General features: G+C 42.5%; 2 protein-coding genes and 1 long non-coding RNA gene across 4 annotated transcripts; 1 reads left to right on the plus strand and 2 right to left on the minus strand.

Moving 5' to 3' along the window:
• Positions 1–15,995: 15,995 nt before the first annotated feature.
• Positions 15,996–19,995, minus strand: LOC109754931 (pectinesterase-like). 2 transcript variants are annotated; one of them, XM_045233392.1, is made up of 3 exons: positions 19,314–19,995; positions 17,407–17,798; positions 15,996–17,313 (listed from the first exon to the last, which is right to left on the minus strand). In XM_045233392.1, exons 1-3 carry the CDS (start codon positions 19,886–19,888, stop codon positions 16,619–16,621), a joined length of 1,662 nt encoding a protein of 553 aa, XP_045089327.1. In that variant the 5' UTR covers positions 19,889–19,995; the 3' UTR covers positions 15,996–16,618. The 2 variants fall into 2 exon arrangements, with proteins under 2 accessions (XP_045089327.1, XP_073365762.1); XM_073509661.1 differs by having other exon boundaries at positions 17,407–19,995.
• Positions 19,996–32,903: 12,908 nt separating this feature from the next.
• Positions 32,904–33,545, minus strand: LOC109754942 (uncharacterized). The gene has a single exon (XM_020313833.4). The coding sequence runs from the start codon at positions 33,460–33,462 to the stop codon at positions 33,124–33,126; it is 339 nt and encodes a 112-aa protein (XP_020169422.1). The 5' UTR covers positions 33,463–33,545; the 3' UTR covers positions 32,904–33,123.
• A 26,424-nt stretch (positions 33,546–59,969) lies between these two features.
• Positions 59,970–63,036, plus strand: LOC109754944 (uncharacterized). Its single transcript, XR_002230811.4, has 5 exons — positions 59,970–60,242; positions 61,135–61,356; positions 61,679–61,988; positions 62,130–62,201; positions 62,277–63,036. It is a non-coding gene; the product is annotated as an uncharacterized lncRNA (long non-coding RNA).
• The last annotated feature ends 9,053 nt before the right edge of the window (positions 63,037–72,089 follow it).

Here is a 72,089-nt window from a genome sequence, read left to right on the forward strand (position 1 = left end):
TAAGTTTGATGATTGTCTATTTGAGCTTCGTGATCTCATGCGTGCCAAAGGAGATGTTGGAATTATTAGCAATATCATTTCCGAAGTCATTAGAATTCATAGAGATGAACATTGTTACGGTCATACTTCTAATGAATCACTCTCTCTAGGAATTGATCCATCAAAAGACGATGTTGAACATGGATACTATGATCTTGATGATGCGATGAGACACTTTGGTCTTATGGCTAATCTTCATGGCTACATGGCTGGAGGAAAGGAATGGGTCCTTGATAGTGGATGTACTGATCATATGACCGGAGACAAAGATATGTTTCGTGAGCTTGCTGAAAACGACGGCCCACGAAAGTATGTAACTTTTGGTGATAACTCAAAGGGTAAGGTGGTTGGCCTCGGTAACGTGGCCATCTCACATGATAGCTCCATACAAAATGTCATGCTCGTTGAATCTCTTGGGTACAATTTACTTTCAGTATCTAGACTTGCTGATTTCGGTTTCAATGTCTTATTTACTGAAGTGGATTGCCAAGTATTTCGAAGAGACAATCATAAAATGGTCTTTACCGGTATACGTAGAGGTGATCTTTACATTGTTGATTTCACTAAAAAGTCTCAACCTAGAACTTGCTTAATTGCTAAATCTTCTAAAGGCTGGTTGTGGCATAGAAGGCTAGGTCATGTGGGCATGCGAAATCTTGATAAGCTTATTAAAGTTGATCATATCCTTGGAGTAAAAGATGTTATATTTGATAAGGATAGACTTTGTAGTGCTTTTCAAGCAGGAAAACAAGTTGGAGGAAGCTACCCCGTGAAGAACATCATGACCACGAGAAGACCGCTCGAGCTACTTCACATGGATCTCTTTGGTCCCAATGCCTACAAGAGTCTCGGTGGTAACTCATTTGGTCTAGTCATAGTCGATGATTTTTCAAGATTTACGTGGGTGTTCTTTCTTGATGATAAATCGCAGGTCCAAAAGATCTTCAAAAACTTCGCTAGGAAGGCCCAAAATCAATTTGAAGTGAAGATCAAGAAGGTTCGGAGCGACAACAGAACGGAGTTCAAGAATGCAAATGTGGATACCTTTCTTGACGAGAAGGGATCTCACATGAGTTCTCGGCTACGTACATGCCTCAACAAAATGGAGTTGTTGAGAGGAAGGACCGGACTGTTATTGAGATGGCAAGAACGATGCTTGATGAGTACAAGACTCCGAAACACTTCTGGGCGGAAGCGGTTGAGACAGCTTGTCATGCAACAAATCGCTTGTATCTTCACAAGCTACTCGGCAAGACGGCATATGAGCTCCTCACCTGTAACAAACCCCAAGTTGGATACTTACGAGTATTCGGCTCAAAGTGCTACATTCTTGATAAGCATTGTCGTTCTAAATTTGCTCCTAAATCTCATGAAGGTTTCCTACTTGGTTATGGCTCAAACTCCACACTTACCGTGTCTATAACAATTTCACCCGAAAGGTTGAAGAGACGGTAGATGTGAAGTTTGATGAATCTAACGGCTCGCAAGTAGAGCAATTGCCAATTGATGTAGGAGACAAAGACCCTTCAGAAGCAATCCAAGACTTGTCTATTGGCAAGATCCGTCCAACGGAGGTGAAGGAGAGCACCTCATCCGTCCAAGTGGAAGCTTCCACCTCACGAGAAGGTGAACCAAGAGTCGACATGGAAGCATCCACGAGTGGGACACATCAAGATGAAGAAAACGAGCAAGTACACCAAGATGAACCTCATCAACCTCCTTCTCCACCACGACAAGAGAACGACAATGTCAACAATGAAGAAGGACAAGATGAAGAAGATGTTCCACCCCGAACCAAGCAAAAGCTCCCACGAGTTCGAGCAAGAGTCGCCAAAGACCATCCCATCGAGCAAATCTACAATGATATCCAAACCGGGAGAATCACTCACTCTAAAACTCGTTTGGCTAATTTTTGTGAACATTATTCATTCATCTCTAGCATTGAACCTATGAAGGTTGAAGAAGCATTGGAATATCCGGATTGGATAAACTCCATGCATGAAGAGCTACACAACTTTGAGAGAAACCAAGTATGGACATTGGTTGAGAAGCCCGACAACAACCACAACATCATTGGTACCAAATGGGTGTTTCGCAACGAGCAAGATGAAGATGGACAAGTAGTTCGCAACAAAGCACGTCTCGTTGCCCAAGGCTACACTCAAGTCGAAGGTATGGACTATGGTGAGACATATGCCCCCGTTGCTAGACTTGAGTCCATTCACATCTTACTTGCTTATGCTAATCACCATGATATCACCTTGTACCAAATGGACATTAAAAGTGCTTTTCTAAATGGTGAAATTGAGGAGGAAGTTTATGTTAAGCAACCTCCCGGCTTTGTCAACCCTAAGAAACCTAATCATGTTTACAAACTTCACAAAGCTCTTTATGGTCTTAAACAAGCTCCTAGAGCGTGGTATAAATGCTTGACCAAGTTCCTTATTGAAAAAGGCTTTGAAATTGAAAAAAAAAATATTCTACTCTTTTCACCAAAAGGGTTAATGGAGAACTATTTGTGTGCCAAATTTATGTTGATGATATTATATTTGGTTCGACTAACCCTCATTTTATTGAGAAGTTTGGAAAGCTAATGTCGGAGAAGTTTGAGATGTCTATGATGAGTGAACTCAAATTCTTTCTTGGTTTGCAAATCAAGCAAACTAAGGAAGGTACCTTTGTTTCTCAAACAAAGTACACCAAGGACTTATTCAAGAAGTTCAATATGTAAGAATGCAAAGGTATGAATACACCCATGCCTACTAGTGGACATCTTGATTTGACCAAAGATGGTGAACCGGTTGATCAAAAAGTTTACCGCTCTATGATCGGTTCATTGTTATATCTATGTGCCTCTCGTCCCGACATTATGCTAAGTGTGTGCATGTGTGCACGATATCAAGCGGCTCCTAAAGAATGTCATCTTAAGGCTGTGAAAAGGATAGTGAGATACTTAATACATACACCAAATTTTGGCATTTGGTATCCTAATAGGTCTTCTTTCGATCTTGTCAGCTACTCCGATTCGGACTATGCCAGAGACAAGGTTGATAGAAAGTCCACTTCGGGTACTTGTCAATTTCTTGGTAGATCTCTTGTGTCTTGGTCCTCCAAGAAACAAAACTCGGTATCCTTATCCACCACCGAAGCGGGATACATTGCCGCTGGTTCATGTTGTGCTCAATTACTCTGGATGACCCAAACTCTTAAGGATTATGGGATATATGTGAAACATGTTCCATTGCTTTGTGACAATGAAAGTGCTATTAAGATTGCTCATAATCCCGTGCAACATTCTCGAACTAAGCATATTGAAGTTCTTCATCATTTCATTCGAGATCATGTTGCTAAAGGGGACATTGATCTTAAGCATGTTCGCACCGATAAGCAATTGGCGGATATATTCACCAAACCGCTTGATGAGAAAGCTTTTTGTCGGTTGAGAGGTGAATTGAACATCATTGATGCTTCAAACTTGGAGTAGGAACTCCATTTGGATACATGCAAGGCATGAGCCTTTGACTAATCCTTGATATTTCTTTCATGATGCTATTTATATGTCTTGGATATACTTGCACCCTTGCATGCTATCTAACCCTTGTAGGTACTTGGATGATTCTAAATCTATGAGATTGCAACTCACTCACATCTTGAGTAATCTCTACATCACCAAGTCTCTACACAATGGTGGTTGAAAACAAGGAAGCGTGAAACTCTTCAAACATATCCTTTGACAAGTTCTATATTAAGTTTTATGATTGTCATTTTGGATACACAAGTGCTCTTCCTTGCAAAACTAACCCATGTAGGTAGATGAACTCAAATTCCAAGTGGTGCTCCCAACTCTTGATGAGCTACATCAACCTTGAGCAACCCACACAAGTTCAACTACATGATCAAGATCAACACCACCACCCAAGGTATGTTATTCCATCTTAGAGAAGCTTTACTCCAAGTCATGGGACAAAGAAACTCAACAAGATGTGAATACATCAAGATGCTTAAACAAAAAATGGTAACCCCATTTTGAGCTTAGACGATGAGTATGACCTATGATCAAGTGCCCTCACTTGACTCCTAAGTCAATATACTCTAACATAGGTGACTTTGTCGCTGACCAATGCTAGATGAAGTTCTCTTGTGTTTCTCCGTGCTCTTGCATTTGTCTCATGCATGCTTGTTTCCCCTTTCAAAAAAAATTCATCTAGATTTCTTTTCTGTTTATTTTTTTCTGCATTCCCTGCATCCAATTCATTGCAAATCCTTCAGTTAATTCCTTGCAAATCCTTGTGAGATCTTACTTGCCTAGTGAGCTGAGGTGATAAGGGTTTTCTCTGTGATGAACTCGGTCACACCGGTCTGTTGCTTTCGGTCCAACCGAATCCTTTCGGTGCAACCGAAGCACACAACTCGGTGCCACCGATCTCACTGCAGAAAAGACAACTTGCCACTTTTTCCTGCATTCTTTTTGCTCCAGCTCCACTCAATGATTCTTGTCCTCTACCAGCATCACATTCAACATGCTGCTTTGGTCTGTGACTCAAGGACCAAACCCATTTGTAACAAAATTCCAGAAGAGCCCTTCTTGGAAATTGATGTCAAAGGGGGAGAGAGAGATCACATCAAAGCTTAATCACTTTGACAGGGGGAGAGAGTTCTTCAACAGGGAGAAAGAGGAATCACATCAAAGGGCCCAGATGCTTGGTGCTCAAGAGGAGAGAAGTCACATGTCTTTAAGAGGGGAAAGACATGTTCATATTTAGTTGTTTGCATTTGCTCTGATTTTCTGTTCCCTATCTTCTCCCAGTATCCCATTCAAGATTCAGGGGGAGCAAGACATCTAAGGGAAGGAAATCTTTGAATTCATTGCATATCTTTACCTTTGGGGACATGTCTACATCCAATGGAGTACTCAGTACTCACTCTCTACATGTCATCCCAGTCTTGGTACTCTTGTGGTTTCTTTTATTTGCTCTGGCTAGTAGATGTATCTGTGTTATCTAACCTTGTTTACTCAGGTTCATTCCTTCCTAAGCCAACTCAAGACTACAAGGTAAGTATATGCATCACAGTCATGTGCATGAGGATTTCTTGTTGATGTACATACTATTTGCAAGAAGGACTCATGAGCATGAAGGTACATTTCCTATACTCACATCATTTTCTCTGATGCATATAGCCAAGATACATGTAACACATTGCTTACTCTGTCATGCTTATGCATTCACATGCTCCTACATTCCACATTTACATGATTGCATACATGTAGGGGGAGCCTATGCATGTTACATGTCTTTCCAAAGTTTTACTTGTTATTCTCCATATCTTTATCTAAAACTTTGATGTATGTTGTCATCAATTACCAAAAAGGGGGAGATTGAAAGCACAAGTGCTCCCTGGGTGATTTTGGTAATTAATGTCAACATATCTCTTGTTGGACTAATACTTTTATCTAGCATATTTCAGATAAGTCCAACAGTGGAGTGGCGTGGACTAGAGGATGTGGAACCCCTTCAATATGATAAGGACAAAGGATTGGCTCAAGCTCAAAGCTCAAGACTCTGCCTTTTTCATTTTAGTGATCCAAGATCACATTGAGTCCATAGGAAAGCCAATACTATTAAGAGGGGATGAGGTGTTGCTTAATGGCTTGCTTGCTCAAAGTGCTTAGTGATATGCTCCAAAGCCCTCAACCACTTTCTCACATCCACATATGTCCCAAACCAAAAGTCAAACTTGGCCCCACCGAAACATTCTATCCGGCGCCACCGAGTTCTCTTGACATAGCCACTGCCAGAAACCCTAATCAATTCGGTCTCACCGATGGGTTCTCGGTCTCACCGAGATGGGCTTGCAAACTCTCTGTTGCCTATTGCATTAATTTCGGTCTCACCGAAATATGAAATCGGTCCCACCGAGTTTGTGTAATTGGTCCAATCGAGATAAGGCTTTACCCTAACCCTAGCACATCAGTCCCACCAAGTTGATCATGTCGGTCCCACCGAAAATCCTAACGGTCACATTATGAACCAAATCGGTCCGACCGAGTTGTCTGATTCGGTCCCACCGAGTTTGGTGATTTGTGTGTAACGGTTAGATTTTGTGTGGAGGCTACATATACCCCTCCACCCACTCTTCATTCGTTGAGAGAGCCATCAGAACATGCCTACACTTCCAACATACATTTTCTGCGAGAGAACCACCTACACTTGTGTTGAGGTCAAGATATTTCATTCCAACCACATAAATCTTGATCTCTAGTCTTCCCCAAGTTGCTTTCCACTCAAATCATCTTTCTACCAAATCCAATCCTATGAGAGAGAGTTGAGTGTTGGGGAGACTATCATTTGAAGCACAAGAGCAAGGAGTTCATCATCAACACACCATCTATTACCTTTTGGAGAGTGGTGTCTCCTAGATTGGTTAGGTGTCATTTGGGATCCTACGTCAAGATTGTGGAGTTGAACCAAGGAGTTTGTACGGGCAAGGAGATCGCCTACTTCGTGAAGATCTACCCTAGTGAGGCAAGTCCTTGGTGGGCGACGGCCATGGTTGGATAGACAAGGTTGCTTCTTCGTGGACCCTTCGTGGGTGGAGCCCTCTGTGGACTCGCGCAACCGCTACCCTTCGTGGGTTGAATTCTCCATCAACGTGGATGTACGATAGCACCACCTATCGGAACCACGGATAAAAAATCTCCATGTCTCCAATTGTGTTTGCACACTCCAATCCCATCCCTTTATGCAACTTGCATGATTTACTTTCTGCTGCTCATATACTCTTATCATGCTTGCTTGATATGTATTGTGAATGTGTGAACTTGTGCTAAATCTCCACTTCAACTTAAAGAAATTAAAAACTGCAAGTTTTCTTACTAAGAGTCTATTCACCCCCCTCTAGACACCTCTTCTCGATCCTTTCATACGTGCATGCCATGGGAATCACAAACCTCAACACACGTATTTCTACAATACACAATTACTCCACTAGCATGACTCTAATATCGCCATCCTCATATCTCAAAACAATCATAAGGAATCAAACTTCTCATAGTATCCAATGCACTTTATATGAAAGTTTTTATTATATCCCTCTTGGATGACCATCATATTAGGACTAAATTCATAACCTAAGCAAATTACCATGCTGTTTAGAAAGACTCTCAAAATAATATAAGTGAAGCATGAGATTTCAACAATATCTATAAAATAAAACCACCAATGTGCTCTAAAAAGATATAAGTGAAGCACTAGAGCAAAATTGCCTAGCTCAAAAGATATAACTGAAGCACATAGAGTATGCTAATAAATCACGATTCATGTCTGTCCCTCTCGGAAGGTGTGTACAGCAAGGATGATTGTGGCAAACTAAAAAGCAAAGACTCAAATCATACAAGACGCTCCAAGCAGAACACATATCATGTGGTGAATAAAAATATAGCCTCAAGTAAAGTTACCGATAGACGAAGACGAAAGAGGGGATGCCTTCCGGGGCATCCCCAAGCTTAGGCTCTTGTTCGTCCTTGAATATTACCTTGGGGTGCCTTGGGCATCCCCAAGATTAGGCTCTTGCTACTCCTTATTCCATAGTCCATCAAATCCTTACCCAAAACTTGAAAACTTCACAACACAAAACTCAACAGAAAATCTTATGAGATCCCTTAGTATAAGAAAATAAATCACCACTTTTTGTACTGTTGTGAACTCATTCTTTATTTATATTGGTGTAATATCTACTGTATTCCAACTTCTTCATGTTTCATACCTCCCGATACTACCCATAGATTCATCAAAATAAGTAAACAACACAAGAAAAACAGAATCTGTCAAAAACAGAACAGTCTGTAGCAATCTGAATACTTCGAATACTTCTGTAACTCCAAAAATTCTGAAAACTTAGGAAAACCTGGGAAATTTGTATATAAATCTTGTGTAAAAAATTCAGATCAAAAGCACGCTTCTGTGAATGATGAAAATTATTTTTCTGGGCACAAAAGTTTTTGTTTTTCAGCAAGATCAAATCAACTATCACCGTAAGCCATCCTAAAGGTCTTACTTGGCACAAACACTAATTAAAACACAAAAACACATCTAACCATAGGCTAGATGAATTATTTATGGAAAAACAGAACGAAAAAACCAAAAAATGAAATAAAATTGGGTTGCCTCCCAACAAGCGCTATTGTTTAACGCCCTTAGCTAGGCATAAAACATAGATCTAGGTATTGTCATCTTTGGTATGCAATCCATAAGTAGCTCTCATAATAGATTCATATGCAACTTAATTTTCTTTCTAGGAAAGTGTCCCATGCCCTTCCTTAACGAAAATTGAAATCTAATGTTTCCTTCTTTCATATCAATAATTGCACCAATCGTTCTAAGGAATGGTCTACCAAGAATAATAGGACATGTAGGATTGCAATCTATATCAAGAACAATGAAATCTATGGGCACATAATTCCTATTTGCACTAATAAGAACATCATTAATCCTTCCCATAGGTTTCTTAATATTGGAATCCGCAATATGCAAATTTAAAGAACAATCATCAAATTCACGGAAACCTAGCACATCACATGAAGTTTTCAGAATTGTGGAAACGCTAGCACCCAAATCACACAAAGCATAGCACTCATAATCTAGGTTCCCACTCATCATAAAGTTTTCTAGGAATAGAAACTTCCAATTCAAGATTTTCTTCAAAAGATTTCATCATAGCATCAATGATATGTTTAGTAAAAGCTTTATTTTGATTATAAGCATGAGGAGAATTCAACATGGATTGCAACAAGGAAATACAATCTATTAAAGAACAATTATCATAATTAAATTCCTTGAAATCCAAAAGAGTGGGTTCATTTCTACTTAAAGTCTTGACCTCTCCAATCCCACTTTTATAAATTTTTGCATCTAGATCTATAAACTCCGAATCATTGGGACGCCTTTTAACTAAAGTTGACCCATCTCAGGAACCATCTTTATCAAGATATTGGAAAAAAAAGATTTAATAGGAGTCACATCAATCACTTTAAGATCTTCATCATTATTTTTACAAAAACTAGAAGAACACGCTTTTACAAACCAATCTCGTTTAGCACGCATCTTAGCAGTTCTTTCTTTACATTCATCAATGGAAATTCTCATAGCTTTTAGAGATTCATTAATATCATGCTTGGGTGGAATAGATCTAACTTTCAAAGAATAAATCTCAAGCAAAATTATATCCACGTTCCTAGCCAAATCATCCATCTTAAGCATTTTTTCTTCAACCAAAGCATTAAAACTCTTTTGCGAAATCATAAATTATTTAAAACTATTAAAAAAATTGGAGGACATCTTATTATAATTTACATAAGAATTGTTGTAGGAATTACCATAATTGTTAGAGGAATTACTAGGAAACGGCCTAAGATTAAAATTGCCTCTATACGCGTTATTGCAAAAATTGTTCCTAGCAACAAAATTCACATCCATAGATTCATTATTATTCTCAATCAAAGTAGACAAAGGCATATCATTAGGATCAATAGGAGAACTTTTGGTAGCAAATAATTTCATAAGGTCATCCATCTTTCCACTCAAAACATTAATTTCTTCAATCGCATGCAGTTTTTTACTAGTAGAAGATCTTTCGGTCTGCCATTGAGAATAACTAACCATAATATTATCTAGGAGTTTAGTAGCTTCTCCTAAAGTGATTTCCACAAAAGTGCCTCCCGCGGCCGAATCTAAAAGATTTCTAGAAGCAAAATTCAATCCGGCATAAAAAATTTGTATGATCATCCACAAATTTAAACCATGAGTAGGGCAATTTTGTAACATCAATTTCATCCTCTCCCAAGATCGTGCCACATGTTCATGATCAAGTTGCTTAAAATTCATAATCTCATTCCTGAGGGAGATGATCTTAGCAGGAGGAAAATACTTGGAAATAAGAGCATCTTTACACTTATTCCATGAATCAATACTATTTTTAGGCAAAGACGAAAACCAAGTTTTAGCACGATCTCGTAGTGAGAATTAAAATAGCTTCAATTTAACAATATCATTATCCACATCTTTCTTCTTTTGCATATCACACAAATCAACGAAATTGTTTAGATGGGATGCGGCATCTTCACTAGGAAGGCCAGAAAATTGATCATTCATAACAAGATTCAGCAAAGCGGCATTAATTTCACAAGATTCCACACTAGTGGGGGGAGCAATCGGAGTACTAATGAAATCATTATTATTAGTATTGGAAAGGTCACACAATTTGGTATTCTCTTAAGTCATCGTGACAAAGCAAGTAATCTAACACACGAGCAAACAAAAAGCAAACAAAAAGACGAACGGAAGAAGGGCGAAGAAAAGGGAGAATCTTTTCCAAAATCGTTTTAGAAGTGGGGGAGAGGAAAACGAGAGGCGAATGGCGAATAATGTAAAGCAAGAGATGAGAGTTTTATGATGGGCACTTGGTATGCCTTGACTTGGCGTAGATTTCCCCGGCAACGGCGCCAGAAATTCTTCCTGCTACTTCTTGAGCTTGCGTTGGTTTTTCCCTTGAAGAGGAAAGGGTGATGCAGCAAAGTAGATATAAGTATTTCCCTCAGTTTGAGAACCAAGGTATCAATCCAGTAGGAGAAGAACGCACAAATCACCAATACCTGCACAAACAATCAAACAACTTGCACCCAACGCGATAAAGGGGTTGTCAATCCCTTCGCGGTTACTTGCAAAAGTGATATCAAATAGAGATATATAAACAAAAGATAAAATATTTTTGGGTTTTTGATTTATAGATCTCAAAATAAAAGATTGCAAAATAGTAGACCGGAAACTAATATGATGGAAAATAGAAGATCGGAAACTAATATGATGGAAAATAGATCCGGGGGCCATAGGTTTCAGTAGAGGCTTCTCTCATGAAGGCAAATAATACGGTGGGTGAACAAATTACTGTCAAGCAATTGATAGAAAAGCGCAAAGTTATGATGACATCCAAGACAATGATTATGCAATATAGGCATCACGTCCGTATCAAGTAGACCGACTCCTGCCTGCATCTACTACTATTACTCCACACATCGACCGACTCCTGCCTACATCTAGAGTATTAAGTTCATAAAGAACAGAGTAACACATTAAGTAAGATGACATGATGTAGAGGAATAAACTCAAGCAATATGATGTAAACCCCATCTTTTTATCCTCGATGGCAAGAATGCTATACGTGCCTCGCTACCCGTACTTTGTCACTGGGTGAGGAACCGCAAGATTGAACCCAAAGCTAAGCACCTCTACCATTGGAAGAAAAACCAATCTAGTTGGCCAAACCAAACCGATAATTCTAAGAGAAATACAAAGATACCAAATCATGCATATAAGAATTCAGAGGAGATTCAAATAATATTTATAGATAATTAAGCTGATCATAAATCCATAATTCATCGGATCTCGACAAACACACCACAAAACAAAATTACATCGGATAGATCTCCAAGAACATCGAGGAGAACATGGTATTGAGAATCAAAGAGAGAGAAGAAGTCATCTAACTACTAGCTATGGACCCGTAGGTCTGTTGTGGACTACTCATGCTTTATCGGAAGGGCAATAGAGTTGATGTAGATGCCCTCCGTGATCGAATCTCCCTCCGGCAGGGTGCCGGAAAAGGTCCCTAGATGGGATCTCACGGGAACGGAAGGTTGCGACGGTGGAAAAGTGTTTTCGTGGATGCCTCTGGTGGTTTGGGAATATTTGCAAATATATAGGAGGAAGATCTAGGTCAGGGGGTCACTGAGGGGCCCACAAGGTAGGGGGCGCGCCCTACCCCCCTGGGCGCTCCCTCTACCCTTGTCGCCGCCTTATGGCTTTTCTGACTTGGACTCCAAGTCTCCTGGGTGTCTTCTGGTCCAAGAAAATCATCGTGAAGTTTTGTTCCATTTGGACTCTGTTTAGTATTCCTTTTCTGCGAAGCTCAAAAACAAGGAAAAACAGAAACTAGCACTGGGCTCTAGGTTAATAGGTTAGTCCCAAAAATAATATAAAATAGCATATTAATGCATATAAAACATCCAAAACAGATAATATAATAGCATGGAACAATCAAAAATTATAGATACGTTGGAGACGTATCAGGCGCGCCCCCACCCTTGTGGATGGCTGGTGGCCCCCCTCTGGTGCTTTCTTCGCCCAATATTCTTTATTAATTCCAAAATGACTCTCCGTAAATTTTCAGGACTTTTGGAGTTGTGCAGAATAGGTCTCTAATATTTGCTCCTTTTCCAGTCCAGAATTCCAGCTGCCGGCATTCTCCCTCTTCATGTAAACCTTGTAAAATAAGAGAGAAAAGGCATAAGTATTGTGCTATAATGTGTAACAACAGCCCATAATGCAATAAATATCGATATAAAAGCATGATGCAAAGTAGATGTATCATGTCGTATATAAGCTTAACTAGTAATCAAGTTTTCATCAAAGATTATGAACTAACCACATATGTGATAACATTTAGAACTCATATTTATTCATGCCAATGACATAATAAACTAGCGAGCAATAATACTATATCTTGAATGCCTAACAAGCTGTTAAAACAACCATGATACAATATGATAGAATGATATCTCGTTAGCCATTTCTGAGACCGCAAAACATAAATGCAGTGCACCTCAAGCAGCGACTAAACATTCTAATTCAGGGTAGAAAACATCCATTCATGCTAATCCCCAACATTAACTAGACAACATGCATGTTAAGCTAAGAATGACAATAGAGTTCTCGGGATTGGTGCTTGAATGAGAAGGCGAGGACTCAACAATAAAAGTAAATAGATATGCCCTTCCCAGAGGGAAGCAGAGATTTGCAGCGGCGCTAGAGCTCATTTTAAAATAGAGACAATTGTATTTTGAGAGGTGTACTTTTCATGTCAATGTTACAACAAAGGTTTCCAATATCTTCCATGCTAAACACGTTAATGGCGGTTCCCAAAAACGAAAAAGGTTTTACTACCCCACAACCATACAAACACAAGCCATGTCTACCAGCATCCACGGGTGCCCTCCAATAATCAACTGTCTAGGAGAGTTTTATTTTTATTTGTATAAAGTTATGCAGGACTAGGCATCCCTGTTACCAGTCTCCCTTAAAGTTGACGAGCGAATAAACTCTCGTCGCGAGTTAAACATACTTAGCATGGAAGATATTTACTGCCTCGTCGTTCCATGAGCAGTGCAAGTACACAAACAGATGTTTATTTGAAGATTTAAAGATGACACGTGCAAATTTACTTAGAACGGTAGGGTAATGTCGTATATAGGTAGATATGTGGACTTTTATGGCATAACTATGTTTCAGGAGTTTGGATGCACAAACAGAATTTCCGTTTAGTACAGACCAAGGCTAGCAAATAGACTGGTGCGACTAACTAGAGAGTGAGAATGGTCATAATCATACATTTTGAATAATTAACATTGAACATGAGCATGTGAAGGATGTAAACAATTCGAATATAAATATTATAGAGGCAATATTGGGTATGAATCAATTACATGCGCGAACATGTGCCAAATCAAGCCACTTGAATTCTTCAGAGGAGGATACCGGCCTAACATACTACATCATAATTATTTTAATGCATGTTGACATAAAAGATAACATATTATCCACTACTAACTAATTAAGCATGACATGAGCAACTATAATATATAATTGTCATCACACACATGTTTACTCATAATAGGCCGAATCGGGACTACTGCGTTACATATTTAAAAACACAAAAATAAATAGGGTTCATATTAGCTTTTCTTCACCACGATCACTTCATCAAGTCATTGTCATTATCGCTTTTCACTTGCATGACCGAATGAAGTGAAAATTATAATAATGCAAGTGTGTCATGGACTAAGCTAAAATCTGCAAACACTTTATAAAAAGGAGAAGACAAGGAAATATTTGGTCTTTCATTAGATCAATAATAAAGAACATAAGAGCCACTTAGAAATTTTTACGAAGTCTTGTCCTTACGACAACTCAAGAAAAGAAAAGAAAGTCAGAGAAACACACTAAAATATTTTTGGAGTTTTTTTTAAAGAAAGCGAAGAAAAATGAAAAGCGAGAAAAAACAAACAACGAAGTAAGAAACGAGAAATCTTTTTGGGTTTTCTTTTAGTACTATAAACTAGCTAAAGAAAAAGGAAAAAAAAAAGAAAAACCCAAAGAAGTGAGAATAATTTTGGATTTTCAAAGTTTTTCGAACATACAGAAGAAACAAATAAAAGCGAACATGGATATACAAAGAAAATGATGAACACCGGCAAGTGTAATGAATATGTGACACATGAATGAAATGTTGGTGAGAATACGTACTCCCCCTAAGCTTAGGCTTTTGGCCTAAATTGATCTATGGCCATTGCTGGCCTGGGTGAAACTCATAACGATAGTTCAAGTTAACTTCAAGTGCAACACGTGATTAGTCCTTTTCTCCATTTTATCTCTTTCTATTTCCTCTCATTTACTCTTTTTGCCTACGAGCACGTGTAGAGGTCGGCTCTTGCATGGGAGAATACTCTCTCTCTCTCTTCCATGCAAGCAAAAGTGCAATATAAGCGGGCTTATAGCCGACTGTTATATTTTCTCTTAGAAGAGAGAGCATGATCTGGTACATGAGATGACTGCATTTACCAGATCCCTAGGAGACATGACTTATGAAGGTGGAGTACTTTAACACCTTCACAACCTCCTTTGCAATGAACTTGACCAGGCAATTGTCATTATATAAATGCTCTCATTTCCTAAAATAAGTTTCCTTTATTCTAATTAACCCTTGCGGCACAAGTGATTTGGAAACTGTGTGGTACGGTAAGGCCTCTCCCAATGCTCCACCTTGTACAAATGCTAAGCCTGCGATGTAGGAGAAAAATATGATGTGGCAAGTTAATTAAGAGAAGAGAGATGAGTGTGGTGACCCAAGGAAGAACAATGGTAAGCGTGTGAACCTAGGCAAAACATTTAAATGAAAGAAGCCCACCAATGCATGGAGAGCTTTAGTTGCTAAATCATCAAGGAAGGAAGCTTAGCTACAAGAAGCTAAGCACCTATGCATTTTGGAGTATAGTTGCCAAGCTATTTAACGTGCTTAGCGCCTCATCTAAGCACCGGTGCATTGACAGCAGTCTAATAACCAAGCATTGCATTACTGCTCGTCCTATTTGCAAAATTTTAGGAGAACACATTTGCTTGGGCCTTTGTCCGAGATAAAAAGTGTGTCCCTTTCACTCAAGAGTTGGCTTTTGTTTGTAATCCCTTTCTAGTTTTTGTCTTGCTTTATGACTCTCCTGGCTTATCATTGAAACTTAAAAATTATTTGCCCTTTTTCCTTTTAAAAATCCTCTTCTAATGCGGCTTATGATAGAGCTTGATACTTTGGTAAAGTCGTGGTTATTTTTTCAAACAACCAACAAGAGCACTACCTTTTACTAGATGCCCCTTTTCCCCTCTAATCATTAAGGGACTTTAGGATCACAATATAATTAAAATCAAACACTAACCTCAAATTACTCATATATTTACTATCATTTAACCCTTTAATGTTTGGCTCCACTCATTTAATGCTCAATGAGATACTGATTTCATGACATAATAGGCCGACCATAACTACATATGAATTTCATGAAATTACTCATGTATTTACGATAATTTAATCATTTTGAATGTATAGCTCCACTCAATCGATGCTCAATGACACACTGATTTCATGACTTTTAATAGCCTGACCTTAACTAGGCAAAGATTTCACGAAATTACTCATGTTTTTAGTATCATTTAACCAGTTTGAATGTTTAGCTCCACTCAATCGATGCTCAATGACACACTGATTTTCATGAATTAATAACCGGACCTTAATTTAATTACACATGGATTTCGTAAATTAATAGCCCAATTATTCCCCTCGCTCCCCTCATCGTCCGTAGTTCCAAACTTCCAATACGCAAATCGCTTCTGTACGACTCGATCGATCTGGCATCCTAGCGACCCCACCTCTCACTTCTAGCACCCATTTATCCTCTCGCTTGCACGGGTGTGCCCTAGCCTGATTTGGATGTTTAGATCATCTATAGTTCCAAGTTTTTGCTACAACAAACTTGTACAAAATGTGCCAAAGAAAATGTATAAATGGCAAAATCTTTTTGCTTGATAGTATATATACTCCGTGATTTGATCTATATCAGGCAAAATACTGCATGCGTTTTATATCTAGTGAAAAGAAAAGAAGAACATGCCACTCCTATCAAGTAAGCTCATGTTTATATCCAATGCTATTTCCCTTCAATTTCGTTAGACAGTATAAGTGTGGACAAAAAAAAGATACATCAAGCCATGTTGAAATGTTCTAATCAATTACATTACACAGAGAAATTCTTTTGCTTGAACTGCTTTTGCACTTCTGTACAAATAATACACAAACAGATCTTGCTTTATGTCTCCTTCCTTAATTTCTTCCTAAAACTCCACGTGTCTCGTCGAGCATCCACCGGACGAGCGCATGCATGCATGCACGCGGCCGGAGTCAAATGGCCGGCAAACTGGCTCGATCATTTGATGAAGCCCATAACGTTAGGCGTGCCGGTGTTCTTGAGCCAGCTCATGCCGTCGATGAACACGCCGGCGGTGAACTGCGTGGCCTCAGCCTGTCCGATGACACGGTACCCCGGCCAGGTCACCCTCTTGCTTGTCCCGGCGCCGGGCCCGGTGTTGGCGTACTCGGCGTAGTAGAGCGTCTTGAGCCCGAGGTCACCCATCCACTCCGACCACCCCTCGGGCTTGATGAGGTCGCCGATGGTGCTCTCCATGATCACCGTCCTCGAGTATTCCTTCCACGGCCGTCCGAGGTAGCTGGGGACCGTCTGCCTGACGGGGAACAGCGCGTCCTCCGGCACGATCTTGCACCCCTGGAGCACGATGCCGGTGGGCATGTTGGGGTCCGTGCGCCCGTGCGCGGTCACCATATTGCCCTGGCTTTCCATGGGCTTCCGCACCGTCATGAGGCAGTTCTGGAACACCGCCGCCGAGTTGCCGAAGATGAAGTCGATGGTGCCCAACACCTCGCAGTTGCGGAAGAACTGCCGGTTGGCGTGCACGTACAGGGTGTCCTGGTACCCCTCGAACCTGCAGTTGAAGAACACCGACATGTCCCCCTGCACGTGCAGCGCCACCGCCTGGTGCCCGTCCGGCCCCGCCGTGTTCACGAATCCCATCGACTTGCAGATGAACCCGTTCCCCTCCGCCGCTGCAAACAATCCATGGATCAATATGGCACAGATGACCAAGATCAGTTTGAATTAGGTACGTAGCTAGTGGTCCGGTCACGAGTTGAGCTTACAGAAGGTGCGGGTGGCAATGGTGGCGAAGCCTCCCTTGTTGCTCTTGTCGCCGATGACCCGGGTCTTGGTCGGCCCGTCTCCGTACATGAAGACGTTGGCCTGGTCCTTGCTGACGGTGACGTACTCCTTGTATTCGCCGGCCTTGACGTAGATGACGAAGCGTGCGGTGGACTTCTTGGGCACGGAGTTGAGGGCCTCCGTGATGGTCTTGAAGTTGCCGCTCCCGTCCGCGGCCACCACCGCGTTGGGCTTCTGCAGCCCGCCGGGAATCTGGAGGAGCCTCCGGGTGTGGGACGACACCCACTCCGGGAAGACGCCGGCGGACAGCAGCTTGCGGCGGTGGCTGTTGGGCAGGTCTTCGATCGTGCCGACAACCTCCGTCGCCAGCACCCTCTGATCCTCCTCCTCGGGGAAGCTGCCGTTGCCGATCGCCTCGAGCTCGCAGTTGGCCTCCTTGGCGACTTCGTAGATCATGACGAGCTTGTTGGACAGGAGCTGACGCTTGCCGGCGAGGTCCTCGGGGAGCTCCGTCGCGAGGAGGCGGCGGTTCATCTGCGCCGACATGTCGGCGATGATCTGCATCTGACTGGACAAGAGCTTTCGCCTGTTGCCTTCGCCGTATTGTTTAACCTCGTTATCCGATAAGCCGTCGTTGAGGAGCCTTCGCTTGTTGCCTTCGCCGTATTGTTTAACCTCGTTATCCGACAAGGCGTCGTTGAGGAGCCTTCGCTTGTTGCCTTCGCCGTATTGTTTAACCTCGTTATCCGATGAGGCGTCGTTGAGGAGCCTTCGCTTGTTGCCTTCGCCGTATTGTTTAACCTCGTTATCCGACGAGGCGTCATTGAGGAGCCTTCGCTTGTTGTCTTCGCCGTATTGTTTAACCTCGTCCCCCGACGAGGCATCATTGAGGAGCCTTCGCTTGTTGCCTTCGCCGTATTGTTTAACCTCGTCCCCCGACGAGGCGTCGTTGAGGAGCCTTCGCTTGTTGCCTTCGCCGTATTGTTTAACCTCGTCCCCCGACGAGGCATCATTGAGGAGCTTTCGCTTGTTGCCTTCGCCGTATTGCTTAACCTCGTCCCCCGACGAGGCATCATTGAGGAGCCTTCGCTTGTTGCCTTCGCCGTATTGTTTAACCTCGTCCCCTGACGAGGCGTCGTTGAGGAGTCTTCGCTTGTTGCCCTCAGCGTATTGTTTAACCTCATCCTCCGACGAGGGATCATTGAGGAGCCTTCGCTTGTTCCCTTCACCATATTGTTTAACCTCGTTCTCCGACGAGCCGTTGTACGTCATGCTCAGCAGCCGTCGCCGGACGAAGTCGGCCTCCTTAGTCAGGTTGGAGACGCCGAAGAACATCGAGGCCGACGAGCCGTCGCCGAACGACATGACCTGGGACGTGTTCGCCTTTCCGGTAAGGTTGGACGTGCTCACGTTTCCGGCGAGGTTGGACGTGCTCACGTCTTGGAGGTGGCGGTCTCCGTCGTGGGACATCTCATCGATCTGGTCCATCGTCTCCGACAGGTGGCGGTCTCCGTCGTGGGACATCTCATCGATCTGGTCCATCGTCTCCGACAGGTGGCGGTCTCCTTTGTGGGACATCTCATCGATCTGGTCCATCGTCTCCGACAGGTGGCGGTCTCCGTTGTGGGACATCTCGTCGATCTGGTCCATCGTCTCCGACAGGTGGCGGTCTCCGTCGTGGGACATCTCAGTGATCTCGTCCATCGTCTCTGACAGGAGGCGCCGGCTCGCGTCTCTCACGACTGCGATCTCATCCAGCCTGCCATTGATAGCTAGAAGCCGGCGCCTGCTTTCCACGTCGTGCGCGTCACCCATGTACCACCCGAGAAGTCGGCGGCTCCCTCCGCCGGTGGAATCACTCTTGGCGTCCTGTCCTTGATGCAGGAACTGGCCGACGCGGGTGATGATAGCCAGGGCGTTGCTGCTGAGCTCTGTGGAGTTCCTCAGCAGCTTGTCCATGGCATGCTTGAGCTCCGGCTTGTCGAAGCCATCGGCGCAGGTGTAGATATAGGTCATGACGCCGGAGATCCAGACCCTGAGGTCGTTGACCTGGACGACGACCTGGTCGGCCCTGAGGCCGGCCATGTCTTTGAGGTCCACGATGGCGTCGTCGAGCAGCTTCTTGCACTCGCCGATGGCGCTCAAGGTGATCTTGTCGGCGGCGCCCTTGCCGACGTCGGTGTATTTGGCGAAGGCAGCGCCGATCTCGTTCATGGCCACCTGGAGCGCGGCCCGGAGGACCTCCTCCGGGTTGGAGGACTCGTTGACGACGGGGGTGAGGCTGTTCTCGCACTTGGCCGGGTACAGCGTGGAGGAGCAGAGCTGGGAGAGCTTGATGCTGGTGGACATGTTGCCACCATCGTCGCTGGCCTTCTTGGACGTGGTGACCGCGGCGATCGTGCCGATGACGGCCACGACGCCCACGGCGGCGATGATGCTGGCGGTGGCGGCCTTGTTGGTCATTGTGCGCGAGCCTTACTAACTGAGGTTGGTTTCGATGCCGGAGCCGGCCGGGGCTCCTCGCCGCACGGGAAGCGTAGTGAGCTTGGCCCTGAGGAAGAAGAGAATGCCGCGGCGAGAGTTCGTTTATGTAATTGCAGCTTGTGGACGAGAGCAACGGCTATTCTTGGAATGCCCTGGTTTGGCCTGGGGCTAAGCGGCGCTTTGAATGTTTCATCTCATCCTCATCTCCTGGTTGAAAACGCTTTGAATTTGCGAAAATGCTACACCTACATATAACATGTACGTGAATTTGCATGCATCCATCGATCTCCCGGCATGCATGGCTCGCTCGCACGCTCTTCTTTGCTCTGCATGGCACTAGGTAAGCAATGTTCTACCGTTATTTTTTGATCCAACGGACAGACATCAAGCATGTCGAGCACAGATCGACTGACCACACATTAGTTCAAGTCGATTTTCTCAACCAGCCAAAGCCAGCCCTTTGCACACAAACGAACAGAAGGCCACACCAATTCTTGGGCTGATACAACTTAGACCAGATAAACCTAAGAACAAAAGGGACTGACTAGAAAAAGTGTTCAACATGGCAATGGGTACCCGCTACCCGCGAACCTGCCGGGTAAAAATCCTATTAGGGTAAGGGTTTGGGAAAGTTAAATACCCAGGGGTTTGCAAATGGGAAAAAAAATGGTACCAATTGGGTAAGCCGGGTACGGGTACGGGAAGGCAATACACATACCCGTGTACCCGCCTACCCACATATTAGTACGTGAAAATACTGAAATATATATTTGTTGAAATGCTTTAATATTGTGTAATGTGCTGAATTGCTGAAACATAAATGTTTAATGCTGAAATATATGTATTGAATGCTGAAATGTGGTATATATGTGCTGAAATGCTAAATATATGTGTTGATTTTTTTACATTCTAAAGTGTTGAAATTATACGTGATAAAAATGTGAATTGAAAGGTGACTGATATGGGTATTTTTACCCGCGGGTATTACCCTCACCCGACCGGGTATGGGTATGGGAACAATATGAAACCCGAGGTGCGGGTACGGGTTTGGGCGAAAGTTTTTGGGACGGGTGCGGGTTTGGGTGAGCATTACCCGCACCCGAACCCTGCAGGTGCCATGTTTCCCGTCGACTACAAAGACGTCTGTGGTGACTTCGTCAATCTCTAAATGATGTCCCGGCTCAATCTCTCGGAGATGCTCATAGGGATAAGATGTGTGTGCATGTGTGCGTTCATAGGGACGAGTGTATGTGCGTATGTATGAGCGTCTGCATCTGCATTGTCTTTCAAAAAAGTGTTCAAAGTGGTGAACTATTGTGTCAGTCACTTTTTTAGCCATGTTCTAATTTGGGCAGTAACATTTTTAGCCGTCTTATAAAAGATAATGCATAATTATAATAAATCTAATGATGCATTAGAGTTATTATTGCCTGATATTCTAATTGTCTCAGTCACCTTTTCAGCCGTATTCAACAAGTGGTTTACTCATTGATTTAAGAAAAGGTGAATGAAAAATAAACAATTCAATTGATTTTGAGTTGAAGGCCAAAATAGAAGAAGAAACAAGCCGAGCTAAAATAGTCCACGACAGTCTGCTCCAATATAGCTACGTTAAACCTTAGTGAAGCCCAAGCATAAAGAAAAATAGTCCACATTGGCGAATGACATTATATTGATACACGCCACATGTTTGCATAATAATAAAAACTAATACTTGTGCTGGTGTCAACTTAAAGAATAAGTGAGCACAAATAAATATAAAGAAAACCAAACAAATGAAGTTTAAAAGGAAGAGTGAACTAGTATTACTTTTAAAGAACGAAGAAAATGAAAAAGTAAAAGAAATAATGACAAAATTTGCACACAATTTATACATAAATTATGTTTTTTATATGAAAGAATAAGCATATAGTAGAGTAATTTTTGCAAAAAGGAGTTTTCTAAGAAGGAATGTGTTGGTCACATTGATATTATTCTTAAAGAAAAAAGAAATAAAACAACTAAAACAAAATCAAAATAATTAAGTTTTCTAAGGTCAAATGAACAAGAAAGAAAAGCAAAAAAACAAAAACAAAAACAAAAATGACAAAATTTTCACACAATATTAGAAATTGCAAAAAAAAAAGCTTGAACAAGCATATAATAGTGATTTTTTCACAAAAAGGTAGTAGAACTACTATTACCTTTAAGGAAAAAAAAGAAAATAAAAGTAAAACTAAAAAAATAAAAATATTGAAATTTCTAAGGAAGAAATAATTAGTGGCATTGGTATTATACTTAAAAAACCAAAAAAATACTGACAAAATTCTCACAATAATTGTATTTTTATAATATGCAAGAATAAACATAATAATGATTTTTTCAAAGAACATTTTCTAAGAAGGAATGAATTACTAAAATTTGAATTACCCATAAAGGAGAAAGAAAATAGAAACTAAAACTAAATAAAATCAAAATAATAAACTTTTCTAATATAGAATGAATTAGTGACATTAATATTACCCTTTAAGAAGAAATAAATAATAAATAAATAAATAATGAAAAAATTGCACGTAATATACATAAAAAATTGTGCTTTTCATAATATGCCAGATAAGCATATAAGAGTGAAATTTTCACAAAAGGGAGTTTTCTAAGAAGGAATGACTTAGTGGATTTGGTCTTATCCTTAAAGAAGGAAGAAAATTAAAAAACTAAAACAAATTTAAAATAATGAAGTTTTCGCAGGTAGAACGAATTAGTGGCATTCGCATTACATCAGACAGCAATACAATTTGCATCTACACGTCTGTGTTGTACACTTGGTGTTTCAACCAAAAAAATGGCAAACTATTAAACAAGCACCTATACCATTTTTCGGGTTTAGCTAAAGTATCGAATCAAGATCCAAAGGCCCATCTGCCTTCTTCTCCCCCTATACTAAGACTTAAATTAAAACTAAAGCAATATAAAATGAAGTGGTGACGACAACGCTTAATAATGGCCAGCAGAATGTTAGAGAGGTCCTAGAGGAGTTCTTGGAAGTGGTAGAACAAGTTGGTCATGGGGACATCCAACCCTGCCCGTTTGGTGAAGCTTTTGTTCAGTTTGTGCATGTCAGAGATAGGGACAGGTTAATTAGACAGAGTCCACATGCTTTTGGTGATGTATTTATCACTTTATCTATGCACGACCAAGGTAGGAATTGGAGGCGTGTTAATTTCAACATGATCTGTTGCCTGCTGATTGTGGGAGTACCCCTTGATCACTGCAACACAGAGGATATTGCTATGGCTATAAGCACTTTTGGTCGTATCATTAACTGGGAGAAAGAGGATGCAAGGAAAGGAAAATTTCTTGTCAAAGCTAGATGCACTAAGTTGATTGAGATACCTAAGAGTATTAGGAGGTCTGAGGGAGAGGGTTTTGAGGAAGAATCCCGGACGAGCTCTGTTGAAGTCATTCTGGAAGATATTCAGGGTGGTGGGCCAGCAGATGAAGATCCCTTCCCACCTCCTGGTGTGGACCCTCACCCAGTTCCACAAAATGCCAATGACTTTCTTGGATTTCACATTGACCCACCTAGTGACAATGGTCAAAATCAAGATGCTGGTTGGGATGACTGGGAGGATCTAGGACATTGGGCTTTTCCTTTGCTAGGGCCACAACAGGTTATGGATCAAGAGCAGCAAGTTGAAATGCCTTTGGAGGAGGTAGATGGAGCTCCTGGCAACAGTACTACCACTAATATTTCCCTTTCAGAAGGTACCAACTCCCATAGCAACATGATCTTTGCTAATCAGCCTTTACAAGAAGTGGATCAGGTACAAGCAGAGCCACCCTTGGGATTAGGGCTGAATAATATTCTTTTCGCTTTTGAAGCTGGAGATTCTGATCTGCAAGAGGAGGTTCAAGGGGGAACCAGTGAGGTCCACCTCCCTGTTGTCATCAAGATTGCATCAGTCTCTGAAACTCATGTGGATAATTTAGATACAGTCAGGGTGGAGGCAATGAGCTCAGCAGACCTGGCCATCCATGATCATGATGAGAAGCTGGAAAACTCTTTAATTCAGGATCAAGGAGTTAATCAAATTACCTTGACTGCACACAATGAAAAGGTTTCTGAGGGGGGACAGCCTTTGGACACTGTTGCTGCGCCTGAGATGCAAGTGGACATCAATAAAGTCATTTTGGAAAAGGAACAGATGGCTGTTCATGCAGAACATTCCATAAATCCTTCTGCTGACTCCCTCAAAGTGGCTGCTAAAGGTACTTATGATGATTTTGAAATCCCATCCTCCTCTCTTAACTATGGTATTGAGTCCCTAGTACATCACCATGCTTTATCTGAGCTCATCTCATTGCAGAGGAGGGCCTAGAATTATGGGTAAAACACTTTGCTCCATCAGACATTCGCATTACATCAGACAGCAAGACAATTTGCATCTACACGTCTGTGTTGTACACTTGGTGTTTCAACCAAAAAAATGGCAAACTATTAAACAAGCACCTATACCATTTTTCGGGTTTAGCTAAACTATCGAATCAAGATCCAAAGGCCCATCTGCCTTCTTCTCCCACTATACTAAGACTTAAATTAAAACTAAAGCAATATAAAATAAAGTGGTGACGACAACGCTTAATAATGGCTTCTCCGGCTTCTTCTATGGATCTGGAGACGTGTGAGACGCTGGAACCCGCAACGTGATCGGATGGACAGGAAGGTCTCTAATGTATGTCGCTTCGTCCTTCATGGTGATGGTGGCAGCAGTGCGAAATAAGTTTTCCTCGAATTCTTCTCTGGCTTCGGCAATGCATGCGCCATCGGATCTAGCGGTCGGATCGAATGAACGGGTTTGCTTTTCCATCTTTGGTTAACGTATGCGGAGTTGATTGTGTCTTAGTTGGGCCAATAAAGCTTTTGCTGCAGCGGCGTCGATTTTGGTATTTTGCCGACTCGGGCGGATATCTAGGTGTGATCAACTTTTAGCATCATCTTATATTTGAGTCGTGGATCCTTTGGGATAGACGTCACCGACCACTTCCCGAATTCGTGGGTGGATTCAACTCTTTTTTTTTGGGCAATTGCGCGGAACTCTATGAGCAGCAACTTTGGCGCACCACCAACATGTGTGTGATATTCCCTTTGTTTTTTTAGTCCGCATATAAGGTTTGGTCAAAGACAAGCTTTGTAGAGTTTGACTAATTTTATATTAAAAAATATAAACATTCAGAATATGAAATCAATATTATTAGATGCACCATGAAAAGTATTTTTATACTATATAGTTTTAGTATTATAGATGTTTATATATTTTTTTTATATAAATTTGGTCAAACTTTGTGTAGTTTGATTTTGACAAAATCTTATATGCGGAGTAAAAAGAAAAACGGAGGGAGTAGATAGGCTGGAGGGTTCCCCGAGGAGTGGATTACCTTTTTTGTCATTTTGGGATTTCTCGTAATGTTGATGTTTGATTAATACAGAGAGCCACGTCTGACGCGCACAAATAATACTAAACTAGCATGTTTAGCTACTTTTTTTTCCTTTGCAAATTCAGCTGGCCTGTTTTCGTTTTTTTGATCTAATTCAGCTAGCTTGTAAGGCCCGGAGTGGCACCTATGCAGCACGCTCTGACACGGTGTGAGAGCCCCCAGCCTACCGTCGTTCGTTCGGTTCGGTGGCACTGCCAAGCCCAGTCACCAGGCTCCAGCCGTCCAGCGTGACTGCGCGCCTTGCTGGCCTGGTTCGCCGTAGCACCGCCAACATATCCAGCACATGCCTAGCATTTCTAATGGTTCAGTTCAACCTGATCTGTCATGCCCATCATTTTGATGGTTCAGTTAAATCTGATCTGATGCCAGTCTTGAAAAAGAGAGCATCAGGAAACAAAAAGTGAGCTTTACTACTACTTCACATTGTTTTCGACAGGTTACTATTACTTCACCTGATCTCTGTTGGCTATAAACTGGACCTAACTTGAAATGTTGCTATTGGAACTGCCAGCCAGAAAAAAATGGGTCAATGCTACCCCCCCCCCCCCCCCCCCCCCGCCTGCCCTCTTTTTTTTTACGAATGTTATGTATCGCTGATGACGATTGATACGGTTGCGCTCGCCAAAGCGAGGTCAGAAATGGGCCGAGGCCCAGGTAAGCAGCGTGATCTGTTTTTTCTGCCTTTTCCTTTTTCCTTTTCTAAACAAAAAACTTCAAAAATTACTGCAAACTTTTTGATTTTTAAAAATAAATCGTGATTTAAAAAATAATAATAAATGTATTATCTTTGAAAAATGTTGATAATTTAAAATGTTTTTGTAAATACATAATTTGTAAAAATAGCACAGGATTTAAAAATAGGTTTTCCAGAAAATATTCTTTTGAAAAATGCTTGAATATTTAAAAGATATTCACAATTTCAAAAAAATGGATTTTCATTTTTTTCACAATTTCAATAACATTGTGAAATTAAAAGAATTTCGTTTTCAAAATTTGTTCACTTTTTTCAAGTATTGTTTATATTTTTAATTCATGAGCCTTTTCAAATTCATCATCTTTTTTCAAAATTCACAAACGTTTTTTGAATTCCTGATCATTTTTTAATTCGTGTACTTTTTCTCGATCCACCGACATTTTTTCATATTATCGAACATTTTTTAACTAAAATAAAACTGACCAAGATATATCATTGAGGAAATAAAACAAGCTGACATATAGAAAACCAATGACAATACAAAAGAAGGAGTGTGGCGCTGCTCGGAAAAGCACGCCTCATCGTGCGGGCGCGGGGTGCGGCTATGTGTTGCCTAATGCGACACAAAATTCCGGCTCGCCTGTAGGGAGCTGGAACAGGGGCGGCCTAGTAACCAGCTTCAACCCCATATAACATCGCGCGCAGTTTTTTGTTTTTCTTCACATTTTTTGTTTTTTATTCTGCTTATATTTTGAAACATATTAAATATATATACTACTAAAATACTTAACATAATTTGTAGAAAATATTAATATTGCATTATAAAAAATGTTAAATTTGTATAAAAAAGGTTTATGTTGTATAAGAAAAATGTATACGCAAAATGCTAATGATATATACGAAAAATGTTTGTGACAATTATAAATGTCTTCAATACAAATGTTTCATGCATTCAAGAAAATTTACTGTACATTTAAAACCTTCACCACTTTCAGAAATGGGTTCGTGACATTTCAAAAATACAATGTACAAAAATGTTTCAACATGTATTTGAAAAAACTGTTTAACACATATTTCAAAAAAGATCCAAAGAATGTTTTTGGAAAATGTTAAACGGGTATAAAAGAATGTTTTAATTATAGACAAAAAATGTACAGATGTGTACGAGACAAGTAGACATGTATCGAAAAAGAAACCCAATAAAAATTGAAGAAATAACAAGAAAAGCGAAGAAGCCAAAAAACCCGAAAAAACCAAGAAAGAAACAAAAGAAAACCAAAGTATAAAGAAGAAAAAAGAAAAAAGAATAAGAAAACTCCATTGATAAAACAAAGAAATCCGACACATACAAGAAAAAAACAAAAAACAGTGGAAACAGAAAAAAAAACAAAGAAACTTGACCGAACCGACCTAACCTATCGATCAAATATGGACAAGCAAATTCAATAAACGACAAACAACTAAATTTGTCGGCTCCGTACTAGTCCGCCCGGACGTGATTCCTAATACGAATCGGTACAGATAATATAGCATTTGCAAGGAGCGCATGCATGAGCAAGTGAGCGTACTGCTTGCTATGAGCGATCCACAACACCGCCTGAAAACATGTGCATGATGATCGTAGTGCCAAGGCCTCCATGTGTTGTCCTTAAGGGCCCACATGCATATTGACCAGCTCTCGGACTTCGACTTGATTTGGGCCTGAAGCATACGAGTTACGAGTCACGACAAAGAAGAAATAGACCAAATTAGTAGCCCAAACCTGTTAAAAAATACAAAAGAAAAACAACAAATCACCGGTGGATTCAAATCAACCAGGAGGTGCACACTGATTTTAAAAATGTCGGATGCCACCTTGAGCTCCACTTCACGCTGCATGTAAAACTCATGGAAGGCGACATATTGACGGTGCAATGTGTGGCGATCGAAATGAACTCATGATGGTAACGAATGTCATTTCATCGGAATATCTTGTTGGATCCGCTCGATCAACGCCTGGCCATTGCTTGTTAGTATCGGGAGTTCGCTCAAATACTTCGCACTAGGCCTTGAAACACACCCGATGAAATGCTTGACGAGAATGCTTGGTATAAGACCAAACATGGCATGTATATATCGATTGTCTCTTTAGGTTATTGACAGGTATTGAGTAATGGCACCGAAAGTCCCCCCAAACACTTCACGATGGCATTTGGAATAATGCCTTGTGAAGTGCTTGTAGGGAACTCATGGTAAAACCAAACATAGATCCTTTAGATTGATCATCACTTCGAATTCTCGACCGGCGTTGAGTAAAGCTTAGTGGCACTGAAAGTTCCCCCCAAACACTTCATAGTGGCATTTGGAATAATGTTTATGAAGTGCTAGCTTGCATGGAACTCATGGTAAAACCAAGCATGCGTGCTTCAAATTGATCATCTCGTTGGGCTTTTAACCGGCGTTTAGTAAATTAAAGTTTGGTGGCACCGGGAGTTCTCCCAAACAATTCATGATAGTGTTTGGAATGATGCCTCGTGAAGTTATTGGAGGGAACTCATGATAAAACCAAACACACATGCTTCAGATTGATCATCACTTCAAATTCTTAACCGGCACTGAGTAAGCTTAGTGGCACCAAGAGTTCCCCCAAACACTTCACGGTGGCATTTGGAATAATACCTTGTGAAGTGCTTGCAGGAAACTCCTGGTAAAACTAAACATGATTTGCGGTACATCTCCTGTGGTTTGTGACTTGCAATATTTTCTAAGCTTCGTTACACCGAAAGTTTCCCAAACACTTTATAAAACGTCAAATGGTCCTTTGTAAAGTGTTTGAAGGGAACCCCGGTAATACTAAATGCGGGCCCAACTCGGTGCATCACTCTTATGGCATGTGGTCAATATCTATAGAGTGCTTGGTGACACCGAGAGTCCCCCCAAACACTTCAGAAAAGTTCTCGAAAAGATGTACCCTGAAGTGCTTGAAGAGAACTCCCGATGAGGCGAAACTCGATTAACGCCCACGCACCCATCATAGTGTACATGGACGTACCACTATAATTTATAAAGCACAAACACTCCCAAACCTATCGAAACCGCTAATAGCCACCCAGAGTCCCCCCAACACACTTCACCATGCATACTCTTATCCCTGCAAAGCACACTTTTAAAACAGTGCCAATGCAACAATGAGGCAAAAGCTAGCGACTGCAGTGATTTGAGGAGAACTCCATATGACAACAACCAAAGTAGCTAGCTAGAACTCTTGTTCATCTCCTGTGGACCACATTTCACTTGCTTAATCTGCCATGGTGATGAGCGCGTATATATAGTACCAAGTCTGTTGCCTCCTGTGGGCTGTGGTGTGGAATGGAAGAAATACATGGTCTTGGTGCTGGATCCATGAACCTAGCCGTGATGCAGCCTAGGTTAGAATGAACTAGCTAGCTATAGCCATGGGAATCTCGTGACATGTGGCCTAATTGGGCGGCACAACCCAGCTAGATTTGCAGCTCCAAATCGTGCAAAAGCTCATGGAGTAAGGCCTCCTTTGGTTCGTAGGATAGGAAAATCATAGGAATAGAAAAGTAATAGAAAATGAGATGACATGTATCTTAAATCCTATGAGTATGAATAGGAAAGGAGATGCTATTTGATTCACATCATAGGATTTTTTCCATTGAGTTTAGGCTAATGTTTATTTTTCTATGAAATATGGAGGATAGAAAGAATTCCTCCATAGGAATAGGAATCCATTCCTACAAGCCAAAGGGCTCTAAAGGAATTTTTTCTATAGAAATCCTATCCTATGAAATTCCTACAAGATTCTTCTAAGTCAAAGGAGGCCTAAAGGTGCTTGCCGAGCCTGCAAATTCCTTATCTCCTCAAACAGCTACTAGCTAGTTAGAGGCATCTGTCGTCGTCGCTCGGTTTCTGTCCACGCACATTTCTTTCACGTGAAACGAGATGCAAAGATCACATTATTATTATTATTGCTATTATTATTATTATCCCAACTGGCTCAAACCTTGTGCCAGTTGCAGGACAGGGGATAGACATACGGGCTGGGATTCCGCGTAAACTTTGCCTAATTTGCTGCGGTCGTTGCAGTAGTGCTCTCGTGCAGTATCTATCTTGATAAAGTGATCGATTCAGGGTGCTTTAGAGGTAGAAGAAGAGAAAATGTTTTGGGCATCTGAGGCATTGAACATTTCAGTGTTTATGTAGTGTACATGCACAGCCGGATGGTACTACTTTTCACATTCTAGCTTATCTGCATGTTGAGAGAACAAAACAGAAAGTGCGGAGATGATGTATTTGTGGTCAGTTAGGGAATTCAGTGTCGATAAGCCTAACTATTGACATGTGAACTGAGCATGAGCTCGTTACAAAAGTAACCCAAGTGTTTTACTTGTCATTTTCATGTCGGTGGTCGGCGAACTTACAGGTTTCGTCAGTTAATCAAAGATTCAAAGGGCAGCAAAGCATATACAGGTTATAAACAAATATGCGTGAAAATGCAATTTATAAATGATAGAACATCTTTAGCAAGCATGCAGTAGACAAATATATAGTGTCGGGGTACACATACCTAGTCTGCCTTTTTCCATTAGAAAATCTGCGTAATCCAATGGGCTAGTTGTCTGTCTCTGTATACCATTATGCGTGGCTGTATGGGCAGGCTGCATAAATAGAGAAAAGCAAAAGACACTGATGGCCACCATAGGACCGATGACTAATATTCCCAAATTCCAAGGCCAGATAACAGTTTGAAAAGCTAGAAGAAGCTGTCCAGATTCAATGCACCCGCGGAACGACATCGTTCAAACTTCAAAGTTCAGAAACCAAGGTGTCAAGTTTCAAAGCAGGTGAGGTTAGAGCTTCTAAGCCTCTGAAAGGGCAGGGAGATGGAGACTTTGGGTATAAGTATACTTGGAGTAGCATCATTCACAGAGGCAAGACGATGACGATGCGGCAGGAGCTCTTCTTCTTCATGCCGTTGGAGAGGTTGGCGTCGTCTCGCATGGAGTTCTCCCATTCACACTTCTTGGCTCTCTAGGTTGCTGTTGTTCAGTTGAGGTAGGAAGGAGGGTTTTGTTCTTGTGATCTCCCTTGTGTTCGTAGATAAGGGAGATGGGGTTGCATCTCCTTCTCCCCTTGCTGCGTGCGTGTGGTAGCAGCCTGATTGTACGTTAATTTGTTGTATCAGGGCAAATAAAGTCTTTGATTGTTTCTCATCTTTTTCGACCACTTGTGTTCCATTCATTTTGTGTTTGGTCGGATGACCTCCCGAAAAGCAAACGTGTGTTTTTGGATGCGATGATGACTGTAGTAGCGGTGTCTCAACAAGTGTTCCTAGCTAAGCTACCACTACAAGTGGCGGTATCCGAACTTGCGAGCATGTTTACCTAGCTACCGGCTCTGCACTTCTGCAGAACACAAAATCTTCCGGCCCAATGCGGACATGAATAGGCCGTCCAACTCGGCAAGCTAGCTCCACGCATCGTGACACACGGTGTTAGGCGGCTCCTGAGCCGCCTTCACCGTCGTCGCTCGCGTAGAGGATGCGCAGCGCCGGCGCGCGGGCAGAGGAAGACGACCTCGTTGGTGGCACGCAGCGACCCACTTGCGGTAGACCGGCCAGCAGGTAGCTTTCCTCGCGGACCCCGCACGACGCCACGGCAATCCCGTGGGTGGTGTGGGCCGTGGCAGTCGTTTGGCCTATAGTACAATAATGCTACAACTACGAAACTCTTAGGGCATGTACAATGGTGCTATTTTAGGAGTGTCACGTAGGATAAATGATGAGATGTAAGAGACAGAAATCATAAAAAAGGCTTGTCTTCTCTTATTTAAGAGAAGACAAGAGAAGACAAAAGATGATCTTTTAGCATAATATGTCTCACCATGTTTTTAGGATTAGCTAGTTATTGAAGATCAGACTAAGAGATGAACCACTGTAGACTTTTTTTTTGTCATTTTTAAATTATATGCAAGACTTAAGATAAGATTATCTTATCAATCATTGTACATGTCCCTACGAAGCAATTACGAAACCTTCCCTATTAACTTCTCCAATGGGCCCATCTTCCTAATTTTCACCCAACCATAAAAGACCACCTAAATATGTACGCTAAGTTACGTAAGTGTAGCGTTGCTCGTCTATAGTACGTTACCGACTGCGTCAACTGTTCAGCCTCTGATCAAAATTTGGCTCACGGATTACCAATGTAGGCGTGGGTGGTCTGTGCACCGACCTGCGTCATGTAGGGCAGGCAGGCCAGCCAGCATTGCATCCGCAAGCTAAGGTGGCGCACACGAGGGCCATGGCCGCCGCCCACGCGCGCAACGGAGGTTTGCTGCATGAATGGCTCATGGCGCAGCCTGAGCCGGCCGTCCACACTCGCCAGCGGGCCCGTCTGACGTTGCGACCAGCACTGCTTCGATTGTGAGCTAGCGCTGCGTTAAATTCCCGTCAAGTTGAAACTAGGCGGAAGTTGCAAACAGCATGGAGATCGAAGTTCTCTTTGGCCACTAGAGCCATGTCGATAGAGACAGGGCACACATAAGCTATCCTGAATCTTGCGATGCCGATTGCTCAAGAGAAAGTAAGAACTACAATGTGCGCTCAAGGCAGTGTGCATGTACTCCCTCCGTCCGGAAATACTTGTCCTTGAAATAGTTATATCTAGACTTATTTTAGTTATAGATACATCCATTCACAACCATTTTGAGGATAAGTATTTCCGGACGGAGGAAGTACTAACTAACTTCGTATTTGACGTTTGCTAGTACGTACTATAATATGTTTTGTGGTGCATGGAATAATATAGAAACAAAACTGGATGATACAAGAACTTCCACCCACATTTATTTCTGATTGGTACAAACTAAAAAGAGTCAACTGACCGATCAATGCTCTCATGCGTAGGAAAAAAAATACAACACAAACAAGCAAATAAAAGCAAAAGGAGCAGGTGGACATCGACCGCTTGAAACTAAGAAGCACACATATCAAACGAACTAGAGGTCTTGCATGCACGAAGAGACCTCCCGCATGTGCTCACTAGCAGGCCTTTTCCCTGACGCACCCCACATTATTCTGGGCACTTTTGCCCTGAGCCTTCCACGCCTTCTTCATCTGGCACATGCACGAGTGGCCTCCAAAGGCTACGCAGCAGTCCACTTGAACCTTGACTTTACCCGCTGAAGTAATCCTGTCGGCAGTGGCAATTTTCATACCTCTTCCACAGCTCTCGAAGCAAGCATTCACGACGTTCTGATCGACAAGGTTGCACACCGGCGCACCGCCGACGGCAGGTACCTTCTGGGCCACAGCGACGGCGCACATCAGCGCGACCAGCGCCGCCACGGCAACGAACCTCGGGAGCATTGCTGCCGCCATGACCAGATCGATGCAGGATATAGCTGAGCTGATCGAATGTCGATGCACTCACTCACTGCTTATGGCTGGTGTGGATTGTTTTTCTTGTAGAGGTCTGCCGGGGCTTTTATAGAGCTAGCTAGATAGGCGTGGGTATTTGGAGTCCTAGCTGGAGTCGATTAGACATCACGTGGCTACTATGCTTGATCATGTGGGCTATCAGTGGCTGATCACGTGGGCTATCAATCGCCACCTAACCTGACATATTATTCCTCGTGTCGCGATTCATTGGCTACTAGGCCATCTATCCGGGAACAAATACTGCAGAATGGCGTGATTAAGGATGAGCGGGACGACATCACTTGTTCACTATACTACCCTAGCAAAGCTCGGATCTGGATCATATTATATTCCTCATGTCTAATTGTATATATTCTTGGACTTCGTGATATTCTATATATGTGCATGATGACAAATCTCTGCCCATTGCTTTGGATCGTCCCATTTATTTACTTTATCCCGTGAGAAGATACTGTACGACCCACGCTCTCTTGTGCACCGTGGTCGGGCTCATACCGCTAGGAGCGCGCTTGCCGACGCGCGTGAGGAGGAGGCGGCACGCTGGACGCCCATTGACCGGAGCTGTCGAGGATGGCAGTGGTGCTCGACGTGCTGGCCGAGGTGGCAAACTCCGGCAACGGAGACGAGAACACGGTAAAGCTGGAGGTCAAGGATGCAGCCATGGGCGACGACGGAGGGCCACGCGGTTGAGCCGTTTATAGGAGAGAAATGACCGAGAGAGGCCGGAGAAGGCAGTACCGTGTCACGCAGGGGCGTCGCGATTGCACAACTGCGTGCGTGTGTGTGGACGGATGGGCCCAGCATACGGATTGTGTGCTTCTTTAGGACGCTGTGAGCCGTTGGATTTTGTATAGACAGCAAATCTAGCTGCACTTTGCATAAAACTGCATTGCAGATTTGTAGGTGGTGTTTCTGTCTCGTAGTAATAAGCACGCTTACTAAATTGATCGGCCCATTCCCCTGGAACCAAGGCACAGTCCATCTTTCGACAAAATCGATGAATACAGTGCAATTGAGTACCCATGCAACCAATGAAGAAGCAAAGCAGAAAGCACTTGAGTACGCATGCCGCTAGCCTAGGGCCAGTGCTCTCGACCTTTGTTGTGCATGCAGACAGTAAAAAAGCATCACTAAACTATGCATGCAAGTACCAAGTCTGCCATGGCTTTGTAACAGCGGACGATGCTTCGTGGCTAGCCCGACCTCTAAACGACGGAGGTTTACATTTGCCAATGGCCAAGTGGGTGAAATACAGCGCGCCTATTAAAGCATCTACAGCGGTTCGACCCCCCAAGGGCCGGAAATAGCGCCGCCCTGGGCGAACCGGCGATAATTTCGGCATGGGGCGATCGGGTTACCGGTCGTCGTCCCCGGGTCGCTCCAGGCACCGTTTTGTAAATATTTTAACAAATATACTTGGCCAAAATTCGGTAAACAGGACATAGATTCGGCGATATTTAGGTGTTTCAGAGAGTTTTTTGCATATTAAAAACATAAAAATGTACTAAAAGAAAAAAAAAACTGCTGCCGCCGCCTACAGGCTGAAGAGCTTGCTGAAGGCGTCGTAGTCGTCGTCCTCCTTCTCCTTCTTCACACCGCGGCCGTCCTTGCTGGACCCCTGCCCGGGGTCGCCCTGGCGGACTGGTTTGGCTGGCGGCGGCGCGTCGTCGTCCCTGTCCTCGAGGACGAGGACGCCTCCCTTGTCGCGGCTACGGCGGCGAGCGGCGATCTCCTCTAGGGCGCGCCGCTGGTGCTCCATCTTCAGCCGGGCCCAATCCTCCCGCGCCCACTTCATGGCGGCCTCGTCGTCGAGTGCGGGCATGTCATCATGCTCGTTCTTCACGGCGGCGAGCCCCGACCCTGTCTTCGGCTTGACGAGGTGGGAGGTAGGAGTCGAGGAGGCACGGCCACCCTCGTTGATGACGAGGGCGGCGCCGTTTCCACGGGCTCGGCCTCACTAGTAGAAAAGGGGGCTTTTGTCCCGGTTGGAAGGGCCTTTAGTCCTGGTTTTTGAACCGGGACTAAAAGGTCGTTACTAATGCCTCCCCCTTTAGTCCCGGTTCTTACACGAACCGGGACTAGAGGCCGTCCACGTGGACGCAGCCTGGAGCTCCACTAAAGGAAATGTTATGATTTTTTTTTTGAAATTTTTTTTGCGATTTTTTTAATTTTTTTTGATTTTCAAATTTCTGAATTATTTTAACCTCTAATCTCTAATCACCACCCCTCATCACTACTCAATTTATCCTCTAATCTCTAATCACCCCTCATCATTCCAAATCATCTAACTTCCCGGACGGTCATCCATCCTCTCACTACTCCAGCCTGAGCACGCTTAACTTTCGGGTTCTATTCTCCCTTGTTTCCAAGTCTGCACTTGTTGTTTTCCTAACAATAGTAAGATGTCAATTCTATTAACCCTCAGGAATTTAGCTTGAGCATGAAGTGACACATTTCACTGTTTGAGTTTGAAACTATTGTTTTAAAAAACAATAATTATTTAGTAACACTAATATTTCTGGAATAATTAGTTTGACCACTGTTTGACCACAGTTTGACCAGATTTGACCAAAATTCAAAAAAACTGAAACAATTATTTAGTAACACTAATATTCTAGAATAATTAGTTTGACCATTGTTTGACCATAGTTTGACCACAATTTGAAATTTTTTGAATTTTTTTGCCTCTCCAGATCTTAAAAGCCCCGTATCTTTTTTCTGTTAGGTTTTTGAGGATTTTGAAAATGTTTAACAAGGTTCCCTAGTTAAATTCGGATGTAACTTTTCGAGTAGATGATTTTTCATATAAAAAACTTTTTCATCCGAGTTCGTATGCAAAAGTTATGCCCATTTTAAGAAATTCCAGAGAGATTTTGCAAATAAAGTCGAAATTCATATTTGTTAATTTTCCCAACAACTAGACCACATATCACAATTTTCCCAACAACTAGACCACATATCACATGGGAAACTTATTTTTTTTTTTGACATTTCCATCATTTTCTTTTGTTTTTTCTAAAACTGAAAAGGCGGTCCGGGGGGGGGGGGGGGGGGGGGGTAGAGTTTGATGGGCCCTTTAGTACCGGTTCGTGCCATGAACCGGTACTAATGCCTCAAAGCCCATTAGTACCGGTTGGTGGGACCAACCGGGACTAAAGGACTAACCTTTAGTCCCGGTTGGTGCCACCAACCGGTACTAATGGGCATCGCACCCTTTAGTCCCGGTTCGTGGCACCAACCGGGACTAAAGGGCCCAGGTGAACCGGGACTAATGCCTTAGCCGCACGAACCGGGACCAATGCTCACATTAGTCCCGGTTCGTGACTGAACCGGGACTAATGTGAATATTGCCCTGTGACGAAAGCCCTGTTTTGTACTAGTGTCTGACTTTTATGATGGAACCCCGAATGTTCATAGTATTAACTCAGCTTGTATTACACTTGGTACAAAGGTGCAATTGCCTCAAACAGTTAACGACTACATGCCAATCACATTGTTGAATTGTTGTCTCAAGGTTATCACCAAACTTCTAACCAACTGTCATTAGAAAGTTATCCTTTATGACATACACCACAATCAGTAGGATTTGTCTAAGGTCGCATGATACTAATATCCTCTAAAGGCTTATCAATAATTACGTGCTCGAAAGGTAAAAATGGTTCAAGCATGAGAATAAACCCTAAAATGGCAATAAGAAGTGATAGAGCATGATTCGCAAAAAAAAGGGAAACCCGAGGAGAAACATATTGTACACCCTTCACGTGCAACGAGTAGGGAAGGAGATCCTTCTAGGACTTTTTTTAGTTTGGCGGAGAAGAGAGAAGGTTTTTAAAATTCTGATCCACGGTTACCTCTCTCAGGCTTGTTATGGCCAAAATTTTATTTTTCACTCTAGAACCTGGTTGTGCAGTTGTCTTTCATCCTGGACAGCTGAAGGTTCTTAGTTGACTCTTAGTACGAGCGCGGGTACAAGCACGCACGCTCGCACCATAGTCATCCTTCTCTTTGGGTGATATTGGGGCGTTCTAACGTAGATTTGTGGTTTGTGGTTTCTTCATGTGCCATTGAAGTATATGATGATGCCATTAAAACTTTGCACCGACCAATAAACTTAAATAAAGCACTTAGTTTTCTTGGTTGGGTGGACAAATCATTGAGTTGATAGAGATTTTAGCCAAATTGCCTCCCCATTGCATGTTCTTTCTAAGAAAAATATGTCCTTCACTTGAGGTTCTTCACAAAATAAGGCAGCAATGAGCTAAAGCATGGTTTGTCTCATGCCCCCTCACTTCTATTACCTAAGCTGACAGACCTTTGAGATTCAGTGTGACGCTAGTGACACCGGCATAGGTGGTGTCCTTGTGGAAATATGCCCTAAAGGCAATAATAAAGTATTATTTATTTCCATCTTCAGATTAATATTTATATTTCTATGCTATAATAACAATGACTCTTGAAATGTGAGATTCAGAGGAAAACTCAGTTGCATGTGTGGAAAGATAAACATAAAGTAGGTCCCCAGTTTCGCCTCTAAGCCTAATTCATGTGTTGCATGATGATCCGTTTTTCCTGATCATGGGGCATTGCTAAAGTAACAAGGATGTCGACAACAATGAGAGCATGTTTTTAGCGGAACAATGGTGTCGAACGGACCCAACTAATGATATACTACACGATCACAATGTCGCTTTGCTAATCAATATAATCATATGAAGTACTAATGTGTCATAGAACCAAAGGCAGGTGCAGTAAGTCAAAGTTGCATCCCCTATAACTATATTTCTCTTCACATGCATGCTTCCACGTCACCTCAATTATTCACAGTTGTCTGATCGAAGTTGCATGACATCACAAGTCATGTGTGTACTATATGTTACTTTTTTTCATTAATCTATCCAAGCATGCAATTTCAACAAGTCATGCATTTTTTTATCGGGGGAATCAAGCCATGCATGTAAGTCACAAGCTATATTTTTCTATGCATACTTATATATTTTTGTTAAAAGATAGCATCATGGTACACTCATCTGAAAAGTTTTCTCTCTTTTTATATATAATTTTTTCATATATTTCATGTGTTTTATTGTTTTGAATTGTAAATCGAGAACACTCTTACATCTTGTTTTCCATTACTAGGTTTATTTTGGTATATATTTTAGCATGGTTCTCGTGGTGATGCATAGGGCATGATCTAGCATAATTAGTTAACACTAGTTGTCAACCCGTGAGTATGCACAGGCAAGTAAATTTTATCATCAATTGTATGAACCGGGAATGTAAGAATAAGGTTTTAAAATATTTTAGTCCTTTAGCGTAAGAAACCCAAGAGAGGTAGAAGAAAATTGGTGGATCTTCTAAAAAATATTTTAGCTGTATATTTATTGCCAACCATGCCACAACAATATGTATGATATTCTGGTTGTATCATGGCCATGGAATTTTGGTTAATAAGCAATTATTGCCATAATAAGGTCATGCAAATATATTAGTACATTATTGATGGTGTGGTAGACATGAATGCAGTATTTGTTGCCACTCCTATTTCATTCCAAATTTTAAGTTCGTATTAGCTAAATTATGAAAGGCGGCATCATTGTAAAGCTTTGTTTGGACCTTAGTCCAGCCTACATTATCACAACTACTCACGGAATTAGTCTTAAAAATTCAAAGAGATAATAGTCATACCATCCCCAATCTTAATTTAGTATGATGCTTCATGGACTATTTGAATGGCCGTAGCTTTATTTATCATGTTTAATTCTATTGGAATACATGAAGATTGTATTATCTTTTGGCAACAGAACAAATCCATGCACAAATTCAGGCCATTTATGAAACTAAAAAAGATACGACGCGCCACCAGAGGGGCGACGGCCCGGCCCTTGCCCATTTGACACCACACCCGGGTTTCGATGTGGCGCGTCGTTGAGAAGGTTACGCCCCAACAAAAATATTTTGGGTTTCATCTTCATAAGACAGGCTGAGTTTTTACGTTGGCTCGCCAAGCCTATCACAACCCTCCTCCTTTACCCGGGCTTAGGACCGGCTATGTTGAAACAACATAGACAGAGTTTTCTATTAATATTAGACTATCTAGAATAAATTATTTTTAAAGATTTATTTTCCCTCCAACTTGTATGTCAAAACAAATTGGTGGAAGTAGTTAATATGAGTTGTAGCACAAAAGGTATTTATATTCATTCACTTAATATTTATTAACAGGGCTATGTTCGTACAATGTAGAGATATGAATATATTTTTATGCGGGAAAATTTCCGATCTTTTCATCTTCAATCATGGTAGTACAAGGAATACCAGAAATAATAAAGATATGAATATTATCCATCTGTGACTTAGGAACATGATTCTTTAGTGCGTGAAAAAACTGTGGATCATTTTTCACTCGTTGAAATATACACAAATTCCTCCATTATGGTTAATTAACTTTGTGCAATCATTTAACTTATAATATGATTTTCAGTGCATGACAATTTGTGCTTAGTTTCTTACGCATGTTGCAGATAGAAGATTTCACATATTTAGTTAATGACCTTGGCTGTCGTGATATCTAGGAGCCCATGTTGACCCCTGTCTCCACCCCTTTCCATAGGACAACTAGCATAGAAACACGTTAAGCCTTAAAGTTATGCACATGCTACCAAGTCCTATATCACCAAGAAAACTATGATGAATTGTACAAATAATAAGTCACAAAAAGGTGTATCATATTATAAGAGAAAGCATTGATAAGAGTCTTCCATTGAGACAATATAAGACTATATTCTACGGCTGGCAAACTGGCCGACGATTGGCAACTTGAAGGAGTGGATGTCCATTTGCTGGCGCAATGCACCAAAGGAAAAAAAAAGGCACTATATCGATGATCCATCTGGTCGCATGGGAGATATGGAAGGAGCGTAATAGACGAGTTTTTCGACGGCAAGAAATGACGACCACCCAACTGACTAGGATAGTTAGACAGGAGATTAATTTGTGAATATGGCAGGCGCCAAAATCCCATTTGATCCGGGCTGATTGTTTTCTCTTCTTCCTTTTTTGCGCCAGACCTTTTCTGGTGCTTTCCCTCCTGGGTTCTTGCTTGTATTTTCCCCCTGCTAATCAATGAATTTGGTAGATCTCCTACCAACATTCAAAAAAAAATGTTGCAACGCATGAGCATATGTGCTGGTTTTTATAAATGGAATGTCATCAATAAATTGTTTTATGCCACCATAAATAAATTTTATGGTTTTTCTAGATATGCAAAAATATTGAATTTCGTAAACATTTTCGGATTCATGAACATTTTTTTAAGTTGCGACCTTTATATTTTTACAAACTTTTTTAGAATTCATGTATACTGTTCAAATTCATACTAGTTCACGAATCTACAATCATTTAAAAAATCATGAACATTTCATGCATGTATGAACATTTTTCAAATACATGAACATTTAACGAATCTACAAACATTTTCAAATTTGAAACACATTTTTTAATTCGTGATTTTTCTTTAAAATTAGTGAACATTGTATTAATTTACTATTTTTTAAAATTCACGAACTTTTTATTGACTATAAAAAGTGATACACGAAGCGCTATGAAAAACAAACTTTTTGAAGAAAAAAACACAAAAGCGAGCAAATGAGCGCTACAGACTAATCATTTGGAAAAAAATGTGTGAACAGCTGTCCTACTGATAAAAATACAAACCATCCTACGTGAGCTAGGGCGCCCCTATGTCACGCTTCAAACGAGACAGAGTGTCCGCTCGCTGAAGGAACGTGGGAATGGGCCTGCCCAGTAGCATTGTTCGTGCGTTTTGGATTTTGTTCATTTGTTTCCGTTCCACAATTTTCCATTTTTATCTTTCTCTTTTTTATGCTTTTTTTGTTATATTTTCAAAAAATATAAAAATATATATTTCAAAAAATACTTACGTTGGCAAAAATGTTTGTGTAGTGTTAAAAAAAGTTGGCGTAACTTTAAAAAAATATTGATAGCACCGAAAGTACGGCACCTCCGCGATCTGCACACGTTCGGCTTGGTGACGTCCCACGAACTCACGATCCTGCAGAGTGTCGAGGGAGAGCTTCGTCAGCACGACGGCGTGATGACGGTGATGATGAAGTTACCGGCGCAGGGCTTCGCCTAAGCACTACGACGGTATGACCGAGGGGGGCACCGCACACGGCTAAGAGATCAATGATCAACTTGTGTGTCTATGGGGTGCCCCCCTCCCCTGTATATAAAGGAGAGGAGGAGGGGAGGGCCGGCCCTCTACTATGGCGTGCCATGGGGAGTCCTACTCCCACCGGGAGTAGGATCCCCCCCTTCCATGTCGTAGGAGTAGGAGAGAAGGAAGGGGAGGAGAGGGGGAAGGAAAGAGGGGGGGCCTCCCAATTCGGATTGGGCTGGGGGCGCGCCCTCCACCTTTTTCCCTCCCTCTCCTCTATTCCACTAAGGCGCAATAAGGCCCATATACTCCCCGGGGAGTTCCGGTAACCCCCCGGTACTCCGGTAAATGCCCGAACTCATCCGGAAGCTTTCCGATGTCCAAACATAGGCTTCCAATATATCGATCTTTACGTCTCGACCATTTCGAGACTCCTCGTCATGTCCGTGATCATATCCGGGACTCCGAACTACCTTCGGTACATCAAAACACATAAACTCATAATACCGATCGTCACCGAACGTTAAGCGTGCGGACCCAACGGGTTCGAGAACTATGTAGACATGACCGAGACACGTCTCCGGTCAATAACCAATAGCGAAACCTGGATGTTCATATTGGCTCAAACATATTCTACGAAGATCTTTATCGGTTAAACCGCATAACAGCATACGTTGTTCCCTTTGTCATCGGTATGTTACTTGCCCGAGATTCGATCGTCGGTATCTCAATACCTAGTTCAATCTCGTTACCGGCAAGTCTCTTTACTCGTTCCGTAATGCATCATCCTGCAACTAACTCATTAGTCACATTGCTTGCAAGGCTTATAGTGATGTGCATTACCGAGAGGGCCCAGAGATACCTCTCCGACAATCGGTGTGACAAATCCTAATCTTGATCTATGCCAACTCAACAAGTACCATTGGAGACACCTGTAGAGCACCTTTATAATCACCCAGTTACGTTGTGACGTTTGGTAGCACACAAAGTGTTCCTCCGGTATTCGGGAGTTGCATAATCTCATAGTCATAGGAACATGTACGAGTCATGAAGAAAGCAATATCAATATACTAAACGATCAAGTGCTAAGCTAACGGAATGGGTCAAGTCAATCACATCATTCTCTAATGATGTGATCCCATTAATCAAATGACAACTCATGTCTATGGCTAGAAAACTTAACCATCTTTGATTCAACGAGCTAGTCAAGTAGAGGCATACTAGTGACACTCTGTTTGTCTATGTATTCACACATGTACTAAGTTTCCGGTTAATACAATTCTAGCATGAATAATAAACATTTATCATGATATAAGGAAATATAAATAACAACTTTATTATTGCCTCTAGGGCATATTTCCTTCACGGTCTGCATATATGAAGAAACAGAGGACACGCGAAAGGGATTTTTTGTTTTACCGAATCATTTTTCCCAGAGCCACTTACGTGGGGACTGCGGGTTCAATTTCTGGAAAAGAGAAGGGCCTTTTTGCAATAGTGCCATGACGGGTGTGCAGGCAAACTAAAGGCTCACATGATTTTCTTTGGCCCATATATATACGTATTTGTACGAAGGAGGCCCAGCACCCAACAACGGACTTAAAATTGAGATCAGCGTTTTTAGTACCACCTCGCCACCTCGTAGGTGATTCAAAACTAATGGGAAAAGAAACTAATCGCGGGACGAAACCAAGAATATCACCTTGCTTTAATAGTAGGTATAGATATAGATAGGTCTAAATTATTATACTTTGCCACTTACACATTTTGATAACTAAAAGTCTTCATTTTCCAGATGTACCATTAAATACACATCTAACATACAGAATGAACTCTTTATAGGTCTCTATTGTGCCTTATGCCCATTTGAACTTTTATGCTGGGTCCACTTCTTTTAGCCCAAGGGTGATATGACCACACATTTATTTATACAAGACATTTGTGCATATTTGCTATGGAAACAAATAAAATCTTCCAAACCGACCGAACAACTATCTCTAGAAAAATCCAACATAGTAAAATTCTGTTCGCATTCAAATGTTTTCAAAATTCTAAAAAGAACTTTAGAATTAGTTATTAAACTCTCGAATAGTATAGAACATGCCATCATCGGTATGTCCAACTAGAAATAAATACACCACTATTTTTCCATCTGGTGATAGTGCCATGTTGAAGGAGGTGTCATCGAAGTACACCACTATGACTTTTTTTTAACTCCATACTCCATGGTATGGACACCAACAATCGTATTTTAATTACCGACACCGAGCGTGTCTTTTCTAAGATAATGAGCATTTTGAATTGTTCTAGGTTTCAAAAATATATTTATATTTTATATATGTTCACACTTTTTAAGAAATGCTGAAAATTCCCAAAAATGTTCCGATTTTAGGAACATTTAAAATTGTTCACAAAATCACTTAAAAATAAAATAAATCATGTGTTCATAAAATGTTTGACTTTAAAACATGTTCCAATTCTAATAAAAAAGACACTCAATTTGTTAAAAATAAAGAAACATTTGTCATTTTTTCCATAAAGCAAAGCATCAAAACGATAGATAAACTATTTATTGCACCACTACTATTTCAATAGACAAAGGAAGTTCCGCTAGCTTCTTCATGTACACACTTCATGCTCCGAACAACAATAAGAGTGTAACTTTATTACCGATGTTTATTGAGGGATGGAGCAACGGAGGAGAGGACATGCCAAAGAGAGAATATTTGAGCCTCCCTTGAGAAAGTCATCTTGAAATAGAAGACATGGACATGTGTGTGTTTGGGAGGGAGGGGTTGATGAAATGATTATAAGCTATGAGTGTGTGATTCTTCCGTTGCAACGCATGGGCACGGAAATGTGGAGGAGGACTAGAAGAACGCGGAGGAGGACCGGCGGCAGAGAGGATTGAACATTATTTTCGATGATTATTTGTCAGGAACGGTCACTTGAGTGATTGCAGTAAAGATACAGGTGATAGATTGACATTTCTTCTTAAATATCCTCTTGAAGTTCTGTACTAAAGATTATAGGCCTGCACATCGTCATTCAGCGCTAAAGGTCAATGTTGCACTTAGGCCGGTTGGGTTCTGAACATGCAAGAAAATGATGGAAAATTAGTAAAATACAGATCTTGCTTCAAGAAAAATGTTGACAATATGCTTTGTCGGATCATTAGCTCTAACAGGAATATGTCAGAATTGCAGGATTTCTTCAATCACATCATTAGCAAATGCCAAAGCCTTGATGCTACCACTAGGAATGAACCAAAATTGTGAAGAATGACTGATTAAGCAAAGAGAAGACTTGCACCATTGACTTTGCTTGCTATTGGCGCGAGTTTAACATGCTGATTTCGGTCTTACAGTTGATGCGGGACTCAGATGTTAGAAATTGACTGGGAATAATGATGGAAAGTGGAAGAAATCATCATAGTGAGGACGAGCTTGAGGTTGCAGCGGGGGAGCCAAGAGTGAGTGCAACCGAATAGGCCCCAAGTCGTCGGTGATTCTTGCACTAGAAACCGCCATGCATCAGCGGATCTCCTGCACATATCGTCGTCGGCTCCCATCACTTTAAGTTTCATAAGAACACCCAAATCCATGCGCATGAAGGAGAAATGGATGATCACTAGCCTGGGTATTTCTGATTTTTAAGTGCAGACCGTGAGCAATTTTATTTGATTTCAATTAATAATGTTGGATGTACACTATTTATAATCATTACATGTATTCTGTTATTTTATCAATGACGTGATTTCAAGGCTGCAATTCACAGTTTTATTATCCGTTGCAACGCACGGGCCTTTTTCCTAGTCCTAGTAATATAATATATAATATAATATTATATATATATATACACACACTATTAAAAGAGCAAACATAGACCCCCTAAAGCCATACAACAAATTGTACACAGGGTAACTAGAGCCCTCCGATTAAATCGATTTAAACACATCCTACCGCTCATATTACATTAAATTTTTTTTAGGGGTGGAAAACATTTACTCATCACCAAAGTTCACATGTTGTGGGATACATCGAGGGTCATGGGGATTGCCAAGCCAGACATGGCGGCCCCTACCCTGAGAAAGAGAAAATCGAGTTAATCTATGTGCTTCATAATTAACAGCACACCCCTCGAAAATGAAAACAGAATTAAACAAAGTAGCTCTGGCCCTGATCTCGCTGATGATCACCGCATGAGGCCCTAGTGTTCCTTGTGAGATGTCGGACACCACTTGCTTGCAGTCGGTGGAGATCACAAAGTTCGTCACGTTTAGATCCTCCGCAAGGGCTAGTGCCTCCCGGCAAGCTATGGCCTCTAGCGTTGTAGGGTTGCAAACACCATAAACGACCAGCGTCGAGCTTCCCATGTAATTTCCATTGTCATCCCTACAGATAGCAGCTGCTGCTCCCCCTCGCTCATGCCGAACAGCAGCGTCAACATGGATTTTAGCGTATCCCTGTGGTGGTGCCTTGGCTCTAGGCCGAGTAGCTGTAGGAGGTATAGTTGCCTGGGCTGCTGGTGGGTTCTGCTGTCCTGCTATTATCTGTAGTGTTGGGGAACGTGCAATTTCAAAAAAATTCCTACGATCACGCAAGATCTATCTAGGAGATGCATAGCAACGAGCGGGGAGAGTGTGTCCACGTACCCTCGTAGACCGAAAGCGGAAGCGTTTTATCAACGGGGTTGATGTAGTCGTACGTCTTCACGATCCGACCGATCCTAGCACCGAACGTACGGCACCTCCGTGTTCAGCACACGTTCAGCTCGATGACGTCCCTCGTACTCTTGATCCAGTTGAGGCCGAGGGAGAGTTCCGCAGCACGACGGTGTGGCAACGGTGATGATGAAGTTACTGGCGCAGGGCTTCGCCTAAGCACTACGACGATATGACCGAGGTGTGTTTCTGTGGAGGGGGGCACCGCACACGGCTAAAAGATCAACTTGTGTGTCTATGGGGTGCCCCCCTCCCCCGTATATAAAGGAGGGAGGGAGGAGGCCGGTCGGCCCCTAGAGGCGCACCCCAAGGAGAGGAGTCCTACTAGGACTCCAAGTCCTAGTAGGATTCCATTTGGTGGAAGGGGGGAAGAAGGAAGGAGAGGGAGAGGGAGAGGGAAAGGGAGAGGGAAAGAGGGGCCGCGCCCCCTCCCCTAGTCCTATTCGGACTCCCCTTAGGGGGGGGGCGCCACCTCCTGGCTGCTGCCCTCTCTCTCCCCTAAGGCCCACTAAGGCCCATTACTTCCCCGGGGGGTTCCGGTAACCCCTCCGGCACTCCGGTTTTACCCGAAACTCTCTGGAACACTTCCGGTGTCCGAATAACATGGTCCAATATATCAATCTTTATGTCTCGAACATTTCGAGACTCCTCGTCATGTCCGTGATCTTATCCAGGACTCCGAACAACCTTCGGTACATCAAATCACATAACTCATAATACAAATCGTCATCGAACGTTAAGCGTGCGGACCCTACGGGTTCGAGAACTATGTAGACATGACCGAGACTCATCTCCGGTCAATAACCAATAGCGGAACCTGGATGCTCATATTGGCTCCTAGATATTCTACGGAGATCTTTATCGGTCAAACCGCATAACAACAGACGTTGTTCCCTTTGTCATCGGTATGTTACTTGCCCGAGATTCGATCGTCGGTATCATCATACCTAGTTCAATCTCGTTACCGGCAAGTCTCTTTACTCATTCTGTAATGCATCATCCCGCAACTAACTCATTAGTCACATTGCTTGCAAGGCTTATAGTTATGTGCATTACCGAGAGGGCCCAGAGATACCTCTCCGAAACTCGGAGTGACAAATCCTAATCTCGATCTATGCCAACCCAACAAACACCTTCGGAGACACTTGTAGAGCATCTTTATAATCACCCAGTTACGTTGTGACGTTTGATAGTACACAAGGTGTTCCTCTGGTATTCGGGAGTTGCATAATCTCATAGTTAGAGGAACATGTATAAGTCATGAAGAAAGCAGTAGCAATAAAACTAAACGATCATTATGCTAAGCTAACTGATGGGTCTTGTCCATCACATCATTCTCCTAATGATGTGATCTCTTTCATCAAATGACAACACATGTCTATAGTCAGGAAACATAACCATCTTTGATAAACAAGCTAGTCAAGTAGAGGCATACTAGGAACACTCTGTATTGTCTATGTATTCACACATGTACTAAATTTCTGGTTAATACAATTCTAGCATGAATAATAAACATTTATCATGATATAAGGAAATAAATAATAACTTTATTATTGCCTCTAGGGCATATTTCCTTCAATCTCCCACTTGCACTAGAGTCAATAATCTAGTTCACATCGCCATGTGATTTAACACCAATAGTTCACATCGTCATGTGATTTAACACTCTATAGTTCACATCGCTATGTGACCAATACCAAAAAGGTTTACTAGAGTCAATAATCTAGTTCACATCACCATGTGATTACACCCAAAGAGTACTAAGGTGTGATCATGTTTTACTTGTGAGAGAGGTTTAGTCAATGGGTCTGCCACATTCAAATCCGTATGTATTTTGCAAATTTCTATGTCTACAATGCTCTGCATGGAGCTACTCTAGCTAAATGCTCCCACTTTCAATATGTATCCAGATCGAGACTCAGAGTCATCCAGATCGGTGTCAAAGCTTGCATCGACGAAACTCTTTACGATGAACTCTTTATCACCTCCATAACCGAGAAATATTTCCATAGTCCTCTAAGGATAATTTTGACCGCTGTCGAGTGATCTACTTCTAGATCACTATCGTACTCCCTTACCAAACTCAGGGCAGGGTATACAATAGGTCTGGTACACAACATGGCATACTTTATAGAACCTATGGCTGAGGTATAGGAAATGACTTTCATTCTCTCTCTATCTTCTGCCGTGGTTGGGCTTTGAGTCTTACTCAACTTCACACCTTGCAACATAGGCAAGAACTTCTTCTTTGACTGTTCTATTTTTGAACTACTTCAAAAACTTGTCAAGGTATGTACTCATTGAAAAAACTTATCAAGCATCTTGATCTATCTCTATAGATCTTGATGCTCAATATGTAAGCAGCTTCACCGAGGTCTTTCTTTGAAAAACTCCTTTCAAACACTCCATTATGCTTTCTAGAAAATTCTACATCATTTCTGATCAACAATATGTCATCCACATATAATATCAGAAATGCTACAGAGCTCCCACTCACTTTCTTGTAAATACAGGCTTCTCCAAAAGTTTGTATAAATCCATATGCCTTGATCACACTATCAAAGCGTATATTCCAACTCCGAGATGCTTGCACCAGTCCATAAATGGATCGCTGGAGCTTGCACACTTTGTTAGCACCTTTTGGATCGACAAAACCTTCTGGTTGCATCATATACAACTCTTCTTTAAGATATCCATTAAGGAATGCAGTTTTGACATCCATTTGCCAAATTTCATAATCATAAAATGCGGCAATTGCTAACATGATTCGGAAAGACTTTTAAGCATCGATACAAGTGAGAAAATCTCATCGTATTCAACACCTTGAACTTGTCGAAAACATTTTTGCGACATTTCGAGATTTGTAGATGGTAACATTGCCATAAGCGTCTGTCTTCCTCTTGAAGATCCATTTATTCTCTATGGCTTGTCGATCATCGGGCAAGTCAACCAAAGTCCAAACTTTGTTCTCATACAAGAATCCCATCTCAGATTTCATGGCCTCAAGCCATTTTGCGGAATCTAGACTCATCATCGCTTCCTCATAGTTCGTAGGTTCGTCATGGTCTAGTAACATGACTTTCAGAATAGGATTACCATACCACTAGTGTGGAGCGTGCTCTGGTTGACCTACGAGGTTCGGTAGTAACTTGATGTGAAGTTTCATGATCATTATCATTAGCTTCCTCACTAATTGGTATAGGCATCACTGGAACTGATTTCTGTGATGAACTACTTTCCAATTCGGGAGAAGGTACAATTACCTCATCAAGTTCTACTTTCCTCCCACTCACTTCTTTCGAGAGAAACTCCTTCTCTAGAAAGAATCCATTTTTAGCAACAAATATCTTGCCTTCGGATCTGTGATAGAAGGTGTACCCAACAGTTTCCTTTGGGTATTCTATGAAGACGCATTTCTCCGATTTGGGTTCGAGCTTATCAGGTTGAATCTTTTTCACATAAGCATCGCAACCCCAAACTTTAAGAAACGACAGCTTAGGTTTCTTGCCAAACCACAGTTCTTACGGTGTCATCTCGACGGATTTAGATGGTGCCCTATTTAACGTGAATGCAGCTGTCTCTAATGCATAACCCCAAAACGATAGTGGTAAATCGGTAAGAGACATCATAGATCGCACCATATCCAATATAGTACGGTTACGATGTTCGGACACACCATTACGCTATGGTGTTCCAGGTAGCGTGAGTTGTGCAACTATTACACATTGTTTTAAATGAAGGCCAAACTCGTAAATCAAATATTCATCTCCGCGATCAGATCGTAGAAACTTTATTTTCTTGTTACGATGATTCTCCACTTCACTCTGAAATTCTTTGAACTTTTCAAATGTTTCAGACTTGTGTTTCATTAAGTAGATATACCCATATCTGCTCAAATCATTTGTGAAGGTCAGAAAATAACGATACTTGCTGCGAGCCTCAACACTTATCGGACCGCATACATTAGTATGTATTATTTCCAATAAGTCAGTTGCTCGCTCCATTGTTCCGGAGAACGGAGTCTTAGTCATCTTGCCCATGAGGCATGGTTCGCAAGCATCAAGCGATTCATAATGAAGTGATTCCAAAAGTCCATCTACGTGGAGTTTCTTCATGCGCTTTACACCAATATGACCTAAACGGTTGTGCCACAAATAAGTTGCACTATCATTATCAACTTTGCATCTTTTGGCATCAATATTATGAATATATTGTATCACTACGATCGAGATTCAATAAACCATTTTTGGTGCATGACCTAAGAAGGTTTTATTCATGTAAACAGAATAATAATTATTCTCTGACTTAAATGAATAACCGTATTGCAATGAACATGATCCAATCATATTCATGCTCAACGCAAACACCAAATAACATTTATTTAGGTTCAACACTAATCCCGAAGGTAGAGGGACTATGCGATGGTGATCTTGTCAACCTTGGAACAACTTCCAGCACACATTGTTACCTTGCCCTTAACTAGTCTCTGTTCATTTTGCAACTCCTGTTTTGAGTTACTAATCAGAGCAACTGAAACTGGTATCAAATACCCTGGGGTTACTATGAACACTAGTAAAGTACACATCAATAACATGTATATCAAATATACCTTTGTTCACTTTGCCATCCTTCTTATCCGCCAAGTATTTGGGATAGTTCCGCTTCTAGTGACCAGTCTCTTTGCAGTAGAAGCACTCAGTCTCAGGCTTAGGTCCAGACTTGGGTTCCTTCACTTGAGCAGCAACTTGCTTGCCGTTCTTCTTGAAGTTCCCTTTCTTTCCGTTTGCCCTTTTCTTGAAACTAGTGGTCTTGCTGACCATCAACACTTGATGCTCTTTCTTGATTTCTACCTTCGCCGATTTCAACATCGCGAAGAGCTCGGGAATCGTTTTCGTCATCCCTTGCATATTATAGTTCATCATGAAGTTCTAGTAACTTGGTGATAGTGACTAGAGAACTCCGTCAATCACTTATCTTATCTGGAAGATTAACTCCCACTTGATTCAAGCAATTGTAGTACTCAGACATTCTGAGCACATGCTCACTGGTTGAGCTATTCTCCTCCATCTTGTAGGCAAAGTACTTGTCAGAGGTCTCATACCTCTCGATACGGGCATGAGATTGAAATACCAATTTCATCTCTTGGAACATCTCATATGCTCCGTGGCGTTCAAAACATTTTTAAGTCCCGGTTCTAAGCCGTAAAGCATGGTGCACTAAACTATCAAGTAGTCATCATACCGAGCTTTTTCAAACGTTCATAACGTCTACATCTGCTCCTGCAATAGGTCTGTCACCTAGCGGTGCATCAAGGACATAATTCTTCTGTGCAGCAATGAGGATAATCCTCAGATCACGGACCAAGTCCGCATCATTTCTACTATCGTCTTTCAACTTATTTTTCTCTAGGAACATATCAAAAATAAACGGGGAACTACATCGCGAGCTATTGACCTACAACATAATTTGCAAATACTATCAGGACTAAGTTCATGATAAATTAAAGTTTAATTAATCATATTACTTAAGAACTCCCACTTAGATAGACATCCCTCTAGTCATCTAAATGATCATGTGATCCATATCAACTAAACCATGTCCGATCATCACGTGAGATGGAGTAGTTTTCAATGGTGAACATCACTATGTTGATCATATCTACTATATGATTCACGCTCGACCTTTCGGTCTCAGTGTTCCGAGGCCATATCTGCATATGCTAGGCTCGTCAAGTTTAACCCGAGTATTCTGTGTGTGCAAAACTGGCTTGCACCCGTTGTATATGAACGTAGAGCTTATCACACCCGATCATCACGTGGTGTCTCGGCACGAAGAACTGTCGCAACAGTGCATACTCAGGCAGAACACTTATACCTTGAAATTTAAGTAAGGGATCATCTTATAATGCTACCGCCGTACTAAGCAAAATAAGATGCATAAAAGATAAACATCACATGCAATCAAAGTAAGTGATATGATATGGCCATCATCATCTTGTGCCTTTGATCTCCATCTCCAAAGCACCGTCATGATCACCATCGTCACAGCTTGACACCTTGATCTCCATCGTAGCATTGTTGTCGTCTTGCCAACTATTGCTTCTACGACTATCGCTACCGCTTAGTGATAAAATAAAGCAATTACATGGCGATTGCATTTCATACAATAAAGCGACAACCATAAGGCTCCTGCCAGTTGCCGATAACTTTTACAAAACATGATCATCTCATACAACAATTTATATATCATCACGTCTTGACCATATCACATCACAGCAAGCCCTGCAAAAACAAGTTAGACGTTCTCTACTTTGTTGTTGCAAGTTTTACGTGGCTGCTACGGGCTTAGCAAAAACTGATCTTACCTATGCATCAAAACCACAACGATTTTTCGTCAAGTGTGCTGTTTTAACCTTCAACAAGGACCGGGCGTAGTCACACTCGATTCAACTAAAGTTGGAGAAACAGACACCCACTAGCCACCTATGTGCGCAGCACTGCCGTAGAACCAGTCTCATGAACGCGGTCATGTAATGTCGGTCTGGGCCGCTTCATCCAACAATACCGCCGAATCAAAGTATGACATGCTGGTAAGCAGTATGACTATTATCGCCCACAACTCTTTGTGTTCTCCTCGTGCATATAACATCTACGCACAGACCTGGCTCGGACGCCACGGGAACATGCAATTTCAAAAAAAATTCCTACGATCACGCAAGATCTACCTAGGAGATGCATAGCAACGAGCGGGGAGAGTGTGTCCACGTACCCTCGTAGACCGAAAGCGGAAGCGTTTTATCAACGGGGTTGATGTAGTCGTACGTCTTTACGATCCGACCGATCCTAGCACCGTACGGCACCTCCGTGTTCGGCACACGTTCAGCTCAATGATGTCCCTCGTACTTTTGATCCAGTTGAGGCTGAGGGAGAGTTCCGTTAGCACGACGGCGTGGCGACGGTGATGATGAAGTTACCGGCGCAGGGCTTCGCCTAAGCACTACGACAATATGACCGAGGTGTGTTTCTGTGGAGGGGGGCACCGCACACGGCTAAAAGATCAACTTGTGTGTCTATGGGGTGCACCCCTCCCCCGTATATAAAGGAGGGAGGGAGGAGGCCGGCCGGTCCCTAGAGGCACGCCCCAAGGAGAGGAGTCCTACTAGGACTCCAATTCCTAGTAGGATTCCACTTGGCGGAAGGGGGTAAGAAGGAAGGAGAGGGAGAGGGAGAGGGAAAGAGGGGTCGCGCCCCCTCCCCTAGTAATATTCGGACTCCCCTTGGGGGGCGCGCCACCTCCTCGTTGCTGCCCTCTCTCTCCCTTAAGGCCCACTAAGGCCCATTACTTCCCCGGGGGGTTCCGGTAACCCCTCCGGCACTCCGATTTTACCCGAAACTCTCCGGAACACTTCCGGTGTCCGAATAACATGGTCCAATATATCAATCTTTATGTCTTGACCATTTGGAGACTCCTCGTCATGTCCGTGATCTTATCTGGGACTCCGAACAACCTTTGGTACATCAAATCACATAACTCATAATACAAATCGTTATCGAACGTTAAGCGTGCGGACCCTACGGGTTCGAGAACTATGTAGACATGACCGAGACACATCTCCAGTCAATAACCAATAGCGGAACCTGGATGCTCATATTGGCTCCTACATATTCTACGAAGATCTTTATCGCTCAAACCGCATAACAACATACGTTGTTCCCTTTGTCATCGGTATGTTACTTGCCCGAGATTCGATCGTCGGTATCATCATACCTAGTTCAATATCGTTACCGGCAAGTCTCTTTACTCGTTCTGTAATGCATCATCCCGCAACTAACTCATTAGTCACATTGCTTGCAAGGCTTATAGTGATGTACATTACCGAGAGGGCCCAGAGATACCTCTCCGAAACTCGGAGTGACAAATCCTAATCTTGATCTATGCCAACCCAACAAACACCTTCGGAGACACCTGTAGAGCATCTTTATAATCACCCAGTTATGTTGTGACATTTGATAGCACACAAGGTGTTCCTCTGGTATTCGGAAGTTGCATAATCTCATAGTCAGAGGAACATGTATAAGTCATGAAGAAAGGAGTAACAATAAAACTTAACGATCATTATGCTAAGCTAACTGATTGATCTTGTCCATCACATCATTCTCCTAATGATGTGATCTCGTTCATCAAATGACAACACATGTCTATGGTCAGGAAACATAACCATCTTTGATAAACAAGCTAGTCAAGTAGAGGCATACTAGGGACACTCTGTATTGTCTATGTATTCACACATGTACTAAGTTTCCGGTTAATACAATTCTAGCATGAATAATAAACATTTATCATGATATAAGGAAATAAATGATAACTTTATTATTGCCTCTAGGCCATATTTCCTTCATGTAGATCATCGATGAACCTGTGAATGAAAGCTTGAGTTGACTGTGGACTCTGAAAAATCCCTTCGTGTATTACTTTCCGCCTGGACGACCAGATGGCCCACAAGGTGACCGATAACAGCACAAACTTATCATGCGCCGGTGTTTCCTTCAATGTGAACAGCCAATGCTTGGTAGAAGCTCAGTCACCATCATCATTTTATGTGCTAGCTCATTGTCACTCAACACCCAAACGCATCTGGACGTTGAACATTCCACAAGTGAGTGCGTCCATGAATCTGGAGCTCCACACAAACCGCAGCTAGCCAAGTCAATCATATGTCGGTGTGCTCTTACATCGTTGGTTGGCAAGGAATGTTTTGAAAGACGCCAGAGAAACATCCGAACCTTTGCAGGAACACTCGTTTTCCATAAAGATTTCCATGCACCTTCCTCAGCATGCGTACTTGAAGAACCAGAGTTACCCTCAAGCCAGGCCTCTCTCCATTGGCCACAAGCGTTCTGTATGCAGATTTCACTGAAAAAATGCCATGCTTCTCATGATGCCAACTCCAGAAATCAGGCAAGTTGCAGGTACATAGGGGAATCCCCATTACCACTCGAGCGTCCATTGGCAGAAAATTCGCTTCGACCTTAGCCCTGTCCCATGACGCGGACATGTTGTCGATTAACTCTGACACTCCGGAAGGCGGGTTCGCTGTCAAACACCTGTACGGTCGCATCATCTCGTCCCGTGGTAGCCAATTGTCACTCCACATGTATGTTGTCTCTCCGTTACCGACCCGCCTGATCAATCCTTGTTTTAGGGTATCTCTTCCTTCCACTATAGCTCTCCAAACTTGACTAGGATGACTACCAAGGTTTGCTTGGAGAATGTCAGACTGTGGATAGTAAATGCTTCTCAAAAGTCTGGCACTTAAAGTCTCGGGATGCTATAATAACCGCCACGCTTGCCTGGCTAGCATGGCTAGGTTGAACAATTCAAAGTCCTTCAAACCAAGACCGCCCATCCTTTTGGTTGTGTCATTGTTTGCCAGGAAACCCAGTGTGGTTTTCTTTTTCCTTCCTTGCTACCCCACCAAAACTTCCTTATCAACATATTCAGATGTTCACATAAACCCCTAGGTAGTTTGAAGCATGACATGGAGAAAATAGGCACCGCTTGAGCAACTGATTTGACTAGAACTTCCTTGCCAGCTATTGACATGGTATTTTCAATCCATCCCTGCACCTTGCTCCACAAACGGTCCTTTAAATACTTAAAAGGCCCATTTTTTGAACTTCCAATATCTGATGGCATACCCAAGTATTTCTCATTAAGAGTTTCGTTGGGAACATTCAGCAAACCTTTTATCTCCGCCCGTGTGCTCTCAAGAACCCCCTTGCTAAAGAAGATCGAGGATTTTGAATGATTGATCCGTTGCCATGTTGCCTGACAATAAATATTCAGCACCTGGTTAACCTCAGTAGCACCCACACTATTGGCCTTGAAGAACAGCAGGCTGTCATCTGCAAATGATTCACTGGTGGCGCCGTAGGTGCTACCTGTAAACCCTGCAAATTGGATGACTCTTCTCTGGATTTTCAAAGTCATGAAAGGCCCTCTGCTGCCAACAAAAACAGGTATGGAGATATTGGGTCCCCCTATCTGATTCATCTCGAAGGTATAAACTCTTGCAATTTCTTCCCATTAAAAAGAACAGAAAACTTCACTCTAGTTACTAGGCTCATCACAATATCCACCCATCTGTCAGTGAAGCCCACCTTAAGCATTATAGCCCTCAAGTACTCCCACTCGACCCTGTCATAGGCTTTCATCATATCAAGCTTCAAAGCACAGGACTAATGCTTTTTGGCTTTGTTCCTTTTCATGAAATGCAAGCACTCATAAGCTGTGATGATGTTGTCTGTGACCAATCTGCCCGGGACAAAGGCCGACTGCTCCTCAGAGATGATGGCAGGTAAGACTGATTTAAGCCTGTTAGCTATTACATTGGACGCTATCTTGTACAAGACATTGCATAAGCTAATGGGACGAAACTGGGACAGTAATGTAGGGTTTTTTTTACCTTAGGGATCAATACCAGTACAGTTTCATTGATGCACTCGGTTGACTCAGTGCCCTCCACTATTTTCAGTACCACCTTTGTAACATCGTGGCCACACACTTCCCAATGGCGCTGAAAAAATGTGCAGGATATCCATCAGGGCCTGGAGCTTTAATGGGGAACATTTGGAATAGTGCGGTCTTGACTTCATCTCGACTGTACAGAGCATTGAGTGTATCATTCATAGCCTGAGTGACTTTGCAAGGAACAATATCAAGAACCTCATGCATATTAGAGACCCCCTCCGAGGTGTAAAAATCCTCATAAAAAGAAGTTGCTAGCGCCTCCATCTCAGCTATGTTCTCTGTCATTTGTCCATCTGGGCGTCGTAGCATTTTAATTTGATTTTTCCTTCTTCTCCTACTAGCAGGCAAATGGAAAAAGTATGTGTTTTTGTCCCCATGCACAAGCCACTGCAACCTGGCCCGCTGCCGCCAAAGCATTTCCTCACGATGATATAGCTCTGTCAAGCGGTCAATCAATTTCGTTTCCAAATGATTGGGACCAGATTTGCCTGGGATCTCCCGCAGCTCCTGTAGCTGTTTCTTTAATTGCGCTATTTCCCTCCGACGTTGCCGAAGTGCGTGCGGTCCCAATGCGACAAATCGCCTGCCAGCGATTGGAGCTTACCCTGTGGCGCACTGACCGAATCTGCCGCTTCTCATGCCCATGCTGTCTCCACTACTGCCGGCAGCGCCTCGTCCCTCTCCCAGCATATTTCATACTTAAATGGTCATGGGCCCCTTCTGCATGCATGCATGTCGCTATAACGCAACAGCAGCGGTACGTGGTCTGAGGCTGCCGTGGTCAAGTGTTGTAGCTCTGCTCCTGGAAAAGCAATGGACCAAGCTGGGTTGGCAACTCCCCTATCCAATCTGACTCTTGTGTAAGTACCTCCTGTGACCTTTTTTTCAAATGTCCAGCTTGTCCCTGAGTAACCGATGTCAGAAAGACCACAAGTATCTAGTGCATCGCAGAACAAATCCATTTGAGCTTGGCTTCAATTGCCTACACCATCATGTTCGTGTGCGTGGATAACCTCATTAAAATCACCCATCACCAGCCATGGCATGGTGCTCGCTCCCGCAATACCACGGAGCATGTTCCAAGTTTTGTAACGTTCATTCGTTCTCGCCTTTCCATAGACGAAAGTTACCCTAGTCTGAATGTCAACCATCTCATCAACTATAACATCAATGTGATACTCTAAGTAACCCACAACCTCAAGCTTTATTTCTTCATTCCAGAAAATACCTAATCCTCCACTTCTACCAGAACTGCTTACAGCAAAACTTTTATTGTAACCTAAAGAACCAACCAAATTTTCAACTCGAGAACCCTCTATTTGTGTTTCAAGGATACATGTGATAGAGGGAGCATGTTTCCTTGTGAGATCACGAAGCTCACGAGTTGTTGCGGGTTTGCCAGCCCCATGACAGTTCCAGCACAAAAGACTCATTGCGCTAGGCGCGACCCCACTTGGGAGCCCGCCAAACGCGCATCATTAATGGTCAGAACTAGGTTCTTCACCGTGATATTGTCACTAGTGGGTAGAGTCGTCTTGGTCCTCTTCAGTTCTTGCTTTGATGGGGAGCTAGCTGTGGTCTCCGGTGGAGGCGGCAGAAGTAACGGGTCGCTTGCAAGCGTTGCTGATGTTGAGCTTTTAAGCACTGCACCCCTCTTCCAATTGTTGTCTGCTTCCTCCATAGAGACATCTCTCGCCGCAGGATCTTCAGGCTCCTCCTGGTCCTGTCAGTCCCGCTGGTTCCTCTGTGAAGTTCCACGTCCACGTCCACGGCCACGTCCCTGACGACCGCGTCCTCTTCCCTCTCCCAGCCCCCAACCCGGGCCTCTGAACCATGATGCCCTCAGGTTTTTGAAAACCAGGGCTTGAGGTGGATGAATGCCATCACCATGTTCCTTAAATTGATGACCCAAATGGCCACACACAGCACACCAATCAGGCAATCGTTCGTATTTAACTAGGAAAAACTGCCTCCTGCCTTCCTTCACCACCGAGACAACATTCTTGAGTGGTTTGTGGACATTTATCTTGACCCTGACGAGCACAAAGTTCCCTTCAAAGTCTTGAGATTTCGGTTCAGCATATATGAGTTCACCAATTTTTCCAGCCAGCGCTTTCACCATCGGGAAGTAACCGTCAGGCAAATCATGTATCTGAACCCAAATGTCCAGCATATCCAAATTAACCTCTGATGGCTTTGTGAAGCCATCATACTCAGCCAGCACAACTGCATTGCCCTTGAAAGTCCATGGACCTTCGGCCATTACACGCTCTCAATCGCCCCAACAAGAGAACTGCATCGTGTATAGATTTCCTTCGAGCGGGCGGATTTTTACTTCCTGCGCCAGATCCCACGCAGCCCTCATGTTGTGGAAGAACCAGTACTGGTTGTAGTCTTTTGGGGTATGGACCCTTGCTATGGCCATCCACCTGATAGCTGCATCTGCTGGAACCTGTTGCTCCTCAAAGACCACGTCATCTAGATCATCTTCCGTTAAGCCCAGATTCTTCATCATCTCCTCAACATCACCGGTTCCCGAGCCCGCGCCTGAAGCCGAACTCGCCATTACTGCAAAACCCTAACCCGACGAACAAGAGAAATCACCAGGTGGACAAAACCCTAGCTACCCTCTAACACCCCAAACCCTAGCTAGTCTGAGACCGGGCATCGATGCAAGATCGCCCCGTTATCAGTCCAAGTCCAGACAGGGCTTAGGGGAAAGATCGGCGAGGGGAGAGATAGATCTCAACGGTGGCTCCCAAAGTCACCGAGAGGATAGGTAACCCTAACAAGAGGGGATCATCCTTGTATACAAAGTCGCGGCAGGTGAGTGGCGGCGCTAACCCGATTAACGTCTGAGATCAAATGTTCTGCCAGCAGACGCGGTGGTGGTCTGCCAGCGTTCGCGTTGTGTGATCCCTGCGGGCCGGCCCGCAACGCCCTGATTTATGGATCGATTCCACCGTCGGTGCCCCTCCGCCCATCCAAAAAAATTATGTGCCTCCTCGACCCTACTTTCGCTGGGCGCAACAACCATAGCGGCGGATCCTCATGTTCCGCGGTGATTCCACCCGATCAGTGCCTCCCCTACCCTTCTCACTAGTTGGGCACAGCAACCATGGCGGCGGATCCGCAGTGTCCGCGGCCGCTCCACCTCAGGCAGCGCGGATCACGGCTAGCGGCCCGATGTAGGCGTAGTGGGTACAGGCGCGGTCTGCTGTTCTGCCCCGCGCTCCCTCCATGTATCCCCTGCGCATCCGGTGGCCAGACGCTTCTTCCACTCCGGCCTAGGTAAGACCCTCTGCTCTGCTCTCTGTCATGCGCGTGCCAGTGTGCGGCGGTTATCGAGCCGCGGTGAATCATATTCTAGCCATGTCAAGTTCTAGGGTTCTTGTCTATGCATACAATTCGATTTTGCAGGCGTGGTTCCTTGTTGTTCTAGGTTGATTCAGATTTATTTTTTCCGATTCACCACTTGGACATGAGCCAGAAATGCACTGTTGTTCTAGGCCGTGTTGTTTGGTTGTACTGTGCACAGAAATGCTATCCATTTAGTATTGTATTCGCGCGAGTAAAATTCATAAGCAGACTCCACTCCTCTGTGGACGTTCAGGTTGCAGGTTGAAGCTTTATCAGGGCCTCGGTTATTGTTTATTACAGAATTGTCCAACACAGCGCCTCGTGCTAGCTGGCCTGGTTGATGATGCCTATCTCCCTTATATTCAGAAACGGAATAGCTTATCCCTTATATTCAGAAACGGAATAGCTTAGGCGTGTCGTCCGCGACGAAACAAGTTCATGGCATTTTGTCTTCAAATTAGATTTTGTACGTCCCTGCAATATGTGTGTCAAATGCCCCAAATTGGATTTGTGATCTCACTTTCCTACTGCACGGTCGTTTACTCTCTGCACATTGAAGCTCTCTGAATTAACAAAACCTGTTAATGCCCCCCTCTAACTGTTACTCCCTTCGTTCCAAAATAGATGACCCAACTTTGTACTAACTAACTTTATATTAAAGTTAGTACAAAGTTGAGTCATCTATTTTGCAACGGATGGAGTATATCTTAAGCTGCTTCTCCATAACCATTTGTGTCTACGGCTGTTATATCCTACGCTACTCTGACAATTTTTATAACTGTACCTTATTTTATACCGTCGACATTTCTAAATTATTTGGCAGTGGCTCACGAGGCAGCAACTTCACACCACCACGCCGCCTAGGCTTGATTTCTTCCATTGCATGAAGTGCAATTGCCGCCTTGGAATGAGACTATCAGAACACAAATGTCGGGAGAAGGGGCTAGAGACAAACTGTCCAATTTGCGGTGACCTCCTATTCACATCAAGTGCTGCAGTTAGAGCTCTTCCTTGTGGTCACTTCATGCATTCAGCTTGCTTTCAGGTATTAGCAAGTAAAATAATAATTTTCTTTTTCAGATAATATATATCTGGCTACTGGCTGCCAAAAATGGTTCTGGCAATTGTCAACCCTAGGCATACACTTGCAGTTACTACACTTGTCCTATCTCCATATTGAGCCCCATGATTTGTTTTCATATCAAAGTGAAAACTATTATTCATTCTATTTTGCTCTTCATCTACAGGGCATTCCACTAGCTCATAAGTGATTTTTCATAAAGCATGAAACAGACACATTTTTCATTATACTGAAAGGCTATACCTCAATTCGAAAGTACTCAAAAACAAATAATTTATCTGTGCAGTTGTATTGTATGATTACTCTCCACGAACAATACAGTTCTGATTCCTGACGCTCGAGGGTGACTTTACTTGTGGTCTTGTTATTTAAACTCGCTCCTAAGATGCAAAGTGAGGACTGCTTTAGTATTTGGGGAGTACGCAGTCGGATATTTGGCTCGAGTCATGTTGAGTGACTGAATGTAATAGACAAACTTCATTGGTATTGGTATCTGAAGAAAGAAGAGGAAGCATTGTAAATCGTTGCTATTATATGAGATGCCAATCGAGAAGTGCCAGTTTCATTTTGACTTGTTTGGGCTACATGCTGTAGAGGTAACAAAACTATTGGCATAGCTTACAATATCCATAATATAAGGATTTTTACTTGTGAGCTGATTGTCTAAATTTTGTAAGCACATACATGATTCTTACTGAACTACTATAATATTTATTTCTCCATTTCTGTATGTACAGGTGTACTTTGGCATGCTTGATGCATTCTTGGCTGCTGAAGAGCTTCCAAAGGAATACCGCAATAGGTGTCAGGTATTCATGTTCTGTTCTTGGTTTCATTATTTTCATCCACTGTAGTATTTATATTCTGTTGTGTTATTCATACAGGATATTCTTTGTAATGATCGTGAAAGAAAAGGGAGATCTCAATTTCATTGGTAAAATCTCGTAATGCAAATCCCCCTCCGCCTCCTCAGTTCAGAGTCATTGTTCTATATTAGTGGGTATGAAAAACAATTCTAACTATCCTTGCTGGAAATTGGTTGGTGGTGTCCAGTGCAGACTAAAAAACTTGAGTTGATTTTGCTTTCCACAATATGTTCATCTCAGCCACAAGGTAGAGAGAGATCACTAGATAACAAATCTTTCAGTAAAAAGTAAATTACAGCCATTGATGAACCATAGGTTTGCAAGTTTCTTGTATCGAGACTTAAAAACACGTAATTAATTATACTGGCCTACTAAACGAGGAACCTATATTGCTGAGATTCAACATTCAGGAAAGTATTACATATGGAAAATCCTCTACAACAGACCAGACTGTTAGAATTGTTTTTTATGGTGTTTATTTGAATTTCGTCAGTGTGAATACTGAATAAGCAGGAAACCTTCGAGAGATGTCAGTGCAACATTCCTTATGCAACTGTACTGCAATTGATTCCTTTCCAAGCGCCTTCTATAGAGCTTAGCAGCATCTATCTTCTTGAATTTACATGGATTCAATTTAGTTACTTTACTTGTAATAAGCAGCATCATGCTCATTGTTGAATAATTTCTTTTTTATCGGATTTGCTATGAACCGATAACTTTAATCTTTGCTTCTTTTCATCAAATCATATCTGAAGCACTAGTGTGTGTTTCCTGTGTAGAGGCTTTCACATACTTCCATGCGTAGATTGTACTTTCATGACATAGGTGTTTATTTAACTAGATGATGCCCCGCGCGTTGCTGCTGGATTTTTTTTTGAGAAAAGTCAGGATCCAAATTGAAATAACAAAATCGTATAGGTTTTTATTCTTTTTTGGCGGGTAAACTCTTATATTACTCAAATCACAACAAAACCGTACGGTTGACTTGCACATTATTTAGAGCTAGCAATCTACATTGATGTAAGGGCAATAGGCCAACACATGCCTCACAGTGGAGGTTTGCATAAAATGCACATATTATATCAGATATCAATAATTGGCGCCGATACACTAGTAGAAAAAGGGCCATTTGTCCCGGTTCATAAGGGCCTTTAGTCCCGGTTCTCGAACCGGGACTAAAGGGTCGGTACTAAAGCCCCCCCTTTAGTCCCGGTTCTTATATGAACCGGGACTAAATGCCCTCCACGTGGCCGCTGCCTGGAGCTCCACCTTTAGTCAACCGGGACTAAAGGAAATTTTTTGAATTTTTTTTATAATTTAATCTCTAATCACCCATCATCACTGCTCAATTTAATTTCTAATCTCTAATCACCCCTCATCATTCCAAATCATCTAACTTGCCGGCCGGTCACCCATCCTCTCACTACCCTAGCCTGAGCACGCTTAACTTCCAGGTTCTATTCTCTTTCGTTTCAAGTCTGCACTTGTTGTTTTCCTGACAATACTAAGATGTCAATCCTATTAACCCTCAGGAGTTTAGCTTGAGCATTAAGTCACACGTTTCACTGTTTTAGTTTGAAACTATTATTCTAAAAAACAATAATTATTTAGTAACACTAATATTCTTTGAATAAGTAGTTTGACCATAGTTTGACCACAGTTTGACCACAATTTGACCAGATTTGACCAAAATTCAAAAAAAAAATGAAATAATTATTTAGTAACACTAATATTCTTGAATAATTATTTAGTAACACTAATACTTCTTGAATAAGTAGTTTGACCACGATTTGACCACAGTTTGACAAGATTTGACCAAAATTCAAAAAACTGAAATAATTATTTAGTAACACTAATATTCTTGAATAATTATTTAGTATCACTAATACTTCTTTGAATAAGTAGTTTGACCATAGTTTGACCAGATATAACCAAAATTTAAAGAAAAAACTGAAATTTGAGCATAACTTTTTTTTCCTTTTAGAATTTGAGGAATCTAGAAATTTGCAAACAAGCCATAGGCTGTCAAAATCGGATGCGGATTTTCGTGCTAAACATTTTGATATATTATACGTTTTTTTATATCGTATGCAAAAGTTATAGCCGTTTTACTTTTTCATAACACTTTTTTGCAAAACATGTCCAAATTTATGTTTCATGGCACCAACCGGGCCTAAAGGTCCCATTTGAACCGGGACTAATGCCTGTACGGTGCCCTAGCCGCTCGAACCGGGACTAATGCTCTTTTTTGGCCGAATCAAAGCCCTGTTTTCTACTAGTGATACATGTACTCCAGCATGATGATATATTTGTAGTCTTGTACAGCTGAAAAGCATCTGGAAGTATGAGAATCTTTCTCGCTTATAATAGGCGGCAATCAAAGGTAGTGATTATTGATACTATATATGGCGTGTTGGGAACTGAAGCATGCATCTTCATTGTAGCAAAGCTTGATGTTGCCCTACATGATGTAAAATTTGTCAATGTTCAAGAAAGCGTTTTTAGGCGCCGCTTAAGCGCGCGTAAGCGCTAAGCGACAGCTAAACGCTTCGCTTCTGCCCTAGGCGGTAGTTTTAGCGTTAAGCGAAAAAAAGCGGGATTTAGCGGCCGCTTTAGCGCTGAGCACTGGCTAAGCGGTCGCTGAGCGCGCTTAAGCGTTCAAAAAGCGAGAAATGAGCCACGGGCTGGAGGTAAAAGGTGGGTATAAAGGCTTGGCCCAATACTGGCCTGTTCCGCTAGGGTTTACTGGGTTAGAAGGGGAGGGGGGAGAAGAGAGCTCCAGTGGCAGCTGCTCCTGTTCTGCATCCAACTCAGCTCCATGCATTCTTCCTTCCCATGCCCGAACTGGATCTGAACTACTACATAGGCTGGGCTGGGGCTGCTGTTTGGCTGCTGCTGCTGCTGCTGCTGCTTGCCTGCAGCTGCCATTTATCTTATATGCTCTAAGACAATATTATGCATTTATGCTTGCTGTGTGAACCACTGGACCTTATCCTTATGTGTTATTTGGCTATTTGTTGTGGTGTGTAAACCACTGAATCTCAACCTTATATGCTATTTCAGATTTTCAGTTACCTATGTGCTATATTTCCTGTTTTCTTGTGCATATTATTCAAAAACAGCCAAAATCTGGCCAATTAAAAAAACGCTTAATCCCGGTTAAGCTGCGCTTAAGCGGATATTGCTCTAAGCTGTGGCCTTTCGCTCCGCTTACGCTTACCGCTTTCTTGAACATTGAAATTTGTAGCTGAAGGAAATATGCCCTAGAGGCAATAATAAAGTTATTATTTATTTCCTTATATCATGATAAATGTTTATTATTCATGCTAGAATTGTATTAACCGGAAACATAATACTTGTGTGAATACATAGACAAACAAAGTGTCACTAGTATGCCTCTACTTGACTAGCTCGTTGATCAAAGATGGTTATGTTTCCTAGCCATTGACATGGGTTGTCATTTGATTAACGGGATCACATCATTAGGAGAATGATGTGATTGACCTGACCCATTCCGTTAGCTTAGCACTCGATCGTTTAGTATGTTGCTATTGCTTTCTTCATGACTTATACATGTTCCTATGACTATGAGATTATGCAACTCCCGTTTACCGAGGAACACTTTGTGTGCTACCAAACGTCACAACGTAACTGGGTGATTATAAAGGTGCTCTACAGGTGTCTCCGAAGGTACTTGTTGGGTTGACGTATTTCGAGACTAGTATTTGTCACTTCGATTGTCGGAGAGGTATCTCTGGGCCCTCTCGGTAATACACATCACTTAAGCCTTGCAAGCATTGCAACTAATGAGTTTGTTGCGAGATGATGTATTACAGAACGAGTAAAGAGACTTGCCGGTAACGAGATTGAACTAGGTATTGAGATACCGACGATCGAATCTCGGGCTAGTAACATACCGATGACAAATGGAACAACGTATATTGTTATGCGGTCTGACCGATAAAGATCTTCGTAGAATATGTGGGAGCCAATATGAGCATACAGGTTCCGCTAATTGACCGGAGACGTGTCTTGGTCATGTCTACATAGTTCTCGAACCCGTAGGGTCCGCACGCTTAACGTTTCGATGACAGTTATATTATGAGTTTATATGTTTTGATGTACCGAAGGTTGTTCGGAGTCCCGGATGTGATCACGGACATGACGAGGAGTCTCGAAATGGCCGAGACATAAATATTGATATATTGGAAGCCTATGTTTGGATATCGGAAGTGTTCCGGGTGAAATCGGGATTTTACCGGAGTACCGGGAGGTTACCGGAACCCCCCGGCAACATAATGGGCCTTAGTGGGCCTAGGTGGAAGAGAGGAGAGGCGGCTAGGGCTGGGCCACGCGCCCCTCCCCCCTAGTCCGAATAGGACAAGGAGAAGGGGGCGGCGCCCCCCTTCCTTCTTCTCCCTCTCCTCTTTCCCCCCTCCCAAGTCCCAATCCAACTAGGAAAAGGGGGGAGTCCTACTCCCGGTGGGAGTAGGACTCCTCCTGGCGCGCCCCAAGGCTGGCCGCACCTCTCCCCCTTTGATAATTTATATACGGGGGCAAGGGGGCATCCCATAGACACAACAATTAATCATTGATCTCTTAGTCGTGTGCGGTGCCCCCCTCCACCATATTACACCTCGTTAATATCGTAGCGGTGCTTAGGTGAAGCCCTGCGTCGGTAGAACATCATCATCGTCACCACGCCGTCGTGCTGACGAAACTCTCCCTCAACACTCGGCTGGATCGGAGTTCGAGGGACGTCATCGAGCTGAACGTGTGCTGAAGTCGGAGGTGTCGTACGTTCGGTACTTGATCGGTCGGATCGTGAAGACATACGACTACATCAACCGCGTTGTGTTAACGCTTCCGCTTTCGGTCTACGAGGGTACGTGGACAACACTCTCCCCTCTTGTTGCTATACATCACCATGATCTTGCGTGTGCGTAGGAATTTTTTTGAAATTACTACGTTCCCCAACAGTGGCATCCGAGCCTGGTTTTATGCGTAGATGTCATATGCACGAGTAGAACACAAGTGAGTTGTGGGCGATATAAGTCATACTGCTTACTAGCATGTCATACTTTGGTTCGGCGGTATTGTTGGATGAAGCGGCCCGGACCGACATTACGCGTACGCTTACGCGAGACTGGTTCTTCCGACGTGCTTTGCACAGAGGTGGCTGGCGGGTGTCAGTTTCTCCAACTTTAGCTGAACCGAGTATGGCTACGCCCGGTCCTTGCAAAGGTTAAAATAGCACCAACTTGACAAACTATCGTTGTGGTTTTGATGCGTAGGTAAGAACGGTTCTTGCTAAGCCTGTAGCAGCCACGTAAAACTTGCAACAACAAAGTAGAGGACGTCTAACTTGTTTTTGCAGGGCATGTTGTGATGTGATATGGTCAAGACATGATGCCAAATTTTATTGTATGAGATGATCATGTTTTGTAACCGAGTTATCGGCAACTCGCAGGAGCCATATGGTTGTCGTTTTATTGTATGCAACGTAATCGCCCTGTAATGCTTTACTTTATCACTAAGCGGTAGCGATAGTTCTAGAAGCATAAGATTGGCGAGACGACAACGATGCTACGATGGAGATCAAGGTGTCGCGCCGGTGACGATGGGGATCATGACGGTGCTTCGGAGATGGAGATCACAAGCACAAGATGATGATGGCCATATCATATCACTTATATTGATTGCATGTGATGTTTATCTTTTATGCATCTTATCTTGCTTTGATTGACGGTAGCATTATAAGATGATCCCTCACTAAATTATCAAAGTATAAGTGTTCTCCCTGAGTATGCACCGTTGCGAAAGTTCTTCGTGCTGAGACACCACGTGATGATCGGGTGTGATAGGCTCTCTGTTCAAATACAACGGGTGCAAAACAGTTGCACACGCGGAATACTCAGGTTAAACTTGACAAGCCTAGCATATAACAGATATGGCCTAGGAACACGGAGACCGAAAGGTCGAGCGTGAATCATATAGTAGATATGATCAACATAGTGATGTTCATCGTTGAAACTACTCCATCTCACGTGATGGATGGACATGGTTTAGTTGATATGGATCACGTGATCACTTAGAGGACTAAGTGGGAGTTCTTAAGTAATATGATTAATTAAACTTGAATTTATCATGAACTTAGTACCTGATAGTATCTTGCTTTTCTATGTTAATTGTAGATAGATGGCCTGTGCTGTTGTTCCGTTGAATTTTAATGTGTTCCTTGAGAAAGCAAAGTTGAAAGATGATGATAGCAATTACACGGACTGGGTCCGTAACTTGAGGATTATCCTCATTGCTGCACAGAAGAATTACGTCCTGGAAGCACCGCTGGGTGCCAGGCCTGCTGCAGGAGCAACACCAGATGTTATGAACGTCTGGCAGAGCAAAGCTGATGACTACTCGATAGTTCAGTGTGCCATGCTTTACGGCTTAGAACCGGGTCTTCAACGACGTTTTGAACGTCATGGAGCATATGAAATGTTCCAGGAGTTGAAGTTAATATTTCAAGCAAATGCCCGGATTGAGAGATATGAAGTCTCCAATAAGTTCTACAGCTGCAAGATGGAAGAGAATAGTTCTGTCAGTGAGCATATACTCAAAATGTCTGGGTATAACAATCACTTGATTCAACTGGGAGTTAATCTTCCGGATGATAGCGTCATTGACAGAATTCTTCAATCACTGCCACCAAGCTACAAGAGCTTCGTGATGAACTATAACATGCAAGGGATGGATAAGACGATTCCGGAGCTCTTCGCAATGCTAAAGGCTGCGGAGGTAGAAATCAAAAAGGAGCATCAAGTGTTGATGGTCAATAAGACCACTAGTTTCAAGAAAAAGGGCAAAGGGAAGAAGAAAGGGAACTTCAAGAAGAACAGCAAACAAGTTGTTGTTTAGGAGAAGAAACCCAAGTCTAGACCTAAGCCTGAGACTGAGTGCTTCTACTGCAAGCGGACTGGTCACTGGAAGCGGAACTGCCCCAAGTATTTGGCGGATAAGAAGGATGGCAAGGTGAACAAAGGTATATGTGATATACATGTTATTGATGTGTACCTTACTAATGCTCGCAGTAGCACCTGGGTATTTGATACTGGTTTTGTTGCTAATATTTGCAACTCGAAACAGGGGCTACGTATTAAACGAAGATTGGCTAAGGATGAGGTGATGATGCGCGTGGGAACTGGTTCCAAAGTCGATGTGATCGCGGTCGGCACGCTACCTCTACATCTACCTTCGGGATTAGTTTTAGACCTAAATTATTGTTATTTGATGCCAGAGTTAAGCATGAACATTATATCTGGATCTTGTTTGATGCGAGACGGTTATTCATTTAAATCAGAGAATAATGGTTGTTCTATTTATATGAGTAATATCTTTTATGGTCATGCACCCTTGAAGAGTGGTCTATTTTTGTTGAATCTCGATAGTAGTAATACACATATTCCTAATACTGAAGCCAAAAGATGCAGAGATAATGATAGTGCAACTTATTTGTGGCACTGCCGTTTAGGTCATATCGGTATAAAGCGCATGAAGAAACTCCATACTGATGGACTTTTGGAACCACTTGATTATGAATCACTTGGTACTTGCGAACCGTGCCTCATGGGCAAGATGACTAAAACACCGTTCTCCGGAACTATGGAGAGAGCAACAGATTTGTTGAAAATCATACATACAGATGTATGTGGTCCGATGAATATTGAGGCTCGTGGCGGATATCGTTATTTTCTCATCTTCACAGATGATTTGAGCAGATATGGGTATATATCTACTTAATGAAACATAAGTCTGAAACATTTGAAAAGTTCAAAAAAATTCAGAGTGAAGTTGAAAATCATCGTAACAAGAAAATAAAATTTCTACGATCTGATCATGGAGGAGAATATTTGAGTTATGAGTTTGGTCTTCATTTGAAACAATGCGGAATAGTTTCGCAACTCACGCCACCCGAAACACCACAGCGTAATGGTGTGTCCGAACGTCGTAATCGTACTTTACTAGATATGGTGCGATCTATGATGTCTCTTACTGATTTACCGCTATCGTTTTGGGGTTATGCTTTAGAGACGGCTGCATTCACGTTAAATAGGGCACCATCGAAATCCGTTGAGACGAGGCCTTATGAACTGTGGTTTGGCAAGAAACCAAAGTTGTCGTTTCTTAAAGTTTGGGGCTGCGATGCTTATGTGAAAAAACTTCAACCTGATAAGCTCGAACCCAAATCGGAGAAATGTGTCTTCATAGGATACCCAAAGTAGACTGTTGGGTACACTTTCTATCACAGATCCGAAGGCAAAACTTTTGTTGCTAAATTCAGAAATTTTCTGGAGAAGGAGTTTCTCTCGAAAGAAGTGAGTGGGAGGAAAGTAGAACCTGATGAGGTAACTGTACCTGCTCCCTTATTGGAAAGCAGTTCATCACAGAAACCGGTTTCTGCGACACCTACACCAATTAGTGAGGAAGTTAATGATGATGATCATGAAACTTCAGATCAAGTTATTACTGAACCTCGTAGGTCAACCAGAGTAAGATCCGCACCAGAGTGGTACGGTAATCCTGTTCTGGAGGTTATGTTACTAGACCATGACGAACCTACGAACAATGAAGAAGCGATGGTGAGCCCAGATTCCGCAAAATGGCTTGAGGCCATGAAATCCGAGATGGGATCCATGTATGAGAACAAAGTATGGACTTTGGTTAACTTGCCCGATGATCGGCAAGCCATTGAAAATAAATGGATCTTCAAGAAGAAGACTGATGCTGACGGTAATGCTACTGTCTATAAAGCTCGACTTGTTGCAAAAGGTTTTCGACAAGTTCAAGGGATTGACTACGATGAGACCTTCTCACCCGTAGCGATGCTTAAGTCTGTCGGAATCATGTTAGCAATTGCCGCATTTTATGATTATGAAATTTGGCAAAAGGATGTCAAAACTGCATTCCTGAATGGATTTCTGGAAGAATTGTATATGATGCAACCGGAAGGTTTTGTCGATCCAAAGGGAGCTAACAAAGTGTGCAAGCTCCAGCGATCCATTTATGGACTGGTGCAAGCCTCTCGGAGTTGGAATAAACGCTTTGATAGTGTGATCAAAGCATTTGGTTTTGTACAGACTTTTGAAGAAGCCTGTATTTACAAGAAAGTGAGTGGGAGCTCTGTAGCATTTCTGATATTATATGTGGATGACATATTGCTGATTGGAAATGATATAGAATTTCTGGATAGCATAAAGGGATACTTGAATAAGATTTTTTTAATGAAAGACCTCGGTGAAGCTGCGTATATATTGGGCATCAAGATCTATAGAGATAGATCAAGACGCTTAATTGGACTTTCAAAAAGCACATACCTTGACAAAGTTTTGAAAAAGTTCAAAATGGATCAAGCAAAGAAAGGGTTCTTTCCTGTGTTACAAGGTGTGAAGTTGAGTAAGACTCAATGCCCGACCACTGCAGAAGATAGAGAGAAGATGAAAGATGTTCCCTATGCTTCAGCCATAGGCTCTATCATGTATGCAATGCTGTGTACCAGACCTGATGTATACCTTGCTATAAGTCTAGCAGGAAGGTACCAAAGTAATCCAGGAGTGGATCACTGGACAGCGGTCAAGAACATCCTGAAATACCTGAAAAGGACTAAGGATATGTTTCTCGTTTATGGAGGTGACAAAGAGCTCATCGTAAATGATTACGTCGATGCAAGCTTTGACACTGATCCGGACGATTCTAAATCGCAAACCGGATACGTGTTTACATTGAACGGTGGAGCTGTCAGTTGGTGCAGTTCTAAACAAAGCGTCGTGGCGGGAT

The sequence above is a fragment of the Aegilops tauschii genome, chromosome 2 (genome assembly GCF_002575655.3).
Source record: "Aegilops tauschii subsp. strangulata cultivar AL8/78 chromosome 2, Aet v6.0, whole genome shotgun sequence".
In the NCBI taxonomy this organism is placed as follows: Eukaryota; Viridiplantae; Streptophyta; class Magnoliopsida; order Poales; family Poaceae; genus Aegilops; species Aegilops tauschii.

Bases quoted from the DNA above. Each gene is read 5' to 3' on its own strand.
- LOC109754931 (XM_073509661.1), bottom strand. From the start codon at position 19,888: ATGACCAACAAGGCCGCCACCGCCAGCATCATCGCCGCCGTGGGCGTC. The intron at 17,314-17,406 runs GTAAGCTCAACT...GATTGTTTGCAG, and splicing joins CATTGCCACCCGCACCTTCT to CGGCGGAGGGGAACGGGTTC.
- LOC109754942 (XM_020313833.4), bottom strand. From the start codon at position 33,462: ATGGCGGCAGCAATGCTCCCGAGGTTCGTTGCCGTGGCGGCGCTGGTC.